The 71,923-nt window shown below is 43.1% G+C and overlaps 1 protein-coding gene and 1 long non-coding RNA gene across 3 annotated transcripts; one reads left to right on the top strand and one right to left on the bottom strand.

Moving 5' to 3' along the window:
* Window positions 1-266: 266 nt before the first annotated feature.
* LOC116440833 lies at window positions 267-14,052 on the top strand. Its single transcript, XR_004238776.1, has 3 exons — window positions 267-2,962; window positions 3,481-3,561; window positions 5,773-14,052. It is a non-coding gene; the product is annotated as an uncharacterized LOC116440833 (long non-coding RNA).
* Window positions 14,053-20,554: 6,502 nt separating this feature from the next.
* Window positions 20,555-36,574, bottom strand: TNFAIP3 (TNF alpha induced protein 3). 2 transcript variants are annotated; one of them, XM_032102055.1, is made up of 10 exons: window positions 36,499-36,574; window positions 36,070-36,293; window positions 32,593-32,905; window positions 28,255-28,445; window positions 27,882-28,029; window positions 27,519-27,689; window positions 26,593-26,773; window positions 24,247-25,157; window positions 22,174-22,406; window positions 20,555-21,521 (listed from the first exon to the last, which is right to left on the bottom strand). In XM_032102055.1, the coding sequence occupies exons 3-10, from the start codon at window positions 32,903-32,905 to the stop codon at window positions 21,240-21,242; spliced, it is 2,430 nt and encodes an 809-aa protein (XP_031957946.1). In that variant the 5' UTR covers window positions 36,070-36,293; window positions 36,499-36,574; the 3' UTR covers window positions 20,555-21,239. The 2 variants fall into 2 exon arrangements, with proteins under 2 accessions (XP_031957946.1, XP_031957947.1); XM_032102056.1 differs by lacking the exons at window positions 36,070-36,293; window positions 36,499-36,574 and adding an exon at window positions 35,697-35,818.
* Window positions 36,575-71,923: the final 35,349 nt, after the last annotated feature.

Genomic DNA, 71,923 nt, shown 5'->3' on the forward strand with positions numbered 1-71,923 from the left:
CCCTTGGGTGCACTCAAAAGGGCTCATGGCATTCCTACTGCCATGGGAGCAGCCTGGGCACATCTGGACTTTCTTCAGTGTCTCTGAGAGGGCGTGCAGAAATGGTACTCTGCCCTATTTGAAAATGTTGATCCATTCCATAAGGGAAATATAACACTCAGAGTAAGAAACATTGCATATTAAACATTGGCTTGTTTCTATTACGATTTAGAAATCAAATTCTTATGTTAAAAATCTTTAAGAAAGCAAATTAAAAATCACTAAGAGGGACTGAAGAATTTCTTTCACAAAAGATTTTGAAATTTTTGAAACTCTAATACTGAACTTGTCACCAAAGAATTCTAGTTAAGTGATAAAAATTCGGCAGAAGAAGTCTACGCCTGCAATTACTCTAGCTCGGATTCACACAGAAATTTCACTTTAACAAAAATCTGCAGTTTCAGTGTTACTTGTTTTTAATGAGAATTTTAAGCAGACCATCTGATTATGTCATGAGTTTCTCATTTCTTGTGAAATAGTATTTTGGCAGAACTGACATGATACTATGAATATTGCTTTGATAGCATTGCTTCTTTTTAATTATGAAGTGTTGTGTGAGGTTTTTTTCAACCACTTTGGATGTGGTTAACTTTTCTAATGCATTTTCTTCCTGACTACCTGGTTTTTAGAACTGTTATGATACTCAGGCTGATTTCACAAGCAGAATGTGGAAACTTGGCCTCACAGAAAGACAAGAGGAAAATCTGTCACTGACTTCAGTATGGCAAGTTTTTTCCATCTATGATTCCTTGACCTATCTCATTCTTGGTCAGGCAACTAAATTATTTAAGTTTTTTTTTTTTTTCCCTTGTAAAACACCTGTTTTATTTCTACATAGATTAGAGAAAGAAGAGTAATTTTTTTTTAACAGGAAATCTTTAACAGTTTCTTGTACATTTAAAATGTGAGAACTGTGGATTCATCTTAAGAAAGGAGCCAAAGTTCAAACCAGTTCTGTCTGAGCCAAAGCAATGCTGCATCCCAGTTTCCCAAGCACTATGAAGAGTGCCCAGTGATAGGAAATTTTTGCTTCTGTATCTGTGTCTGCTAAAATATTTTAAATAGATCCTTATTTCTTCATATAAAACAGTGAAATGTAAGCAGTCAGTACAGCACTGGCTTAATCACTGGGGTTTTCTGTAAAGATACTGTGGCACCACAAACCTTCTCTGCCCAGCAAGGCTGAGTTCCTGGGTGGGAACTCTGATGTGCACTGCCAGGGTCAAGAAGAAACAGTGGTGGAGAATGGCAGGCAGGCCAGGCAATAGCTACCGAAATAACTGACCCACAGAGAGGGACTGGTGTATCTTGTCAACCATGACAATTGCCTTCAAAATCTTGTCACAAATTCCCAGATGAAGACAACAGTGTTTTTTCTACACCTTTTCTCTGCTCCAGCAGTGAGATTGGAATTTACATTACTACCTACAATATTAAAAATAAAACTACTGAGGTCAGCTGAAAGTGTCAACAATGAGATTTATCTGAGGCTGAAGTAGTTTAATCAAAGTTTTGCCTTCATCTTAGTCTTTCGGTGAAAGGAAGGCTCTTTCTCGAGGGTATATCATGTAAACTGGCAACTACAAATTTATTTACAAAACTTAATTAAAATTGTGCAAAACCCTTTCAAACATTTTTTAATAATGTCATGCCAATTTAAATCAGTGTAAATTTCAAAGTATGCAAATAAAATGTAACACAAGCATACTCTAGAGACTTTTCTTATGCTAAGTGGTGATTTATTTATTAACTTTTTGTCCATTTCTGTCAGTTGCCGGTAAGAGTCCCAAGTTCTGTCTGTTGTTTCTAATAACAGGAGCAAGACTCATGCAAATTTGGAGAAAACATATAGTTGCAGCCTTCTAAAATGGGGAAATGATGGATTTCTTAACAGACTGTCAAGCTAATCTTGCACCTCTGTTTAGTCAGTCCTTGATGAAACTGCCCATTGTGACGCCAAATAGAAAGTGAGTTGTGATTATGAGCCTCCTTGTAGAGCTTGTCAGCTGTGAGCCTGATTCTGGCCATCTCCTTCTCTTACAGAAACATTGTCACATCATTCAAGAGATGAGGGTGATGTCTGTTTGCTGCACCAGCACTAGAAGATAGGCTGGGGTGTGCACATATAATATGCATTTATATAGAGTGTCTCAAACACCTGATCTAGTGTATGAAAATGTTATGCAGAGCAGTGTTACTAGGCATGCTATTTAAAAAACACCAACACCTGAAGCATTGACAGGTTAAATGACTTGTCTAGGTTATAAAGGAAAATTGTGGGAGACTTAAGAACTGCCACACATTCTCCCAAACCCACAAAATCATCTTATTCACAGACAGGCCTCTAAAAGGATTCATCTAAATGCTATGTTTGTTGGAAACTGAACTCCAGTGCTTAATTCCTCTCTCCATAAAATGAATACTTTGTTCACCTTTTCCTTCTTTCTCTCTATGGCTGAAAGTACTACATGTTAAATGTGCTGCAGCAGCTGTACCGTGCTTCTTGTGGGTACATACTGCTTGTTCTGCATTCCTCTAGCAGCTGTCATCAATACCCACCAGCAAATGTCTATATGAAGTTATTATTATTTCGTTAAAAATATGATACATAACCTCAAGGACAAAAAAGCAAGCTGTCAGATACGTATTCAAAAGGCTCAGGACTGCTCATCTGGAACTAAGGGTGCTATGAGGTCAAGTACTTCCCCTTATTCAACCACACACAATACCCCTGGCTGCTCTGTAATTGTAGTTTTAAGCATTTGCTATCTTTGGTATCAGATTGTTCCACCAACAATCAAGGTTTGAAGTGAAGAGGAAGCTTTGTTGGAAAGCTTGTGGTGTTAACCCAGGCACTGGCTTACTTCTTGCAACCAGAATTTAAGGATGGCAGTGGAAGACTTCAAGCTGCGAGTAAAAACAGGTCAGTTCTGTATGGTGAAGGTGACACCTTCCTCAGGAAAAGGATGTCAAGTTGTAAAACTGCAGGTAGAGAGGCAGAGTGTAGCTGTGGGGTTTTCTAGGGCCTTCTTTGTGGAAGAACTGAAGTGTGTTGACAAGCAACATCTTGCCTGGCTTGTGGTGCCCCTTGGGACGGTAACAGTATTAGTGGCTCTTTGGGTCACTTCCAGTCTCAATACTGAAATTTGCATGAAATTTAAGGAGACTCCTCTCTGGTCTTCTCCTTTCACTGTTTTAATCAATGAATGAGGATGCTTAGGTAAATGTGCCTTCCTCTGCTGTGCTGGTAACCCAGACCTCAGAGTGATGGGTTTGAACCTGAGGACTTCCAAGTGACTCTGCTCACTGGGAAGGCTGTCACTGACTGTCTGCCTCCTTCAAGTCGACCACAGTGCAGTCCACAAATTAAGTGCTAAGGAAAGTATGGGTTGTTTTCCTGATTCATATAAAGTGTGTCGTCACTCTTTTTTTTTCTTTTAGAAAGAAACATGGGTAAAACTTCTCATGAAGCTCTGAAGACCAAGCTGTAGCCTGCATCGCTGTATCTTGCTCATTGCTGTGGTATGTGAATATTTTACTGAACTCTATAATGCATGATGGCTACTGAAGCCTGTGGTATTTTCCTCTGCTTTCAACAGACACTGGAAAGACATGGAGAACATTATTGAAGAGGGAGGAAACATTTACAAATAGTAGCAATGTTACTTCTCAAGCCAAATTAAAAAAAAAAAAAAAGGAAAAAACATAGTTAAATGTCAGGAAGTGGTTCTTAAGGGAATAGTTCTCCCAAGGTCTTGTGCCATTTTTAGCCTTGACCATGTAAGCAGAGCACAGCAGCTCTCGAAGGACACGTGTGGGCTGCTGGCTCCACGGGGCATGTGCAAGCACGCTGCACAGTCTGAGTGAAGAGGGAGAGAGGGCACCTGCATGCCTCTGGGAAGGGGATGCCTCAGAAAAGGTAGGTATAGAAAACGTCTCCAGAGGATTACAGACGACTAGATTGTTTCTATTGGAAGTCTAGAGAATTAGTTCTTTCATTGCCCATTAGGTAGCATTGTCCCTGCTTTTGTTATGATTAGAAATAAAACCTCATCTGCTGCAGTGCTTGTTGCTCTGGCTAGCAAGGGGCAAGGTGAAGTTGTACACTCACATCACGTTCTCTGAAACACAAACAGTGCAGTGGGACAGCGTGAGAACCAGCCCTGCCTTACCCAGCTGAGATGGAGCCCCTCCTGTCTGTCCCATGTGGGATGAGGGAATGGATGCAGCTCATCTGGCGCCAGCCGTTCCTGGGGCCTTCCTAGGCTCTTCCCAGAAGATGAGCGTGCCTTTGGCCCTTTCCACTGAAAAGAACTGCGGGGGAAAGTGCAAATGGCTCAGCACAAAGCAAAAGATTGGGTGTACTCCCAAGTGCATGGTGAAAAAAAGATAGTCCTGGGTAGGCTGCTAATCACTTGGTGGAAACATTTCCTAATTATGCAACAGGCAGCCTTAAATAACCTCCTAGAACAAAAGCAAACACTTCTCTTTTGATGCCACACCTTCTTGAGGCGGGAGAGAAGCACTGAGACGAAGCAGAGAGAGGCAGCCACTGTGAAGTGCTGAGGGCTTCCCAGGGCGGCTGTGGAGCACGGGGTGGGCCAGCAAGGATTGTATGCTGGAAAGCCGTGTGTTTGGAACAGAGCTGGCTGGTGGCTGGTCACGGAGCAAAGTGCTTGTTTGCAGACGGGAAGATGAAATGCAGCGAGCAGGCAGGAAGAGGCTGTGGCAAGAAAAGGGGAGGCAAAAAAAAAGGCTAAAAGAGGAGCTGGGAAGGAGAATCTGCCCACTAGGAAACTTACTTTAGCTGCCAGTGTGACAACTCTCACTGCACGACAACAGCTGTGCCGACCACTGGCACTGCCCTGAGGCCTGGGCTGGCTCAGCGTTCTGAGCACACCCAGCCTCTGCCATTGGAAGCACCAACACGGAGACATGCCAGAGCAGATGGGAGACCATGCACACAGGAAAGCTTTGGAGGTCCACCAGCCCCTGGAAGGCAGTGCAGCAGTGGGAACTGAAGGCATTGTTTGAGGACATCAGATGAGTGTGCAGGATGTGCCGCTGCAGTCAAAGGCCTGCTTCCCGTCTGACATCTTCTGGCCACAATCATGTTTGAAATGTACGAAAGTCCCTGTGACATTTTGAAAAAATATGACAATATTTTCATGTTGCTTGGAGAGATGTAGCTGGAGATAAGAGTATGTCTAAAACAACTCATCATGAACTGAAATAAAGAATAACTGAGACTTCTGAGTGTTTCCACCTAAGGTACATAGAAGTTTGAAAAGTACCTAGATAAAGTGTCTAAGGAACTAGAACTACTTTGACATGGGAAAGGAAGAGGTTGCATGAACCATTATATACTTCCAACTTAAATTTTCAGTAGAGAGGTTTTAAGGAGGAGAGATACCATCTAAATTTTGCAGAATTTGTTTTTAGAGCATCCACCTGTGGACTTTGGACAAAAAAAAGCAAAGTGACAGAAATCAGAATAAACCACTTAGTCTAGCTGCATGATCTACTAAACCCTGTCTTGTGATGACAAACCACATGAAATCTGTACAGATAAGCCATCACCAGTGGCTAGTTTCCCCTGTGTCTTACTGAGAAGAGGGGGGGAAGAATATGCGTAATTAATACCCAGGGGAAAAGTAGGGAACATCTGGTGAAGTAATCCTTCATTACATTCAAGTGGGTATTGATCAAATTAAATAAAATATGCTTTTGTAGCAATATTCCCCTGGAGAGAGTCCAAACAGAAGCAGCAGGGGAGCTGTGATGTGGCCTGGTGGAATAGCATCCCGCCCACCGCTTCACGCCTGGAGGCACAGAGGAGGTAGGACAGGGGGAGATCTTCTGCTGAGATGGGCCCATGCACTGCAATGCTGATGGGCATGAAGGCAGACTCATAGAGTCTGGGTGAGTATTTAAGGGCAATTTTTTTGATTAAGTTCGTCACATGGTCTTTGATTAAGCTAGAAGTAGGAGGACTAAAGTGAATATTTGAAGGCTGGAAAAAAATCACCTGCAAGAAAAGTTTCTGGGTGTGGTGTGACTTATCTTTTCCTGTTTCTCACTGTTATTCAGTGAGAAGATGGTTTTGTAATTGCAGTTATTATCTTTAGGTGATAAACTTAGTTCTGGTGACAAGATAAATAATGTTGTAAGCAAGACCTCATTTTCCTGTTACTAGTTTCTTTGGTTAAGTAACTTATGCTAGTTATCGAGGAAAGCAAGACCTCATTTTCCTGTTACTAGTTTCTTTGGTTAAATAACTTACGTTAGTTATGGAGGAAAGCAAGGTACGATGGAAATATACCTTGTCCTCTTATTCAGCCTTTCAGTAATATTGTAAGGTAAGTAAGTCCACGTAAGGACTTAAGGTTTTGACATTATGTACAATGATACTGCAAAAAACTTACGCTGTTTTGACAGAGATAACTTTACAATGCTAGCTGCAGTCTTAAAAAAACCCAAAACAACAAAACAACAAAACTGTATGCTTTCTCTTTCTTCATCCTGAACAGATTTTTTCAGGAAAAATTACTTCTGCAAAATGTTGCCTCTTAAATTTGTAATTATAGTTCCCTTGAAATTTCAAAGCCTGGAATTATTTAGGGCACAGATACCCTGGTTCATTCGCTGTGAGCAAGGCTAAGAACAGCTCTGCGCATTGGTCTGCTCCAAGTGACTGTTGCAGTGTAAATGTGTCCATCCACACTCATGCCTCCAGATCTCTAGAGAATCTTTCTGAAAAGAGATGAATGGATGAACCAGAATTTAATGGCAAAAAAGGTTGTATCCTTGTGGGTGACTGGGGTGATGTCAGTGGTTAGAAACTCAGATCTAGCTCACGCTTCACTGCACATTTTGGATTGGGGTGAATGGCTGAACACTGCTGAGGTGTTCCTTCCTCCCATTCTGGAAACACACTTGTTTGGGGGATTTCTGAGACCTATGCTTTCAAAATTCACAGAAAATATGACAAAACCTGAAAAAAAACCCCAGCAGATTCAGCCAAGACTGTGTTTATAGAAGCAGCAGACAAAGAGATTTCAAGAGGTTTTGCCATATACCGTCAAGACTCTGGGCTGCATTTTGTGTGGTGTGGAGGGATCTGATGGAGGCTGCGTTGAGCTTGGGGTGAAAATAGGATTCAATGAGCTGACTTTCCTAGTTTTCCATACTGCTCTGAGCCCAAGGGGAGTGCACTGGCTCTTGCACTCAGGGATTACCCAGGATATTGCTGGACAAGGATGGATGCCCTGACCTGCCTGAGAACCCTGCCAGGAAATGCCTCAGCTTACAGACATGGGGACTTCAGGGTAAAGTGTCAGTGCTGGTGTTTGCTGGCATACAAAATGCATGGAAATGAGGAAAGAAATGGAAATCCTGCCGAAGGTGAGATGGCCAGGTGCCAGCTGCACAGAGGTGTGCTGCGCTGTCTCATCACCACCACACTGCCCAAGCACCTGGACACTGGTGTGAACCCCTGGCTGGTTCACCCAGATTCTGCCCAGCAGTCTGCCCTGAGAGTCAGCAGGTGCTGTTCTTCTTGGTAACTAACTCTTTTTATGCAGGCAGTATGGTAATCTCCTGTGGTCACAAGTGGGAAACCCCCTCTTTGCACACCACCTTGTAAAAGCACCACTCAGACTCTCCCCAGACAGAGCCTTCAAAGGGAAAAATTCCTCTTCAGACCTGTCAGGCATGTATCTGCTGAAGAAAAATGTTCCTGACGTGTCCTCAGTCCTTCAAGCTGCAACCTAAAGTCCTTGGAGCTGAGAATGACAGGGAAATCCAAAAGGATGTTTCTCCTGAGTTAAAGTCTTAACAGACTTCCCTTGGATTATGTCCAAAGCCAGCTCCAACACCAGCCCACCAATGAGGGGGCCAGGGTGTGTTTCTTTCCCAGAGAAAGAAATATCCCCTGTAGAAGAAGGATTTTTCATTTCTCCTCTGGGGACGGGCTATGCTATGCTCTGTCTAGGGGAGCTGCCAGAGATCTCACCTGCTCTGTGGCAGCACCACGCCTGGGATCCCACCAGGAAGGACTGCTGATGGAACTAATGACATTTGAACACAGCCCAAATCTGGGCAGAGCTGGCTTGCAAGAGGCTTGGTGGTGGACAAGGGGAACCTAGCAACCAGCCTCAGGGTTCAGCAAGCGTAGACAAGTGTTGGTGTGGTCATGCTGACTTCTAGTTACCATGGAGCCCCCGACAGCATAGAAGCTAATGTTAGTTGGTCTACTGTAAATTTGTCATTTTTCATTTCTTTTAGTTAGAAAAATAAAAATACCTCATTTCTTCATGAGCTTTTTTTCCTCCTGAATATAAGCTAATCCAAGAGCTATTTAATTCTCACTTACATGGCAGTTTTTCTTCTGATAGCAAATATACTTTAAGTTCTTTTACTTGTGTTCCTATTAAATATTAGTACAAATATATTAATTACTTTTTCTTTTCTAAATTAATGCTGTCTTTTTGAAAATTGTCAGTGACCTGGTGGAGGAATCAAACATCACACCATTTTCTCATATTTACTGTGTTTGCAGTTTGTTTAGCCCTTGTACAACACAGCAACTGTATAGAATTAAAAATAAAGAGCATCACATTTTCCAGACTGAGGGACCAAAAGGTCCTTCTGTCAGCTGTGCTGGAGCAGCTCATTAGCCAGAGCACAGCAGTGGAGTTGCGTGGATGGTGCAGACATGTAGGAGTAGGGAACTTTTTGCATTGCCACATAATGCCAAAATTTGGCGGTTGAACCCTAACCCAGCACCCTGTGTGTCATCCACTTGTTCTTTTGACATCTGACTTGTTTACAGCATGAACACATCTCTCCCACATACAGGGATTGAAACTCCCTGAAGTCTAACTTCAGATGCCAGGAGATAGGGTAGTTTACACCTTTTCCACAGAGGTAGGTAAAAAATTTTACCTAGTATAAAAGTTCTTCAAGGGTTTGACTTTGCTTATTTTTCTTGTGGATTAGATAGGTACATTAGGGGCTACTAAAGGTTAATGACACTGGAGAGCCTTTATACTGTAGGACATCTCCCTAGGTCAATTTTTGTCTGAAGTCAAAATTTCTTGCAGCTTGGAACTGAAGGTCAATGGACTGAGTAAAATGATTAGATTTTCTTAGGAATTCTGCTTTATCAGAACATGAACATTAGTACAAGGATGACTTTAGGAACATTTTGTGTATCTTCCCAAGTCTGAATTGCACCCACATTGAAGAAAATCTAAAACCAATAAGGGATTTTTTAGAATCCAATTAATCTCAGTCATTATCCTTTGGAGATAATAAAATTCTAAGCATAGAGGGAGAAAATAGTCAGCAAACATCTTGGTTCTGTATCTAACATTTACCTTAAATAATAATGTAATGGAAATTATTGTTAATATGTGGTACAAGTAAATAGGATCACTTCTTCTTGAATGCAGCTTACATCCACAAGTCCTACAAGAGTTGCTTAAGAAGAAGGAAAACAGCCACTGTCATTCTATGTTAATTATTAGAAAAATAAATCTTCTTTAATAAATCTGATCCAGTGCTTTGCTGATGTCAATTTCTAGCCTGGTTGATGAAAGCAAATACATAGAATTTTGTGAGGTATTTGTTTTGGTATTGTAGAATATTTGGACAGGAAAATCTAGCAACTCTTGCTGGCAAAAAAACCCCATGCCCATTAAACTGATAACTGATGCCCTGGCGTAATTACTAATATGTTGGCAATAAGAAATCTTTACCACATGACTTCTCTAGTTATTTTCTGCAGAGATCAGTGCCAGATTTGATCTCATTCTACTTTTTTGTCTCTGTCCAGGAAGAAAATACTAAGTCATAACTTAATATTTTTTTGTACAAACCAAAGATGCCAAGAAAATGGGAAAACTAAATATGGAGGAGGAAGAGGAGTCAGACAGCGTAAAATAGATAATTAGCAACTAGTCATCTGAAACAAATGCACTTTAATACAGGAAACTACCAAGTGGGGTATTACATCCTGAGAGCAACAAAGAGAATAGGGGGCACAGTGAGCAAATAGCACAATATGAGCTCACAGTTTTACAGGGGTAAAACTGTTTACGGATGTCTTGGCAAGCTAACAGAAAAGGTTTCTCTTGCCCTTGTATTTCTCATTGCTGAGGTTTTGTTTCTTTTCATGCTTAGAATTTAGTAATTCTAAAACTTTTCATTGGTTCTTCTCAGATCTCACTGAAATCACAATTTTATCTTTATTATGAATATTTTTCCACTACAAAGAGGGTGTTTATCCCTTGATTATGTCAGTAAGTCAATACAGAAATAGATAAAAGCCATCTAGATGAACTTCTCACTTCACTTCCTTGTTCATGCCACAGTGGTTTATTCTCATCTCCCTTGATAACCTCAGAGTAAACAAGTGGGTCATCTATTTGCCCCAGTTTGTAACATTAATCACTGTGCAAGCCTTGGTACACAAATTCCCTGGTACATCTCAACTGCATTATGATTCAAAGAAGCTAAACACTTATCTGCAACCAGCTGCAAGTGGTGTACAGAAAACTGAAACTCAGTACTTTTCCTTGTTGTTTGAAAAAATTTCAGATTTTTGTTTTGTCAGAAAAGAAACTGATAATGGAGCCAGGTAGACCTTCGATGCAATTTCATTGGCTACAAAGGAAACCCTATTTTCTTGAATGCATTATTAATGCCTGTGAAGGATATATTGGTTTTGGCAATTGCCTTGCCATTAACGCTTGTTCCCAACAGCCCTGTCCTGATACATCCATCTCCTTTTGGTCTGATTTGCTACACTGAGAACATGTTGGCCCTGAACCTAGAATTTTTTTAAGAATTCAAATACATTTCTAGAACACTGTTAAAATAACCAAGGAAATGGTAAGGAAGCAACGGTAATGAATGGTAATTCATTAGTATTTAGATGTTGTTCAATGCAGAGACTTGCATGTGGTTTCACATGCTCCCTTTGGGCAAGTTTAATTTTGATTCCTCTATATCCCATGGAGTACCTGAAAGAAAACACGACAAAGTGACTTCAGAAAAATGGAAATGTCTCCAAAAGTGAGACTCAGTTGATCCCAAAGCTATGGGATTGTTAGTGTGCAGTGAGTACGTTCTCAACACACATAGAAATAATTATTGTTATTTACATATCAGATCTTTCACCTCAGAATGTCAATGCATGTTGTAATCATCAATTAATTTAATCTCAGAACTACTGAGGAGAGCTAAGTGAGTGCTACATCCCCAATTTTATTCAGAACAAATAAATAAATGGAAGAAGTGAGAGGTTCATTTCCCAGAAATGCAAGGCATTTAAATGCCTAACACCCATTGATTTCAGGAAGCACTCGTTGCCATAAATTTTGAGTGACTCTGTCGTTTGCCCAGCATCAAACTGATTAGTCAGGAAGCTATGCAGAAACAGGCAACCTGTGTATTGCCCTGATTTCCTAACTTTCTCCAAGAGGAAACATGTCCTTAGAAATGGGTTGTGAGATTCAGCTCATCAAATGTGTCCCCTTTAGAGTGTAAACATCTGCATCTGGACTAATCATCTGGACATTCCTTGTAGTCAAGGAAGGCTAAGACAACAGAGATGAATCCCACCCCGTGTGTCTGCACCGCAAAAGCGGAATACCAAAACACAGCCTACACCAGCTGTGGTCATCCACTTACCCTTGATATCCAGAGATTCACTGGAAAAAGTTACAAAACAAATCCAGGGGATTTCCACACAGTCCTTGATGTTATCTTTAATGTTCTAATTCAGTTTCAGAATAAAGCACTCATTTATACTTTTTCTTGTGTCTACTTGCCTCTGCTTCAACCAACTCAAAACAAAGAGATTTTAAACATTTACTGGCTCCACATGCCTATAAACTTAGCATTTTCTCATTTTTATGATATCTCTGATGTCTTGTGATTATTTTCCATTTATTATAAGCTTTTCTGGATTAACTTTATCTGCTGATGATATTTTCATTGTTGCAGTATTAAAATAGAGATTTAGTCAATCTTTTATGCATTAGCAAGTATTTTTCAATAGTTTATGGCTTTTTGACTGGGGAAAAATAAATCACAAACAATGATCTAGCTAGACTTTCTCTGGAACTGAAAATATTTAGTTACACCCTGAATTATAACAGAAAAAGCATATTGATAAAAGATTAAGCACAAACACAGCTCTGCCAGCTATAATACAGATGTTATTATTACAGACTGAGGCTTCATTGTCAACAAGAAGAAAAGAGATACAACCTACCCATAACTGCTGTGTTTGCTGCTGGACTTTGTCGAGAGCTTAGTTTGAAGTTATTTACAAATAGGAAGTGCTGTTAACTCAAAAGAATAAATACTGTGAAATTTGGAAGGTCAGCCCTTTGCAGAGCATGGCTGGGTTTCTGCATTTCTACAGATAAATTCATCTGCAAGACAAAGAAGGCAAGCACAAAGAGGAGCCTTAGGGGCTAGAAATTTTCAGGAAGCTGCATTTGTGACCCTCACCTTCTTCAAAGCCTTGGGAGTAGAAGAAGGTGATATCTTGGGAGCTGGCTCAACAGTGGGAGCAAACCAAGATGTACCTAGACCAGTGGGAAAACAGTGAAGAAGAAGCGTCATCGTGCTGTGAAATAAAATTACAAGTACCTTGGGAAGTTGGCTAAAGCTGGAAATGCTGTGTCATCTATTTAGCGCATGCAGATGTGGAAAATACAACAAAGCTCTGCACATTAAAGATCATATAGTTCCTCATCCCAGCTGATGACAGGTTTCTCTTCTGGGAGGGGAGAGGGAGCGTGGGTCCGAGGACAGATGTGGCAGTGAGATAACTCAACATTGTGGATGGAAATCAACTTACAGTGTGCAGGCACATGAACAAACCAAATCCTCAGAAAAAATCTTACCACTCTGAGGAGGACTCGGTGTATCACGGAGCTCAGAGTGGAAAGCTGCTGCAGCCCCTGTGCAGAGGAGATGAGCAAAGATAAAGGTCTGATGCAGCACTAAACTGTCTGAACTGAAAGTTGGTTAATTAAATCATGAAAGCCCAGTGACAAGAAATTCTGCCTTAATAGGTCCTTTCTGCTGAGTACACAAAAGAAAAAGCGAGAGGAAGAAATTCTGGTGATGAATATATTAAATTTGACATTCATATAGACTTAGGTATGGGCAGTCCTGATGGGGCTGAGCTACATGTTTACTGTGAGTAATGCATTTTGAACTTTAATGGTGCACATTTCTGTTATGACTCAAATGCACAGGAGTGCCAGCAAGCACTGGAGGCTTTCCTGCCTCCAAGCACCTGACCTGGCACCAGCCTTCAAAGAGAAGAGTTCTGCCAGGGGTTATCATTTATTGTTCTATCACAACTGTCCAAAGTTCCCTTTTTTAAAAAAAAAGTCTCTGGAAATGATGACTTTTCTTTTAGGCAAATGTAGGCTGGTCTAGACATACACATGATTGTGAAAAAGCCATGCAATATCATCCTTTTCTGTTAGGCTGAATCTTAATAATACATACATGAAAAATAATATTATTTCTTCCCACCAGTAAAAATGAGCTTTGTTCTCATTGCAGATGATAGGTTACAGGATAAATAAGCTACAATCTATCATGCTGAAATATCAGTTTGACAACTACTGTTGCTGTGCATTAAGGACCACAGCAAAGGCTAAAACACCTAGTTCCCATTAAACTGTAGCAAGCCACCAAAACATGCATCTATTTAAATGGAGTGACTTTAACAATGAGGTCTGCTCAGATAGGCATGCCTCTGTGGCATGAGGATATCAACAGCAGAAATTTAAGGTGCATCTTTTCCCTCCAGATGTATAAAAGGAAGTAAGAGACTATTTTTTAAATGTTATCAGACCAAATTCCCATCCTATTTATACTAAATAATGTCTCACTGCTCGGGGACTGTCTGAACATTGGTCAGGGGTGAGCAATTTTATTGTGCATCATTTATTTTTCTTAAGTTTTATTCCTCTCTCTTTTCTTTTAATTACTACTACTATTATTATTGTTGTTATTATTATTATTATTTTGTTGTTGTTGTTAGTAGTAGTAATGGTAGTATATTTCACTTTGTTTCAGTTATTAAACTGTTCTTATCTCAACCCATGAGTTTTACTTTTTTTTCTGATTCTCCTCCCCATTGTGAAGGTGTGAGTAAGTGAGAGTGCATCTTTTCACTCCAGAACATATAAAAGGAAGTAAGAGACTATTTTTCTATGATAGCCGGCCAAATCTCCAACAGAATATCTGGAGTAAAGTTGCAGGAGAAAATTGAATTATTACAGCTTTACATGAATATAAATGTTACTGGAGTTTGCAGCAAGATGTTTATCCAGTGTCACTGCAGTTTACACTCTTCTGTCACCAGTGTCAGGCAACAGGAAATTAAATTAATCCCTCAAAAAATAATGTTAGCATGTGGGATTTCTGACCAGACAATCTCATGCTATGCCATACTTCATGCCGTAACCAAATTCTGTCCCACAGTGCTCAGCAGCATATCTGACAGAGGTCAGTAGGAAAAGCATTCTTTTCAAAGCACAAAGCACCACACAGGGTCGTGCTCCTCTTAGCAGATCCCCAGCTCACTGGCTTTGCTTTACATTGTAAATGAGAAGGGGATTTTGACTCCTTCTTGTGACATGACACCCAGTAGTGGCTCTTTTAAAAAACAGTACTGGCTGGGAACTGGACTAACTCATGATATGCATTTCTATGAGCTCATATGAATCCCTTGACAATGAGCCACAAACAGAGAACAAAACCTAAGATCCCCCTTGCCCGGTAATTCACCAGGGGAAATCTCAATTCCTGCCCAACACCACTTATGTGTACTACAGCTTAACCCAGAAAAAAAAAAATTGTGGGGAAAAAAACCAGCCAAACCAATAACAAAAAGAATCATTGCTGTCAGAGATTGGGGTGGTGGGAGGGAGGAGAGTTTGCGTTCATAACATCCACTTTAGTGAGGCTGCAGGAGGGGGCAGTCTGGATAGCATGCCGTAGACTGTCTTTCAATATTAGACAGAGGGAATTTTTTTGAAAATTAAGATTAGTACAAAAAGAAATCATCATAAAACTCCCAAGCAAAATTACCTGTTCCTATTACAGATTTCTCTTTGATGGATGGTACAATTGGGGTTTTTTTAGTATGATACACGTATACATACACAGAGGCTTTTTTTCAATTGACGTTCACCTTGACAAATGGAGGTGTAATCACATGGGGCTGACCAGGTTATCTACAGCAGCTGTTTGGTGGAAAAGGGCTGCAAGAGCTCTTGGCAAGGGTGCTGGGCTGCCTGGGAGGCAGTGGGTGGACAGCCATGGCTCTGACCAGACATCAGCAGCAGGCAGCTGCTGGAACCTGGACAGACTCGTTGAGCTGGCTTGACCATAGCTTGAGAAGTGGTAACATTTGTGTAGGTGCAGGACTGGGCTGTGAGGCACATATAAGGGTGTCCTACTGCATTGAACATGTAGATGAATAACCCACCTGAGAGCTGGAGGCAGCCTTCTCCAAATTACCATGGATGGTCAAGGAAAGGGGAGTTAATGAAATAGCAGCTCAATTAAACCACTTGTCTTTCTTACTATGCAGCTAGGATAATGATTCTGAACCAGGCAAGGGTTGATACTATGAGTATTTATCACTGATGTGGGAGAAAGGATCAGCACAGGAATGACTGAACAAGTTTAGTTTAGTCCATTGAATCCACTCCCATCAGTGACAGGTTTGCTTTTCTGCATGTCAGATGTGGGACCTGACAAATGGAGCACTCCAATGTACTTTTAACTCCAGATTTTAAGGTGCCTTTGCAGTTCAATGTGATCTGAAATTATAACTGTTCTGTGTTGTGGTTTTCTATTTCAGTGATATATGTATTACACTATAGTCTCCTATTCAAGTATGCAGGACAAAATTATGAAGCCAGTGCTCCCCTGTGCCTGTCACCTGAACAAATGTGCATGATGAACTCATGTGCACAAAATTATGCTCAGAATGATTGTTTTTGAGATTTATACCCAAACCACATATTCAACATCTAAACACTAGTGAAGTCTCCATGAATCTTCTCAAATACTGCCTTCAGCCCCAGAAGTCCTTCATCCCCTCTGTCAGTAAAATCTCCAGTTACTGAGGGTATCTGTGGTGAGTCTGTGTCCCAGTTCCCACACTGCAGAGGCCTTACTGCTGCCAGAGTCTCAGCAAGACTCTCAAACAAAGCATCAACCTGGACATATGAACTGCCAGGTCTTGGTTCTACCAGATATCCCTGCTTACTCATTGTCTCCTAAACACAGCTAGAGATGAGCAGGTAAGTTCATAATTTTTGTTCACTAGGTTGACTTCCCTCTTGACATAGCTGCTCAGAAGTCCCTGCCGTGCCTGTTCAGAAGAGGAACTTAGAGTCCAATATCCCAGTCCCAGGTGGGAAAGACACCTTAGCATATCCCAAAAGCTTTGGTCTCATGATGGGGGCCTGTTTCTGTGTGTTTATCCTAATCACTGAACTGCTCTTTCTCCTATGCCTATCACTGTCAGTGTAAAGGCCATAGCTGCCAGATAAGTATGGTTTATGTGACTTCAGATACCTTTGAGGAATGGGGTGTATAGATTACGACAGTCTGTAGCAACTGCAGGGACATCAGGATGAAAGCTGGCAAAACGGCTATCACTTGTGATTCAATCAAGCACATAAAAAGTAGACATGAAGCCACTCCTACATTTACAATCATTCAGCCCAACGTTTTTCATTTCCATTTATTGCATTGCTACTTGCTCCAGGCCATCAGTGGGTCAGCTGGAATCTGTACACCAAGTTGCACGGCAAGCAATTCACAAAAGGCTCATCAAACCAGACATCCTTACTTCAATAACCATTTTTCAGCTACTGCCTTGGAGAAGGATAGTTCCCCTGTGGGTTTGTCTGCAGTGAAGAAGCAGCACTGCAGGCTGCAGGCTCCCTCTGTCTCCAGGTAACTCTTTTCTTCCACTCTGCTGAGTGAGGGCGAGTGCTGTGAGGGGTGGGGATGGGGCTGAACAAGTGCAGGAGGAAAAGATGGGCAAATGGCTCACAGGCCATCAATATGCTGCCTTTCCCTTCTGTGTTAATGCAGAAATAACGTCACAGCCCGCACCTGAGGCTGTAACAGCAGGGACCCTCCGTTGTTGCTTTACCAGCAAACTGCTGACCATACTGAGTCCCGCCTAAGGCTCCCAGGATACGCAATTAGGTCAGTAGCTCAGTGTTACATGTTTTGATCTAACACAGTACATGCTGTTTTGTGATCCCAAACCTGTTAAGTGGCCTAGTATTTCAGATCATGCCAAAGACTTGCCAGGCAGAGCACTGAAATACCAAAAGATAAATCTATGTACTCCCTACACTGAAAATGTACTAAGTGCTTTCTTCTTCTCTGTATCATGTTATCTATGAATTGAGTAGTTATATCCCTGAGAAATCCAGAAACATAGATAATATTCAGATCACCTTATATTCATCTAAAGGTATCCCTTCCCCAAATAAAATGAATGTGTAAGCCTGCACAGCAATCCCTTCCTGCACTATATTACAAGGAATTCCAGTACAATACAAGTAGTCATTAAGCCATTTGTTTCATATTGGGATTGTTTAGCCTGGAGAAAAGGAGGTTCAGGAGAGACCTTATCACGCTCTACAACCACATGAAAGGAGGTTGTATCCAGGTGAGAATCAGTCTCTTCTCCCAGGTGAAAGTGACAGGACAAGAGGAAATGGCCTCAAATTGCACCAGGCGAGTTTTAGATTAGGTAATAGGAAAAATTCCCTCACTGAAATGATTATCAGGCATTGGAACAGGCTGCCCAGGAAAATGTTTGAGTCCCCATCCCTGGAAGTGTTCAGAAAAGGTTTGGATGTGGCACCTGGGGATATGGTTTAGTGGTGAGCACATCAAGTGTTAGGTTAACAGTGGAAGTCAGTGATCTTGGAGATTTTTTCCAGTCTTAACAATTGTATGATTCTCTACTAGTTTTGCCTTTCTGCTAAGAAAAAAAACTCTGGCTATCGAAGATATGTGTCTTAGAAAAGAGCCTTCTTTTCTAAGTGAAGTGGTCACAAAAAGGGACACTCCAAATAAAAGTTCTCTCTTGCAGAACAGGAAGGAAAAAATATATGAACTTGAAGAGTTGTCTGGGCAAAGAGCAGAAAGCATCAAGAGGGTCAAAATCCCCTAAGGACATAAGGGAAATACCAGAGTATTTAAAAAAAAAAAAGAAAGGCCCCACTAGCTTTAATGTTCCCACACAAGCAACTCACAAGAGACAGGCTGGGCACTCATTTACATCGGAGCTTCAGAATGAGACCAGCCTCATGTGACACAAGGGTTATGAGTAATGGGCCCAGAAAAGAGCAGAGAAAAATCAGTGGGATGTGGGGCATTCGATCTGAAATCCTTCCTCTCTGCAGAAGTTGCAATTAACAGCAAATGGAGTAAATCAGCCTCTTGACACTCAGGGTGTCATGATGGAGGTTCTTTTCAGTGAGCAGGGACTGGTGGCTGCTGAGAGTGGATGCCATGAGCTGCCTCCATTTCCTGCTGCCCGGCTGCAGACATCCCTTCCTATCTTTCCCTGCTCTTTCACCACTGAGGTGTCTGCCTGGTGCAAAGTTCAATGAATCGCAGGGGCATGTGAGTTGCATGAGTTGTAAAGAAGGGAGAAGGTGGGTACTGGTCAACAGAGTCAGATTTTGTATAAGAGGAATGTGCTGTAGAGATGGCGTTGATAGGTCCAGCAGGCTCTGCTCTGGGGGGAGTAGGCTGACTTCTAGGTTGTACGCTCTGAAAGGAGAGGGAAGCTCTGTGAGTGCAAAGGGAGCTGGGCTATGGATTAAAGAGTTAACCAGGACAGACAGCAACTGAGCTGAGAGGACAGCCTCTTGGGAAAGGGTCCTCGACTGCACAGGGATGTTTGCAGCCTTGATTCATATTTTTCTTTCATGTCATGAGCAACACCGAAAAGCCATGATAGCGTACAGTATGGCAAGTGTTTGTATGTATGCCTGTCTAGGCAGAGGTCTGAAACACCCGAGTGCCAGTACAGGAGTTACAGTGCAGAAATCCTCTGGCAGTGAGGCTTGGTTAGGCTGAGCTTGGGATAAGAAGAAAACACTGCTTTCATGTAGTTCTTCGAACAGCAGCTGGCAACTTGCTCTTCACGAGCTACTGAGCAACTCTGATGCCAAGGCTTCCCTGCTGTCCCTGACAGAGGGAAGGTTGTAGGCCTGGCCTGTGCCTTTGGGGCTGCACACACAGCTGGGTGGAGGTTGGGATCATGTGCTGCCATCACCACCTCCCAGGGTAGCACTCAAGCACCACTCACTGGGAATTCCTGAAATAAGGGATGGATGAACAAAGAAAGCTAAATCAAGTCAGTGTAGGTTAGGTTTCGTTGCAGTCTGCTCCTGCACCATGCATACTCTCCCACACTCATTCTTCCTGGGATGAAAATAGTCTGCACCCACAGGAGCCAGCTCCTCACACCCAGGTCCTTCAACAGAGCCAAGAGCTCTTCCTGAGAGAACACCCACTCACAGCAAGTTATCACCTCTTCCAGGCACTTGGCTACATCATCTGCACCAAGGAGCAGTCAGTAACATGCTGAATGGTACTGCTGAACAGGAAGGCTTCCTTCAGGGGGTGTCCCATCCTCAACCGTGCTCTCTTGCGCAGATATAAAAATAACAAATTCAGTCCTTCAATAATTTATTTCTTTATACCACAGAAAGTTTTTCAATTATACATTTAAGTTTGTAACTTCCAACACTAGGGTAAATATATGTTAAAAAAAAAACTAGCTGTGCAAATTTCAAATTGCATTGTTTCAAATAATATAAATATTTTAATAAAACATACGTTCACATTAAGGTTCACAAAATATATAAAATTTAACAGAAATAAGTCATGAGTTACTTAATTTTTTTTCTTTTTAGAAACTGGTTTTTTTAGTAACTAGAAAAAGATTCTAAACTTGAGAAGCAAGTTAGAAGAGGTATCCAAAATCATAGCAGCAAAACAGGTGCTAAAAACTTAAAAGGTGTGAAAGGAGAAGAGAGAAGCAGGTACCAGGCACAGTGGTAAAGCTGAGGTTCCTAAAGAAAAATTGCAGATTGAGAAGTGGAAGCATAAACTCCAGGAGTAAAATCTCAACCCTGAGGAACTCATGTTACTGAGCTCCAAGCTGTTTGCATGATAACAGAATCACATTAAGAATGACAGAGAGCGTGACAGAAATGGGAGGGAGGATATGAACAGCACACACATACTCCTCTTGACAGTTGCAGTGCAAGAGAGGGAAGAGTCACTCTTGTTTCAGAACTGAACACAAAGGGATTTGGGGTTTTTCTTTGTCTGTTGGAGATAATTCCTTCCACAGAAGTGGGGAATGGCAGGATGCATTTTTGCCATCATATGCATTTCTTCTGTAACTTCTGTCTTTCCAGCTGTCTCGGGATTTGGGAAAGGTTCTAAATGCTGATTAGGTTAAGCTTGTTAAAGGAGCAGACCAGTGCTGGTCTTGTTTCTGGCTGTGGTTTGCTGAGGGCTCTGCAAACACAGACCGCTTGCTGCTATCACCCTAAATGCCTGCGGGAGCTCCCGCCCTGGCGAGCTCTGTAAGAACAGCAAGGACACGGGCAACCCAAACCATGTTTCTTTGGATGTCAGCTGGAAGTTGCATCAGTCTGTCCTGGGTAATCCCATTCAGGAAGGACTTGCCCCTGACTGATGTATGCAGACACAAAAAGGTCCAGCACCTCCGACAGTAGGCATGGGTCCTTGCCTGGGAGAGGGGAGGTATTGAGAAAGAGGCAGAATTGGGAAGTTCTTTGGATTCAAATGCTTCATACTTCCCTCCTGGGAAGTCCAAGAATTAAATATGGCATTGTAAGACCTTAGTCATGAATGAGAGCTCTGTGCAGAAGGCAATGTGACCTTCTCAGCAGTCCTTGTATGGCAGTGTTTAGAGGAAGTAGAAATTTATTCCCATTCTTGGGAATAAACATGATCTGAGCAGACAGCTTATGTTTCCCCCCGCTCTCCCACTCCCAGGACTGTTAAGTGTTTTGGACATAGCACCATTTCAGTGAAGGAAGTAGCTGGCATCGCTTTCTTGTTCCCTACTAGCCATAGATCTGTTTGAACTGGTAGCATTCATTGCAGTAGCCGTTGCACTTGGCATTGCCATAGTGATCACAGGCAGGGGCTCGGCAGCGCTGCTTTGGAGGCTCCTGTGCCGCTGGCTCCCTGGCACTCCCCGACGGTGGGAGCTGACTGAGGCGCCGGCACTCCGGGCACAGGTCATCACTTCTGCAGGCCAGGTTGTTTCTACACGAAGCCACACCACATTGTCTCTTCTGGGTACTCAGTGCTGCTCGCTGCACATCTCTGTGCTGCCCTGTTCTCTTGAAAAATAATAAAACACATTGTCAGTCACTGTGCTGGCAGCACAAATGGCTTTTCATTCCCTTTTTACTCTACTCATGGTTTGTATAGGTAATCACTTGGGGATTGCTTGCAGGCGCTTCTACGAAGTGCAATGCCAAGAGCCAAGTCGAGTTTTACCAAAGAAAACCACAAATTCTGTCATTTCTTAGGAAAAAATGTTGGGTTTTTTATCTTTGGCAACCCTCAATTCTAAAAGGACCAAAACAAACCACATAAAATACCTCCATCTGGAACAAAGACAGTCTGTAATGGACTCAATCAAAAATTCAACTTGAACCCCATGATGCAGTTGCACAGCTCTAAGGGTAAGAATGAAAATCCTCCCCAATCAACAAAACAACCCAATTGTAGGTCCAATTGCTTCCACTAAAATTGCTGGCAAAATCCCAGCTGAGGTAAAACTGAGCACGGCCACTGACAACCCTAAAGTGAGAATGACTTTTTAGGAGCACTGCTCAATTGCAGCAGAAAAAATCATGCTCTATGGTTGTCTTTCCATGATAGCTAGGATGCAGTCGAGGATTTTCTAGTATGCATCCCAAGTTGCTCACACAAGAGAAAAACATGCAGCGCTAAACAAGAGGAAGATTTTGAGAAGTTCACACTTACTTCTGGCTGTCTCACCAGCTGCTGTTCTGTCCTTCTGGCTTCTTGGAATCGCTGGTTCTGGGCTATAATGAAGCAGTTCTGGCAGTACCCCTCGAGCATTGTGCTGCCCAGGGTGCCGCAGTCGCGCCGCTGGCAGGACACAGTGTTACGGAAGCCGGCAGCGGAGCTCCCTGTCTCGTCTGCTGCCGAAGACTTCCTCTGAGATCTCCTCTGCTGGCGTAGCAGAACACTGTCTGTAATGCAAAGCATGAACAGGAGGAGTTCGAATGTGCCCAAGAGATTTGATGGCCCACAGCAACTATAAAAAGTTCCCCACCTTAAAAATGAAAATAAATTAAAAAGATCAACTAGCCTCAAGCGTGGGTTTTTGACATCTCTGAGACACCCCCCACTTGGTACATCATTCTTCATGTTATGTAAATAAGGGTGCTAATGCAGCCTGACTTTCATATAAGAAGTTGTTGAAACAGATGATTTGGGAAAAACTTGCCCTAAGTGGGAAACCTGGATCTCACTGAAATTGAGAAAAATTTCATCTTTGACTTCATTTTGACTGTCATCTGTGACCTACCCATTTCAGCCTCCCCCATTTCAGTCACATCAGATTATTGAAGTGGTACAGATCTTAATAGGAAAAAGTGAATTATACTTTTTAGTCTCATGAAGCAATCTTATATATTCCACAATCAGAAGGAAAAAAAATTTCATTGTGAGCAATGCTGGAAAATAAGTTCTTGCAAGCTGGCATAGAAGTTCCCTAATCTGAATTCATGTGGAAAGCTCATTGTTGTGAAAGATGTCCCTGCCAATGGCAGAGGGGTTGAATTAGATGATCTTTAAAGGTCCCTTCCAACCCAACCTATTCCATGTTTCTTTACTTGTATCGGCAAATTTACCAGCAATAAAACAGTCTGAAGAGATAAGTAATAATTCTCTCTTACTTATGCCTTTCAGGCTCTATACCTAAGGGCTCTTTACCTGTGAAAGAGGGCAGCAGCATGAAAGATGAAGATTTCATGCTGTGATTTATTCACAGATTATTGCCTTTTTGAAGGTCAGTCTTTAAACACATGTGCATGCACATGCATGGTATTACCAAGGAAGATTTCAAGGCAGAGTATAACAATACAGGCCTAAATTACTCCAAAATATCAGCTAATTATCCACAGTCAACTGCTACTTGCTCTGCTTATCAAGGCAACTACAGTGGTTATTCCAGAGCATTATACCTGTTACATCCAGAACAGATACGGATCTTCAAATTCTTCAAAGGTTCTTAAACGCCTTGCTAACATAATGGGTTTTCAGTACCTTCCATACATTTACAGCATTTCCTTCACTGACCTCTACAACTTGTCTAGCTGTGAAGAAAATTCATACCAAACCATAATTGCAGTGGATGCTGGGGAGGTATCAAAACCCACCCCCTTTTGAGTTAGTTTTGCTTCCATCAAAGCTGAAAGGAAGTTTTACGAGAGATTTCACAGATTTCTCACACTGCTGCCATGTGCTCCTTCATGGTTTTGGCTGGGGTAGAGTTAATTTTCTTCACAGTGGCTGGTATGGGGCTCTGTTTTGGATTTGTGCTGAGCACAGGGTGATAATATCGAGATGTTTTTGTTATTGCTGAGCAGGGCTTACACAGAGCCAAGGCCTTTTCTGCTTTTCATAGTGCCCCGCTGGCAGGGGTGCATGGGAGGCCAGGAGGAAACACAGCCTGAACACCTGCCTGCCCATGGCAAGCAGTGAATTAATTCTTTGTTTGGCTTTGCTTGCATGTGCAGTTTTTGCTTTTCCTATTAAACTCTCTTTATCTCAACCCATGAGTTCTCCAGCTTTAACTCTTCTGATTCTCTACTTGAGCCTGCTGGTGGGAGAGTGAGTGTGTGGGGTTTGGTTGCTGGCTGTTGTTAAACCATAATAATAGGATAACAACAGACAGAAAATCACCTTCTCCTCACACTGTTTTCATCACCCCCTGCCTTTGTATCAGCCAGTGCACACAGAATTTCACAGTTCAAGGAGGTTGATCTGCAGCCAAAGTCTGTCAAAGCTCACTCTATCTCTACTTACCATGGTTTTCCCGGTACTCAAAGAAACACAGCGTGCAAAAACCCTCATTTTGTGATGTCCCAAAAAACTTGCAACCAGGTTTCCTACAGAGGTTGCCTCCCCTGTTCTCCTCAGGAGGCTGTGCTGGTTGTGGGGGCTCCTTGCCATGGCTGTTGGGAGCCTGATAACAGGAGTGCTGGTGGAGGATCTGTGAGATCTGGGACGGGTCTGATGTTGATCTCTGGTGGCAGGTGGGCAGGAAAGCGGGACTGTCATTTGGGGACTGCTCTGTAGACCTTTTGAAGCAAGTGCTGCATATACCATTGAAGGTCCTCTTGGCCTTCTGACAGCACATTTTGCATGTGGCATAGTCTAAGTGTCTCTGGTCATCCAAGTTGTTGCAGGGACCAAGCTGTCTGGAGTTGTAGCAGCGTTCACACAGCCCATTGTGTTGCACATTCAATGTAAAGGGGCAGTCTGGGGTCCTGCACTTCATGGCTGTGGTTTCACTGTACAGGAAAAGGCTCGGAGCGGTTGGAGGTGCAGAGCGAGGCTCTGTTACAGGTCCTTCAGATGTCCATCCCCCAGGTTCACAAATATCCCCACGGGGCAAGCCTGACCCAGGTGCCTTCAGCTTCTCAGGTGCTGCTTTGGAGGTCTGCTTTCTTCCTTTGTTTGCTTGGGACCTCTGCTCAAAGCATTCGTGGCAGTAGGGCTGGGTGTTCACAGACATGTAGAAAGGGCAATTCGGCGTTTCACATTTCATCTGTAAGAGCGAGAGCTGGGAAAGTGACAGTTCCTGTCTATTCCTGGAACACATCTCTCTTCTAGCGGGTTCAGCATTCTCCTGCCACTTCTTGTACTCATGCTGTACCAGCTGAAAGTAATCTTCCACGAGGTTTATTTCTTTGGGTAGGTTGCCTTCATCTAACCTGACAGCCAAAAAAGGAAGATTGCATCAGTGGTTGAAAAGACCAGATGGTGGGGGTGGAAGCAAATACAAGCAATGTGGGAAGGAAATGTAGATTTAGTGCACATCCATATTACTCAGACAGAAGATCTGGGATGTTACACTGTTGCTGTAAATGGAAATAATTTTAAAAGCAGGTGTTCAGTGATGGAGACTTTCACATCTGAAATAAATGTCCCGAAACAATGCTAAACAGAAGTATTCTTAAAAGGCTTTGCTAGGTGAGGGTTTTCTGTCTAAGAGCTGTTTGCACAAAGAATATGGGTAACCTCTCAGAAGCAGAAAGTCCCCCAAATGGTGAATTTCTCTGAGGACCAGTGTTGAACTGAAGAGAGGTTAGAGTAGAAGATGCTTTTCTTCACTAGTCCATACTAAGAACAAGCCCTTCCTACAGTGGGCTCAGCATTCCATGATACAGTTTATCACAAAATCTGCTCCTGCTTCTGCCCTGCTGTGTCTGTATCTACCAGCAGAATTCTTCAAACAAAGTGGGGGGTTTCAGTGTGGTGCGTGCAATGCTACCATCCATCACACCATCCTTACTCTGCCTCCAGCTGCAGGGAAAAGATGAGGAGCTAACATTTCTGGTAATACTCCGGAACACATCCAGGCAGTGGGACTAGGGAAGCTCAAGTGCTACCCTTTATGTGTGCGTGTATCCTTTTGGTAGGAGGACTTCAATTTTCAAGGCCCCTAAACCAGAACCAGTCAACAGCATAAAGATTCCTTTCCATGTGGTAGTGGAATCAAAGACTGAGGATACAGGGAGTTACTTTCCTCCCTCAGTTGTGAGGGGACTGGCTGGACATCGCTGCCAGTGTCCATTAAATATGAGAAGCTGATGTGTCTTGCCAGCTGCTCCCTGTGTGTTACTGATGCTCAACCATCAGGGGGATGAGCAGAGACACTGGTTCCTTCACTGGCCACAGCTTCCTGCCTACTGCCACACGGAACAGCCTAGGGTGTTGAGGCATCTGTGCTAAGACCATACTGCCAAGTACTTTCCCCAGGGCAGTCAAAACTACAACTGCCCATTATGCAATGTGCCCTTACACAAAGCACAAGAGCTTGGGCTAACTAGTTCCTGCATTTAACTACTTTTCAACCACCCTCCTGTGTAATCCAAAAGTCAGTGAAACTGACCAAATGGATTTTTTCTTTTAAAATGCTAGTTTCAGTTCGCTAAGTCTGACCACATTTTTGCCTTTAAATTTGAGACAGGCCTCAGCTCATACTATTTCAAAACATATCAATGGTAATGCCAATGTTTCATATTTCAGGTAGTAAACACATGGGTCACCTCAAAGGAAGGAAAGACCAAAAGAAGACACTGGGCTGCCCAGCTTGTCCCACTTTGGTAAAAAATATAACTTTGAGGAAACAGGAATGACACTCACTTTGCAGCATTAATTAGATGAGTTGTACCATGATCCCAGCCTTGCACTGGAATTTCCATCACTATCAAGTAGTCTTTTAGCAGCTGCTCTTTCTCCCTCTCTTCTGCATCTGTCAGAAAGTGCACATTCAAATCCTCAAATCTGCCTTGTTCACTGGTGACCAGAGGGACAGCCCGGATTTCTGTGGAGAAACAAGATGGATTAACACATACACATGCACACATATATATACACACACACACACATAACCAACTAGTCAGGAATAACCATAAAATGCAACACGTGGAGATATCACCACTAAATTTTTGAGAGAGAGGAGAACAGCTGGGCAGTTTCTATATGGTACCATGGGGGAGGTCGCAGACACACCTACATCACAAAGTTAGCTCCATGCCACAGTAGTTTTAATGTCCCCATAGCAACTATCTTCTCCATGTGAGCAGCACTGTGGATCTTTGTTTGTTATGCCTTTCTGTGGGATGATGCTGTAACCTGAAACTAGAGAACTGCTGGCCACTCAGAAGTGATGCATTAAAAATGGTAAAGCATATATTTTGTTATTCCTGCCAGGCAGTGGTACCCTGCTGTGAGACTGCATCCTTCAAAGCTTCTTCTCTTATGATGTGATCTGGAAAGGAGGCCAGAACACAATAAAGCAGAGGCTACCCTTTGACTAATTCCAGCCTGCAAGCAGGTGAGTTGCACTCTACTTTCCATCAATACCTTGAAGGTAACATTTAGTTTCTATTCAGATCCACAGACAAAGCTGTTTCTGCTCACATTTTAAGAATGTATTTCAAATTCATCTTTTACATTTATTTAACTTTATAAATGGAAATCTAAACCAGATTATATTTTAAATGCTTTATCAGCACAATGGTTTTGAAGAAGGAACATAAATACCAAACAAGGTACTTGAAAAATACCTGGCCCGCTGTCCTTTAGAGTCACCAGTGGTGTAAAATGCATGTTGTCATAGCCAAGCACAATTGGGTATCTGTAGCATTCTTCAGCTGGCCACAGGAGAGGCAAGTAAACACCACCAACATTCAAAGGAGCAAAACTGGAACCTGACTCTAAGCTTCTAACCACTTTGTCTGCATAAAAAAGAAAAAGAAAACACAAATAATATGTGCTACAGGCAAGAGAAAACATATGCTGGGGGTTTTAGAATAATTGCTGAAAACACTGTGTTCTGAAATGCATCTACCTGAAAACAACAGTTGTTGACTAAGACTACTAACACAGCACAAGAGTAACGCAGTGGGATGACCAGCCAGGCAACTCACCTGCAAGGACAATGACGGGCCTTCTGAGGATGTTAGCAAGGATGAAGATGTGGATTTCTTCCAGTGCATTATAAGGAAGCCTGTTTCGAGCCCCAGATATTTCTGGGGAGGTCATTTCAATGAGGTATTCCCACTCCTCCTCCCAGTTCTGAGGAAAGAAACAGTTGTCACCAATGGTTCAAAGACATGGAGGTCAGGAATCAGCTGCAGTACAGCAGTGCTCAAATAACTGCATTTTCCCATTTCCTCCAAAGGAAGACTATTTCTGCTCTCCATTAATGATGGAATCCGTGAAGCCCAAAAGCAAACAGAATCAGCAAGGCAACACTGGTGAGCACTCAGAAAACAGCACCATTCCCTCAGGCTGCCTTACCCGGGTGTCATAATGGAGTCCCGTTTCTACAAACTCCTGGGATTTAACAGCCTCCCGCTGCCAGCGGAGCTTGAAGTTCCGTGTGTCAATCTCCCTGAGAGCACTAAACAATGTTTTTCTCAAGACAAGGTCGATATCTTCAATGCCCCACATGTACTGCGATGCTGCATGCATAAGGCAATTTCCATCACCTGCAACAAAAGAAAGAGTGCATTATTTTCAAATGGCTACTTAAATAAAACACCACAAACCTGTGGGACATAGAATTACACTGCACATATGCATATTCCCTGTGCGCTTCTCTCTAAGCCTCAGAGAGAAGGGTTGTATAGAAGGAGACCAGAGTTATGGTCTCTGTTCAGAGACAGAAAGAAAAAACTCCCCTCCCTACTGGTTTTGTCTCTGTACCAGTCCAAGTTAAGCTGTCATTCAGCAATGCCCCTTACCTATCTTACTTAACTTTGACTGGTATCACACACTAAATTTTGGGGTCAACTACAAATGTCAAACACAGCTGAAATAGCTTCTTAAACACAACGAAGTCATAAAATTACAAAAGAAGATGTAAATCTCCCTCGTTGGTGTTTATACAAATATACACCAAATGGCATGGGGTTGAAATAATGAAAGCCATTAAGAAAATATTACAGTAACACCAAGCCTCACATCCCCTGATGAGCACTGCTTGGCACTTGGCTGTTCTTGATGGAGGAATTGTAATAAAAAAGGAGACAGAAAGGGAGTGGCAGGCGATTTATGTAAAGCAATCATAGGAACACCTCTGGCCTTCCTCTCAGAAATGATAGTGTGTTGGGTGTTTACGTGTATTACTTAGAGGGCTGTTTTTCAGAATCCAAAATTAGAACTAAGTAAATGAAAGACAGTGATTCCATTTTCATTTACGCAATCTCCTTGCATTGAAAAATTCCTCTTTCCATGTAGGAAGGATTGTGATATTCTTCAGTTTCAGAGAAACTGAGAATCAGAGGAGATAACTAACTTAATTAAAAGGTTTGACAAAAAATATATCTATATCTGGGTTTCGAATTCTATCTCTAGCCATCTTCTTCAAAAGGGGATGTCTCCCCTGAAAGGGAGACATAAAGAATCATTATTGTCATATCCTCAGATGCAAAACTAAGTCTGATGTTTACTACAGTGGTAAACAGATTCACCCAATGTTAAGAAACCACAGCAATTTTTTTGGAATAGAAGACATCAACCCTGGTAAAGCTACTAGATTTTTTCTCATGTGAAAAAAAACCCAAACAAACCCACCCAAAGAACTCCCACAAAAGAATTAAACCCAGTTTGCCACACACATTATGAGTTCAATTACACCATTGTGAACACTTTTGCTACTTATTCTGTGAAACTGCAGAGAAAAGCCTACAATAGACCCCAGTTCCTGAGTAAGATATAATTTGAAATCTACTCAATGCTTCATAAATTGTTATGGGATTGGTGGATATCAGGTTCCTGCAACTGCCTTCTGGTTTCTGAATGCTGTCTTGCAAAGCTTACTTCAATTCTGCAGACTGCTTACTTGAGCTCAAATATCAGGGAGCAACAAAGACGACAGAAAAACTGACTGGGTTTCCTTCTGACCAAGAAAGATGACATATTAATCCCATTAAAATTTTCCCTTTGCAAAATCTAGAGCAAAGATAAGATTAAATTTTTTCTCTCTCTGAGAGCTCACTTTCGGTTCTTTATTGAGAAGCACTGCCCAAAATTCCTTACACAGCACTTGGAATTCCCCCACACCGTTTGACTAGCAATTGAGCAACAGTTGTACTTTTTGTTCTGCGGGGTGCAGCATAGCCTCCCTCGGACTTTCCCAGGGGGTGTGGCTGGGCGAGCTGGAATGACTGCCAATTCATTATACAAGTGAAATCTCTACAGCCAATAGATGCTGGAATTTTTAAATTTAAAAAAAGGAAAAAAACCCAAACAGTTTCGATTTTTGTACCTCCTACCGCTTTCCTTCTATCCTCCATTCTCAGATTTCTGCAAAGAAATATGTGGTGATTCAAAACAGCTTTTTTAATTAAGAAAACCCCACCACTCCACAGATTCACAAACATATTAGGTAAAATGTACATCAAAAGATCCTGTAGGAGATACTTACTCTGTTTTCAACAACTACAACCTTGATCAGAAAAACCCCAGAATTTTCTAAAGAAAGCCCACTGTTGACTGAAAGAATTAACATATTCCTCCCACATCTATAGGTTAAGCAGCTAAATGCTTAAAGAAATATTTTTTATGCCACATGGGAGAAAAAAAAAAGTTACTTTCTGGAATAATACAGGGCTTCTCCAGGCTTCTGCACTTCTTTCAGAGATCCTCTCCTACTGTCCAACCTACCTTCCTTCTCCTGCAAAGGTCCTTCAATGCAACTACTTTGCATAACCCACAGGTTTCCAAAGACACTCCTACTCATGCACTTAATGACCCCAAAGCACTGAACTGAAGCCAAGTTCTTCGTCGGCACAGTGTATGGGGAGACCACAAACCGAGTCCTTGCTTTGCTTTCCCTCAATCTACCCTAATATTTCAGCATCTCGTATACTGGTGCGCCTGCTCACAGGCGGGATCCGAGTCCATGCTACTCCCACCTGTAACACTTGCCGATGGTCATGAGACAAAGAAAGAGGTCAGTATTACTGAATGTAACGTGGTCACCACAAGGGTCTGTCCAGGCAGCCTTAATCCCTGCAGGATTTCTATTGACAAGAGAGGGGGGGATTCTAAAACTGTTACTCTTTGCCCCAGGCAAAAATTGTGCACATTGTCCATTTTTCTAGAAAATCTGTTAGAGTGAAGTTTTTAAGATGCAACACTTGGAGTGATGTTACCTTCCCAGCATCTGCAAAGCGCTGTCTGCCCTAGCTGCAACTCCAGTCCTTCCAAAGCTCAAGATTCCGCAACGTCTGTGCACACCCCAACTGCAGTCATGAGAATTTTACACCAATGCAGAGGCAGCCCAAAAAGCCCACCAAAAGGTCAATGCCTCTACAACAGTTACAGACGCACATCGGGATCAGGCTTTAGGTTGCACAGTGACATCTACCTATTTTTAAGGCTTCTGTATAACACAGCTGTGTACAATCAGACTGAGAAATATGGCAGAACTTGGAAAGGGAACAATGTGGACTAAGAAGATAAGTATAGAAGCAGATATGAAAAGAAGCAACCATAGAACACAACATGGACTTCAACAAGGCTGCAGGTCCACCACACCCAGTGTTTCTGTAACTGCTGTGACCTGCTCCTTGAGCAAAGAATATGTATTTTCCATCTTCTTGAAGTCCTCACCGTCCCAGTCTATTCTTCCTGGTTAGGGACAACCTGTGCTGTAAGGAATCCTGGGTCCAAGTTTGCAGCTGCGTGACTGTAAGTCATAGCCATTACCGAATCTTTCCTCCACTGAATGTGAAATGCCCGGTGACTCTTACAGTCATGTGCCAAGGTTTCCTGCTCAGGACTGTGGACAAATGCAACCCGTTCAGGAAATCTTGGCGCTACTTCTGCGCCTTTTCCTTTGTAGCACTTGATGCAATACACACACAAAGTAACCCAAAAGCCAAGTCCTGAAACCAGCACTGACTGTTGAAAGAAAAGGGCACTGCAAACTTTGTGTTGCACAAAGATGGGTGTCAGTCACACCCATGGGGGCTACTGGTGGGCCCTGAGAGAAGGTTAGAGCTGGCAAACCCCAGCAGGTAGCTGAGGATGAGGGAGCAGCCCCAGTGTGGGGTGCTAACCCCAGGGACAGCAGCATCAGGTTCTCAGAGGCTCCATGTTCTGAGTGCTATTGCCGTCACTGTTCTTAAAGTTGGATCAGCAAGCAAACCCTGCCTGCCAGCAGGGCTTACTGGAAGGATATTAGCTTCTGCTAATATACATGGGAATGCATCCCTGTCACTCAAAGCATCTGAAGGCTCCTCTTGCCTGGCATTAAAGGATGTTTGGTGCTTCCGACGAGGCTGCCAACACGTAGCAGTCAGATTCGTGGGAAGGCGGTGGGTTCCAAATCAAGTTTCCCTGCCTTTTTCTTGACTCTGAAGTGCCACAGCTTACCAACATTATTAAAATATCTGTGAAATTTCTACGGTATTCACATACTGTGGTATGGGCAGGGGTCTGCTACAGCCTCAGGGCAGTACCTCACATGGAAAGAATTTTAATTTACAAAACTAAGATTAAAAGGCAGCACATTTTTAAAGCCATGTGCTTCTGTTTCAGTAATGTGAACTCAGATGCTATTAATAATGTTACCTACATTCGTAGAACCCATTTTACTGCGAGCGCAAAGACCTGCTCATAACTTACCATTAGTCTTCAAAGGAACAAGTCTCCGAACTTCCCTGCACCAGTTGAGCTTCCTCTGGCGCTCCAGTGAAGTCTGGGTAGCCTGGTCAGTCAGGGACTTCTGAAGCGTTTCCCGAAACTGTGGACAAAACTGGCACATTCTGAACATTTCTATGGTATATCTGTGCATAGTCCTGAAGTGATGAATTATTCCACCGGGAGGTTTGACTAGATCCTCAGGTGTCCTCTCTCTGATCTTCATAGCCTTCAGCATATTGCTCTGATACAAAGCTTGAGGAAGGATGTGTTGGCCAGCCATGTTTCTAGAAGACATCTGAAATGAAAGAGGATCCTTTTATTGCCATGTTAGTGTCCCTCTACCACAGTGCTATCACTTCTGCAGAGACTGAGAAGACACTTTCAGGGGCTAGATTCTGGATGCAGTTTTGCCTAAAACGAGCACAGAGTGGATGCAGTCCAACTGAGCCTTTCATAAATAATGTTTGTTTAAAGCTCATATTCACTAACTTTTCTGCATTACTCAGATATAGGCAGTGATCATCTTATCCCACTCATTTGCTGATATAATTGACTGTGATATTAAAGAGGATTTATTCATAAGTAAGGAAACTGCATCATCATTCAAAAAAAAGCGCATTTAAATCAAAATAAAGATAAGAGAAGGCAAGATCAAGGGAAGGGAAAATTATCCTGGAAACGTAACTAATTGATAATTGCACAGCATAATCCCATATGCACTTGCTGAATTTCAGCACATTTCAAGCTCTTGCTTTGATAACATGCCAAAAGAAAGCAGATAGTGACCATTCAGATTTCCACAGCCCAGACATTCTGAGAAGTGATGGTCAGTAGAGTACAGAAAGAGCCCAAAGAATTGCAAGCTGTGCTAGTATCAGTCCCATACTTACAGTGGCCAGATATGGTAGATGAGGAATTTGCCACTCAAGGAACAGACTTAGGCTACTTTTCTTGAGGCTCTTTGTATTTTGTGAGTGGTAGAGCTACAGCACAGAGGTGCTTGTGCCATGTGTGGGGGTGCAGACTGCAGTGCCACTATTACTCAGTGGTAAGCCAACAGAGCTGAAAAAGCATTTCCACTTGGCTCAAAACCCCCAATATCTTTCCACAGTAGGACATGTAATGTTTACTGCCCTGCATCCCTTTCTTCAGTAACTCTGGCCTCATGGGGTGCAGCAGGAAGAACATAAAAAGAAACCCATAACCTCAAACCCTCTACACTCTATGAAATACTTATTCAGAGCACACTTACTTTGTGGCTAGTTAGAGCCAATGTAGGCACAACATCCCTCAGAACTCCCGTGCACTACAGTACAAACAACAATAACCTGTTTTTATGTGGAGGGGCTCTCCACACTGTCCACAAACATTCCTGCTTTGTTTAAAAACAAAGCAAAGTTTGTATCAAGACAAATAAAAGTATGCATGCTGAACATGTTTCGAGTATAGCTAGTCACATTAGGAGAACCCACCATTGTGATTATGTGTCTAGGGACAAGTATCAAGCCACACATGTGTATCAATCTACGGACATCAAGTACAGGGAAACAAGAAACAACCAAAAATTGTTTATGCAACTATTAGGAAGTTTTCTCATGCAGATAGGAGTCAGGAGGCACAGGGAGAGGAAGAAGAACTCCAGTCTGACAGAGTGACTGGGAAGGCATTCCCAGGTCTATGGAGGCAGAAAACCCCTCTTGCACAGAAGGACTTCAGCACCTCCTTCCCCACAGGGAAACATCTCCTTACTCCTCTTTACCCAGACACTTCCATTGGCAACATCCACCTCCAAATGCCCAGCCAAAGCTTTGGAAAAGACCCTCTCAGGGTGAAAGGGGACCTCAAACTCCAGGTGCCAAGAGCTGACCTCTATAACCTCTCTGAGAACCAGCTGATGGAGACGTACAGTGGACATCCTGAAAAGCCCTGAACAGAGGCAGATGAAACAGGCGATGCTACAAAGTTCTACTTTAGGGCAATGTCATTCACACACCCTACAGCACAGGGCTGTGACATCTTGCACATATGGAAAAGCTTTCCTTTAGGTAATAGAGATGGCATGTTCTTATCATTCCCCCACCAGCACACAGCCTTAAAATGAAAATAACACATTTTCTCATCCACTCTCTTCGCCAGTATAGTTTTAACACATGCTATTTACGTAATCCTGTATTTAAATGTATGAATGATTCTCAAAAGGAAATATAAACAACCCCTTACTAATCTATATAATAACCACAGCTCTACTTTGCTCTGAGATGACCAAAATACTGAATTCCTTACTTATGTTAGTAGAAACATTGAGTCAATGGGATTTTTTACACAAATAAAGACTAATCACATGACTAAGCACTACCGGCACGGACCCTTGAAATGGTTATTTCCAGCTTTAAGTAACAAAAAGTACTGAGTTTACAGAAGTACTCACTGAAACAACATTATTCGATACTATGTTCTACAGACATTTTTCCCCCTCCACATGTGGAAATTACTGCCTATGCTATTTACAGTCATAAATGTCAATCAAGGCAAAAGCCAAGCAACCCTTATTTTCAAAATCAATGGGATGAAACAAACAGAACTCAATAGCCATTTAAGTTGGAGATTTAAAAGTAGAAAACCGACCTACAGTTATTATTTTACAGTCTACTGTGCTTTGTTGTGTGTTATGCTACTTTAACGTTCTGACAAGTAATGACTAGGAATTCCCAGAAAGGAACAGCTGTAAACAATAATTAGAGACAGCATCCTTTCCAAACGTGTAATACTGAGGATGCTGGGCTCGGGAAAGCTGAATAATGTTCTGAGATCTGCCAATGGTTTCATAAAGTTATTTTAATTTTCTGTCCTCTATTTGAGAAAACGGCAATTAATAAACTTCTCCATAAAGTGCTAAAACTCCTAAAATAAATATGCTTAATACCTTTTAAGCCCCCATAGATTTTTTTCTGCCTGGGTCTTTGCTCGGTACAACCCAAAACATAGTATTACTCTTCACCAAATCAGAAGATGAGGACCGAGGGTCTTTTAAATCCCACAGGACTGGTTTACCCACAGTAAGTGTTCCGCGTTCTTCGTTCCCTGACCTACTGCTCTGCTGGAGGCTGGGTATGCAAGGTGGAAAGGACACAATACGGCCCGCCAGCTTCCCAGGAGAAGGACCCGAAGCCCCAGGGCGGACTTCCCCGCGGCCGCCGGCGCTCGGAGCAAGCCCGGCCGCACCGCACCGCGCCCGCTCTGCCTCTGCCTCCGCGTCGCGGCGCCCGTGGAGCCCCGGGGCCGGGCCGGGCCGGCAGCAGCGGTCACAGCGTCACCGCCCGGCCGGCGGCGGCCAGCGCCAGCCGGAGCCGGCACACGGGGCACGGCCGAGCCCCGCCGCCAGACCCGCCTGGTCCCCCGAGGCGGCCTCCTGCAAACGCGCCCGGGGCTCCGCCGTGCCCTGCCCAGAGCGGCGCTCACCTCTCCGCGGCGGGCTCCTCCTCCGGCCGATCCTGCCGTGACTCCTGCTCAGCAGCGAGGCTGGGGCGATGGGGCGCAGCCGCGCTCGGGATCCATCAACCCCCACCGTGCCGGGGCTCCTTCCTTCCTTCCCTTCTCTCCCCGCCGGAGCTGCTGCTGCTGCTGCTGCTGCCGCCGCTGCGGAATGAAGGGCTGAGCCCAGTCTCTTGTTTTTTTTTCCCTTTCTGTTTAAGCGCCCGGGTGAAAAAAAAAAAAAAAAAAAAAAAGAGAGAGCGAGAGACTGAAAACACAACACAAAAAACCCCAGCGGGGATTTCCACCGGCAGAGCGCAGGGACTTTCCGGCCTGTGACAACCGCCGCGGCCCTGCCGCCGCCAGGGGGCGCCGCCGCCGGGCAGCCCCGCGGCCTCCCCGCCCGCCGTGACTCACCCACGGGAATTTCGGGAGCCGGGATGGCAGTTCTTCCTTCCTTATTCCTTTCCCCTCGGGCAGGAGGTTGCCCATCCCGTCCCGCAGGCTTCGCTCTGCTCACGGGCCGGCCCGGTGCCGAGTGGCCGGGTCGGGAACAGCTCTGTGTCCCTGCGCAGAGCGGCGGGGCCCCGGCCGTGCCCCGCACCCCCTGAAGGCCGGCAGTGAGAGGCGGCTGCCCCGGGAGCCCTTCCCGTGTCCTCAGTCCCACGGGCACGCGTGGCAAGCGCCTGCCCTGGCACACAGGTCTCGGGCTGCAGGTGCCCGGGTGTAGATGCCCACACCCCTGCCCCAGCATCCCAGCAGGACAGGAAGGGAGCCCGTCCCATGGAAAGTATTGCTCTTCCCGACGGTTTTCAGACCAAGCAAGTATTTATTTTTTTCGTTTAGCTTGTACGTGCTCCACAGTTTTGGCTCTGTATTTTAAGTAACCACAAGTGACTTCATTTCTTTAATTAGAGGTTAGGCCGATATGTAATCCCATAATCCCATATGCTGGCATTTTTGGCAGGAGATGTCAATGTGCTTTAATCCAGCCCTGCTCGAGGTAAGATTGTTGTAGTTAAGGGGCAGAACAGTGGGCTAAAGCTATCAAGTCAGGGAGATCTTAGTGTCTGAATATGTTTGTAAATTATTGACTGCAGCTAGCAGCTTGTAGGAATCATTAAATTTAATTATTGTAAACAATTCATTCATACCTTTAAACAATGTCCTAATATCTGTGCAGTGAAAAAATTCACTGAATAAAACCCCAATATGTAAGGGCAGCTAATATGATTTATGGATGGGATTTATGCTGGAAAAGGGGCAGTTTTTTGCTCAACATCCTTGCAATCTGAAGGCACCCAGAGATGAAAAGCAGTGCAACAAAGTTTCTTGCAGTATTGAAAGACTTCATCTTCCCAGATGATGAGCTCCTCCTGCCTGTTCCTGAGTATCCACCCCTCCCACGGGCAGGATGAGAAGCCGGGGTTGCTGCACACCTCGAAATCAGGTCTTAAATATTGACTCCTTCAGAGAACAGGTGGATTTTGGAAGAGTTCAGCCTTGAACTCCTTCACCTCACCTCCAGCAGCAGCAGCTGGCTCAGATCATGCACTTGTGTCACACAACAGGGTTATGTGGCAACATGATCTTTCCCAGGGTTTACAGGCCTGTGCTGGCTCTGCACAACATGCCATCCTTCTCCTCTGCCTTTGTTCAAAAAGAAGTCGGGGATATGGCTGGAAAAATAATGATCCCTTCCAATTTTTTTTTCTATTCTCCTTGGAGAGTTTTCTTTTAAAGATTTTTGTGTGTTCTTTTTCTTTCTTCTTCCCTCTCCCCCCTTCCCCCCCCCCCCTCCCCCCCCCCCCCCCCCCCCCAGCCTCTCTGATGCCTTGGAAAGTATAGTTGGGTAGGAAGGCTCTGCATTTAATGATTGATAGCCTGAGGGGTGTCTGAGATCCAGGGGACTGGATATCTGAAGGAACTGGGCCTGAGTGATTCCTTGCATAACTAGGGCAGCATCTGTGCTGCGATTTACACAGTGTATGTTTCTGTCAGCATCTTGCAGTTCCCTTCTCCTGGACATTTTCCCCTGTTCGCTCATGGGGACTGAGGTAGCAGATTACTGAAGTGATCTGGTTAGAGGAAAAAAAACCTTAAAAATATATTTGTTTTTATCCACAACATTTCTCTCATGTGATATGAAGCCCAGCACCTCACAGAGTTTTACAGAGAGTATTTGAAGTGATGGAGGGTTTCACAGTGGAGTAGGAATGATGAGCTAAGGTAGGAAGTAGGGAAAAAAGAACTGACTTGTACCCTGCTTTGCTTATGAAACTGCAGCAAGTAGATTCACAAGTGGTCCTAGCCATGGTGGAGATGCTGAGACCCAGGAAAACCTGAAAAGGCAACAGCTTATTTTTTGTTTTCTAAATGATAAGCACGTCTGAATGTTAATAATTACTGTTTACACCTTGATAAACTGAAAGTTGATTGCACATTGCTACAGCTGATGTTTATCAAACAGGTCTGAGCAGGATGGCAGGAATTCATTTGATCTGAATTTGCACAGCACAAAATGAAGTTCTGTCTTGTCAACCATAACTCCTAGGCAATATGGATATGCATTAAAAACATCAGGAACATCAATAATTATAGAATGCATGAATGTACAGTCCTCTTTTCTGAATGATTCCTGGGGGTTTTTTTGTAGTTATACCCTATAGTTTATCTCATAATTTATGGTATAATGCTTATATTTCATAAAATATAAACATATATACATAAGTATAAAGTCAAGGAAAATTTGCTTCTTTGAAGTGTGTAAGTATGCACACATACACATAACTATATACACACACACACACGTATTTTTAGGTATATATGCATGTCTGTATCTCTTGAGGGAAGGGGGAAGTTCTTGGCATTAAGGGCAGAATAAGAAATACTTTAAATTTCAGCTACCTACATTCTGGTTAAGTATAAGGATGAAACAGTCCACCCCTATAAATGTCTAGGGGAACTGCAGAATATCCATTTTTTTGGTGAAAATTTAAGTAATCAGTTTTGTGCACATCAATCAATAACAATTCTTTATTGTACTTGGGAAAAAGAAGAAATCTCTCAAGGCCCCATTCAGCTCTGTATCTCTAAATTATTTTAATTACTTTGCTTCTTTTTAGAGTTTGGGAAGGAGTAGCTCATGCTCACTAAATTAAACCAAGACCTCAGAGTGTTCAGAACACCATTGCCAAATGTTTCAGAGGTTGCACCGGGAAAGACTCATTGTTAAGACAGTACTCATATACTATTCAATGCTAGGATGATGACTATAATAGTATGAACAGATAGTAACCTTCAGACTTTTAATAGTTCAATCATTTGCTAGGTCTTTTAATATCAGATAATTCTGTAAGAGGTGTGATTCATCTAGAAGGGAGGAAAAGGATCATAAAAGGGAAATCCCTTTTAATGCAACAGCAGTGCTTGAGGTCATGCTTGAGTTCAGCATTTGTGTCTTCCAGGAGCTCTTCCGTTGCTTCTTTTCCCGGTGGAGAAGTGATAAGAGCTTGTCAGTGCAAAGGAAAAAGAGGGGGAAAAATCCCCTAAATATCTATCAGACAGAAAGATGGTGCTTATTACTGAATCACGTAATGATGGTAAAAAAAACCAACAAAAACCCCAAATCATGTCTGCCAGTTAGATAGCAAGAGCTGAACTGGTTTTGTGATTTTTTTTTCCATTGTACTCATCTGAATACAGTAATAGAAACTAGAGATTCCCAAGAAGACTTTTACCAGGGCATTCTGGCAAGTGACTGTACTGGAAGTAGGGATTCCTATTTATGCCCCTGGGCCAAGGTTTCCTCTGCTTGCTGCCTTTTTTTTTGTGTGTGTGTGCTCATTTTCTTGATCTTTTTAATATCTGTGGTAGAAGTGTCAGAAGTAAAGGCTGGAACTGCAGTGGGCTCAAAGAGGCTGAAAGTTCAAACCTTGCCTTAGCCCCGTTTGTTAAGCGGAACGGTAAGGGTGGTATTCTGCCAGTAAGGCTGGTGAAACAGTGTGAAAAATGACCTATGGAGGCAAACACTGAACGTTTTTAAAAACAGGTTTTATTAGCTATGAGGGAATTAAGTATGGCATTAACCACACAAAAGATTGGCCTTAACTGTACTGACCTCCTGGTCTAGAGGTAAGTTTCATCACTGTTTTCTGTGAAATGCGTGAAAAAGTCTAAGTGGCGATGATAAAATCTTTGTAACTTGATTTTTATTCCTCTGATATCTGCAGATACTGCAGCAAGCCTCAGGGCCCCTAAGCACACATAGCTATGGTATAGCTACATTTGAGATGGCAGCACAGCCCAGCATGACTTACCCTCTTCAATGCACAGTACAGAGAATTCCAACCAGGCCCCAGCAAGAAGTAAGAGGAAGACCAACATTATTTCTGCATAGGAGAGCAAAGTGATTTCAGTGGATTTTGATGCAGGCTCAGGCTAGACTTGGAGCTAAGCTGAGGCAAATAAGAACAGCAGTAGTAAGCCAAATCAAAGCCCATTGACCTAACTGCCCTGTTTCTCACAGAGGTTGAGAAGGTGTCCAGGAAAGAGCATAGAAATCGGCTGGAGTGTTCCCAATACTTTTCCATCCTGCACTTTGTCACAGTTTCTTGTGGGATTTGGGGCTGTGGCTTACATTCTGGTACCTCAGTTTCTCAGTTGTATGGCAAGAGTGTGAATGTTTCTTTCCTCACACTTTTCTGTACATGCTTGTTTAACTTTGACTGCAGACTCTTTAGAACAGAATCTTTTCTTGTGTTGTGTTTGCTGTACTTTAGCACCTAGACACATGGTTATTTACCATTCAGTGTGGTCCCTGCTTTCAGGGAGTTACCATCCATGTGTAGCAGACTTCACTTAACTGTGAACTACTACTGTCGGAATGGTCTTTGATTTAGGTGGAGGGTTGTAAGCATAAAGCACTGCATGGATAACACTGCACAGGGATGGATTCTGCACAGGCCCGGTCTTTGCTTTGCAAAACTGCCTTAATGTACAGAGCAGTGGCTGGGTTTAGGTAGTGCAAGCCCAATCATTGTAACTTTAAACTTGATCTTTAGGCTGGCGTAACTGCTGTGCTGCCAACATGTCCAGCACGCACCACAGCAGAGGACTCTAAAGCAGAGTCTGGTTTTGGAGCTGTTTGCTTCAAGCAACAGTTCAGCATCCGTGAGTCAGCAACTGGTTAACAAATAAATAGCTAAAGAAAATGCCTCATCTGAAATCAAGCAGGGACTACTCTTGTTTTCCTTTCTATATTCCTATCTGATGAGATGATCAGCTATTCTAACTTTAGGTATGAAGTAAGCATTTAGCACAAAGCTGTATGCTCTGTGAGTGGATGGGAAGCATCAAGGAATGCAGCTAGTGAACACTTGCTCACATAATTAAAGCTCTTTCTGCTCTCTCCTCTGTTCCTCCAACAATTTCAACATGTAAGGAAGCCAGTAAAACTTTCTTAGATAGAACAACCTGCTGTTCAGCAGACTTGCCAGTCTTCCAGGTCGTTAGCATTCTGTATTCCTTTCCCAGTGAATTCTAGTTTCACTGGAAGTTCTTACTTTCTCCCAAAATATAAGCAGTTCGTATAATCTGAATGGAAAAAAATTAACTGCAAACTGTTCTAGTTTCTTTCATACATGTCCAATAATGTATTTTGTTACCTATGTTTCCATTTATTGAGACAGCCTTACACTCTTTAAAATCAGTAAACCGATTTTGAATTGTGTTTGATTTCCGTGTACTTGGTGCATACGTGAATGAATGACTCTATCATTCCTTGCCAAAATGGGAGAACTGCTGATACTGTTTTCTCTCCAGATGGAAATAGTTCCTCTCAGCAGCTCTTAGCGATGGAATTAGGTGGGGAGTGCTAAGTGAATAAAAAGTGACCATGTGAAGGTAATCTTTAGTCATGAATCATAGAGCATGAAACTTGTCAATCTTTTCCCTCTGTAATTTTTGTAATTTCCCCCAAATCATCTAAATGTGGAGAAATAGCCAAGAAGGATCAGTTTCTACAGTACTTGGTGAATGCTTCTGGCCAGCTTTTTATGTTTGCAATTGTCTAGTCTGACAGACAATAACACAGTCTGTTGAGCTTCTTGGGGTGTTTCTGTGTCAGCCCTGTAACTGCTGCCACATGGTCAACATCTTTTTCAGGAAGAGACTGTTTTGATTTTGTTAAAGGGAACAGAATTGTATGAGGGGTCTGGTACCCACAGTGTTTACTCTAAATCCTGTTTTAGAGTGACTAATTTAGGTGTGAGAATTAATGTCAGTTGGCACACCCTCAACCAAATTGTTCAGCTGAGGTTTTACCTCAAAAGCGCTAAGCATTCAATAGGTTTCAGTATCTCGTATGTTAAGAGGTTAACTACATTGTGGGTCTGTTTAAAGCTCACAGTGTTTTCAGTGACAATGAGGAAGTGAATTCATTCCTGGACTTTCAAAAGCAGAGGAAAGGCATTTCTTTTGCGTAGAGCAAATTCTGTGCATGGGGAATAACATGAGAGGCTTTATGAGTGGCCAGAAATTCAAGCTAGCTTTCCAAATGTAGAGAAAATCTATTTGCCCTGTATCAGCAGTGCCAGAATTTCCCCAAGGAAAATACCTCCAAAGAAGGATATTTATTTATGCCTGGGGATTTACCAGCATATGCTGAACTAAATAACAGAGTCCATAGATTTTTTCCTAAAAGCTAACAGTCATCTCCCATCAGGGAAATGGTGAGTTTGCTTTGTAAACATGGGTTTAGTCAATGTCCACGAGGTGAGTCTGCATCATGTGTTTTAGCTCAAAAAAGTACATTGTTTTCTTCTGATTTCAGAGTGAAGGGACTCCCCATTTTTGCAATGACAGCACTTGTCAGTAAGACTAACATAATCATTGATTCTTAACTTCACAGAGAGGATTTTTAAAGATTTCTGCTATATACATGGGGGAGGGGGTGTGTTTTCATGTCATATACTCCCACTTTTGTAATTTTTGATGCTGCAGAAGCAAAAATGGTAGCTGCTTGCTACAAATTCCAATTTACTCATTCAGGTGGAGAGAAGTAAAAGTAGTCCTAGACAGATTCGGGAATCATACAGGAAAAGGTAATGTATAATGTCTAGGAGATGCTATAGAAATACATGCATCTCTGGTGTATGTGGAGCACCCCAAGTAGTTGTTTCTATCCATACGGTTCTAGAGCATTAAAACTAAGAACTGTCTGATCTGGATCACCTGGACCATGTAAATGCATCTCTCTGAGTTGACCATCTTCATAATGGAGCGAGACTTTCTTTTGATGGTGCAGTGATGGAGTCCAGACTGAACAGGACGCGCAACTTCTGAGAGGCCATAGGTTTAAGTTTTTTTGGTATGTTCCTGTAATAGTTCATTGTCCAAAAGCATTTCTCATGCTTTCCAATTGAACTGATGAATTTGCCTTACTCTTAAGAGAAGGAATTTCTTTATTTGGTAGACCAGTTTTACAGAAATTTTCTTTGTTTATTGCAAAACCTTTTTTTTTTTTTTTTAATGCGAGAGCTGCCAAAGTCCTAGTCAGCTCCTCACCATTGTCATCAAAATAATTTACCATTCAAGTCCTCTCCATGCAGAAGAATAAATGTTGAAAAGGAAAAAAAACCCAGATGCTTTTGCATGATATCTAAAAATAGAGTGAAGGAAATACGCCACTGTGGACACGGTAAAGACTGAAAGTTTATTGCTAAAAATTTAAGTGCAGTATGTATTGCTTTATCCTAGCTGAGTCATGCCCAGCTTGTGGAGCAGGAGTCAAACAATTTAAGAAGTCTGGCACACATCTCGTCCTGATCGCCTCAGCCTGCTCTTTCTGCTGTTTTACCATTTTTTCCCTTTTATAGTTACGCACTTTGCCCAAACTAGTTCATTTTAAAAACAGATGAAAGAGAAACACTAACCTTATGGCTAATTCTCAAATAACTTGTCGTGAAATTTCATGAGAACATGTGGCAGAAAAACAAGGAGCCCATAGTCAGTAACTATTCCATGGGATTTGTTACCACAGTGAAGGCCTGCTCCAGCCTGAGGTATTTCAGTGAGGTCAGTTACATCTGCCTGCATAGGTTTTCACTGTAATTTCAGCAGATTTATGGCATCCTGTCATTTCCTGGACTAAATAAAGTAATTTAGGTATACATTGAGGACCAGCTACGATATTCCTGTGCTTCTATGACTGTTCACTCTTCTGGCTGCAGGTATATTACATTGGCTGTGGGAGCAGGTATCTATATGATCTGTGTTCTCTTTCTATGGTATGTTGAATCCCTAGAGGTCCAGGGAGGAAGTAATCTCTGCACACTCTGCCTTTTTGATAGATTCTTGTGGAGATTGCAGAAGGAAGATCTGTTCTGCCCCCCTTGGCTGCTTGGCATGTGTACTATAACTGGGCATTAATGAAAACAGGGTTATCTCCAACCTCATGTTCTGCAGAGAAATTAGTTCCTTTACAGATGGGGCAGATGGCACCATGGTGGGAGTAGTTTACAAAAGGCCAAAGGAGAGCTTTGCTGTTACTTAAAAGTGGGAGTCTTCAAACTCTGGAGAAACATCCTGGTACCAGAGCCATCCTGGGCAGAGAGGGTGACTCCTTCCAAGAAAGTCCTGCATGAAGATTCTGATGAAGCTCTGAAGTAGTTCATCCACTTCCACTGAGCTGTGCATAAAACCACCACAATGCTGTTGTAGTGCATAGATAATTTAACATCTGAATTGCTTATCAAAGGTAAATCCCCTAGCTGAACATTCACCACTGCATGAGCATTTTTGCACATTAGAGGCACCTACGCATGCTTACCCACTTCTTGCCTTATTTCAATACTCAGTGTATCTGCTTGATGTTAAGCCAGCACTGTTATCAGTAAGACAAAGTTGATAGGTTTCTCAAGAATGAAATTAGAGCGTGTGTTTTCATCTTATGTATCAATTATAACCACAATCAGGCAAAAGTGTTCAGCATTGCTGGTGTTAAAACCCAGTTTCCTGGTTTTTTCCATGCTTGTCAACCCCCTTTTTTTTTTAAATTAAAGTATCTGCGGTTGTTTTCCACAGTGAATTTGGTGACAGGTGGGAAAGAGGGAAAGCCTGACTTAAAATAGGTAATTCTTTTCTAGGGACAAGGCTAAAGAAAAAAAATACATAATTCTGTTTTTTTAAAAAATGTCACTAACTTTTTATTTAAATTGATCTGATGACCCAGTCTTAGGAGCAGAAACCCGATTTCTTGCAATAAAAAGACTTGTTCATCAGGGGATGTGCCATTTGCCACTCAAAGAAGTGTCAGGCCAAACCTACTGCTATTTGCACTTGTGGATAGAGACTTTTTGCCTCACATCCAAGAAATATGCTCTGGTTGACCTGAAACTGCCAAGAGTCAGATCAAATACTTGCACCTGTCTTCAGGGTGAAGACAAACAGAAGTACCAATTCCCCCTGTTGCCCAGTGGCTCAGGGGGGTCTTGTATATAATGTTGTTCCTGCTTCTGCCATGGAAAGCAAGGTGAAGACAGGGGCGAACCTACCTTCCCTTTGCCCTTCTCGGTGATGTAAGGAAACCTACAAGCTATGCTGGAGCACAGAGTATGCAGAAACCTCTTGTTCAAAGTGTGGCGCTTAAATAATTTTTTCTCCTTTGGGTAGGAGGGAAAGCACCGAGGAATTAGGTTTCATCATAGACTAACGATGAGAAATCTTACTGAGGCTATTCCAATTAAGAGTTAAACATTTCTGAATAGGGTAGGCAAGACTCAACCTGCAAGGCTGGGAGTACCATACCCTGGACTGTACCATCTGGTGATATTAGATGTAGAAAAAGAGCCTGTGTCTTCTCACATCCCAAAATATTAACCAATGGCTTAATTAAAAGGTAGGAGGCTATAGCACTTTCTCCTGTTCTTTACTTTGTTCCTTATTTTTTTTTAATATTTCAAATGCTGCATGTGGAAATAAAAAGTTTTCTAATGAGTAAAAGTGCAGGTGATTATACTTTTTCAGGTTAATAAAAGGAACAGAAAAATCTGCATTTTCTCACAGATCAAACTACTTCTTTTATTGATTTTTTTGCTCTTACACTAAACCAAACCAACTTCATCCAGAGATGGAGTAAATTGCCATCCTGTAACTGTGTGCTCCCCACAGTGTGACGGAGTATGTTCCATCCCCTTACAGATCCAGTATTGCCCACAGGGTGCAACTGTGCAGGGTGATCCAGAGAAGGTTTGCTGCAGCCCAGACCTGTAGGGCAAGGCTGGACATCCTACAATTCCAGCTCCCCACCAGTCCAAATCCAGGTGGGAAGCAATAATTATATAATGACTTAGTAAATGAAAAAATGGAGCTTGTCCCTATCTCGTAATTTTAGTGCCCTTTGTCTTGCTGGCAAGCATTGTAGAAGAGGGGAATGGGAAGAGCCTGGTGTTACTTGAGTAGCAGTTAAGACTTGGTGATGATTGCTGGCACCTAAAGTTGGAAAACACTCAGCTTCAAAGCTGGGGAGACTGTGGATGCAGAGCAGATTCTGTGGGAGATGAGAAACTGGGAGCTGAGAAGCTGCCTAAGGGAAGCAATTCACTTAATCAATTCATTCATCAACACTACTAGAGTAGAAACAAACTGGGACTGGGAAGATAAGTGATGGAGAGAACATCAGCTCCTCCTAGGACCTAAAGTATGGGGTGAGAAAAGGAAATGATTGGAGAAGAAAAGATCAAGTAAAGGAAGTACCAAGTGGGACGGGGATAGAAGGAGCCTAGGGGAAAGGCTATTAACAAAATGTGATATGAATTTTGAAATGATGAAGACTTAGTCAAAAGGGCTAGAAGAAGACTGGAACTTGGTAAAGGAAGGAAACAAGAGCTTGGTGGCAAAGCTTGAGGAAAGGAGACAGAGAGCTGAAGACAAAAAAATTAGAGGGATAGGAAGAAGCAAGTGCAACCCGAACAAGGAGGAGTGAGGAATAAAAAGGGGAAAATGTGAGGCAGTGGGGAAAGACATTGTGTGCCCCACTGTGCAGTCTGTGCTTGAGCATGGTTTGGTGTTCCAACTCACTGAGTTTTGCCATTTCTACACCAGAGATAGAATGTGCCCAGTACCTTTGTCCCACACTTTCTATTGCTCTCCCTGAGACTAAAGAACACTAAAGTCACTAAGTGTGATACAGAAGAATGCCTGTTTCCTTCACGTAATACATTTGTCCTGGGGGAATCAGTGATATGAGGCAGAGAGAAAAGGGCATCCCCCATATGTCCAGGACCTCCACCTTGCTTGCTGTCTTGTTCTGAAGCTGCAGGCTGAAGACGGATTGCGCCGAGAGCAAGCACAGCATGTGGTGAAGGCAGTCACATGCTGCCCTGGGAAACTGTGCTTATCCTCCTCTTTGCCACAAAATTTCTGTGTGGTGCTGGGCAAATTTTTGAAACCTACCTTGTCAGAGGTGATGACTGACTGGGTGCTCCTTGTATTACGCATGTGTGGGTGGAGATTTCATGTCTGACGTGAAGGAGTGCTGAGTTCTCACAGCAGAAGCTGAGGTAGCGCATTCTGGGTTTTGGAGACAGAAAGTAGAGTATTAAATAAATTGAGAAATCAAGTCCTAGGAAGTACAAAAAAGTAATGGAAACTTTTGACCTTAATCACTTTGTGCTTCAGTTCCCTATGTGTAAAATGTGGATTGTACCACCCCCTCATGCTGCAGGGCTTACTAACAAAGATTAGCTCACATTCAAAGATACTCAGATGCTTTGGTGATGAGGTAAGAGCAAGAGTCCCTGAGTAATTTTATTTTCAGAGCCGTGTTTGAGGAGTAGGTAAAGTGTGAGGCTATGCACTGAGCAAAGAGCAGGACACAAAAGCCCAAAGAGCTGCTCACCAAATAACTAGCTTTGCAGCCTGCATGCAAAGAGATGGCTGTGGGATGGGAAAAGTCAGTGAGATTACATTTCCTAATGTAACTTAAATTTTACAATTTCCTACCCTGAGGGTTTGGTTTGTAAATGCCCAATAAACATTTTTGTGTGCAGTATGGACATGAGTTGGCAAGATGTTCGGTGAGGTAGACATTTCTCTCTGCCTATAATGTGTGATAAGTGAGGCTTTCCTCATCATAGAGTAGTACACTGTGTTGGTGAATAATTTTGATACTCATTCGATGATCTTAATTAATATGTTGGCATCCATAGCAGTGGGTTCTTAGAAAAGCAAGCATCATGACCATTTTACAAATCTGTTCTATCAATATTTGAAATGTGCATTGGAGAGTTGGAAACAAACCCTGGATCCCTGGATCTTGCTCTTTTCCCTAAAGATGAAACCAGGCATGCATTTCTGTTCCAGTCAGATTGGGTTAGGAACACTGCATAATTAAACAGGTCTACCTTGGAGTCCGGCGGTTGTCTCACCATTTAGCATAACTAGGGTCAGGTCTGGGATAAATAATTCTTTAGGAACACTGAGCATGGTAGAGGAAAAATCCTGGTCTGATATTGAAGAAAATCTAAATGCATCCTGATTTTACAAAAAGATGGATGGATCTGATTCGATGGAACAGCTGAAATCCAGGGACATGGATGAGGTCTGGCTTTGGAACTAAAGGCAGTTTCCTGGAACTGACATTTACCTGTATGTTAAGGAGGAAAGGGGTACTCCTTTTGATTGCACTGCAAGTGTGTGGAATCCCCTCTGATAACTGATAATGAAACTGTCACTGATAGTTTTAAAGTCACACATTTGGTGGTTTGTTTTTTAAAAATTTCTGTGAGTCACAGGAATCTGTGAGGCCAGTTGGGAGCAGGGGGAGAAAAAAGAAACCCTCTACAATGTAGGTCACTAATTCTCAAAAAGTCAGCGGAGAAAAAATAAAAGCCCCAAATCAAGTATGAGTCCTTACACAAGTCACTATTTTGGCTACAGAAACATTTAATTTCTGAGTGAAAAAGAACCCACACCTTTGTTTTCGTCACCATAATTTATTCCAAATGTCATTAGTCTATAGATTCAGAGAAATGAGTCTTACACCACGTAGAACATTTATTAACATTTAGTAACATCTTAAAGCTAAATATACACCGTTCTCTTGGTGTTTGTCTTCACTAATGACTTCTCTTAGTCTCAGACTTTTCTCCTTTACATACTCTGCACTCATAGCAGGAGCAATATCTTTTCTCCCCCCTTTTTTAAACTTTTTGTAATGTTTAACAATATGGCTTAAAACTAAGGCCACAGCTTTCTTTAATTTCACTGTGGAAGTAATGAATAAAAGGTAAATGAAGGGATTGTGCTGTTTCTTACCTTGTCTTCTGCTGCAGCTGTACCTACAGCTGAAATTGTGAGCCTGACATCAACTACTGGAAAATGTTTAATATTAGTTATTCTATGAGCAGAAAATGCTATAGGCCTTGACCTGTCATTTTTCTTCACTACAATCTCCTTCTCTCCAATCTCCCTTATCTCCTTTAGACAACTGATTCTCTGCTGCATTTGCTGTTTTGGCATATTAGGATTTGCTCACAACAAGCACTCTCAGTAAGGATTGGTACCTGTAGCATGGAGGAAGCAATGAGTATGAGGAGATCCTGAAAGGTATCTTGGGATCTGGAAGAGAACACAGAAACAGTAACACAGTTCAAGGAGGTATTTAGTTCTAAGATTCATCTCAAGCCATTAAGGACCCTATTAATTAGGTTTTATTGCAGATATGCTGTTAGGGAGCTTCTATCTTATCTGGTTAAACTTCTAGAAGATTATCTTTCTGGGATACCTTCTCCAGCAACAACTTTTTTTTTTTTTTTTTTTAGAAGGATTCAGCAGCAGGACAGCTGATTTTAATTGTAGATGGTGTTGTTTCTAACCCAGTCCATTTGAACATCTGGTTTATTATCTGGAAGAACATACCTATTTGTTATTCTGGTCTTCTGCATGAAAACACATGAACTTAAGCCCTAAACTCTAATTTTTAAAGAACAGTGAGAAAAATGAGGAGCCAGGTGAGTGTAGGTAGAGTTCATATCTTATCTGAACAGCTGATAGAGCTGGAAAAAACAGATGAAATATTGAATGAACGAGCCCTTCCTTCACTTTTAAATAGGAGATTCACTTTTCAAAAATAATGAGGTGTATTTGCAAGTTGGAGAAAACATCTTTCACTGAGAAATTTAAGAGGCACAAAACTTTGAGCTGAAAGAAGATCAGCTTGGTTTTTGATAGGCATCTCCTAAAGGAGACAGGGCAAGGTGCTAATGGTAGAAAAAGTCAAACAAACCCCAGTGGCCAGAGGTCAAAGCTACACAAATTCGAACGAGAAGTTAACTGCTCATAGCTAAATTGCAGCTAATCGTTATTGGGACAAATACAAGATGAAGCCAAGATCTCTTGAGTGTCAGATCAAAACAGGACAGCTCTCTGGATGAAAAGCATCAGCCAGACACCACTGAATACAGCTAACTGTATTCAGTACAGGAGTGACTAGGAGACTTGTAACACTGGGACTGGTGAATGACTGGATTGTGTTTACACAGCTGTGAAGGTGTTCTATGCTTCTATGCTGCAGTAAAAGACAAAAGTTATGCTGATAGAAGTTAGGTGTTTCTTAATAAACTATGTCTGAAGCCAGACTTGTATGATTCCAGTAAAAAGTACACCCCTAATTTACAAAGTTACTTGCAAAAAAATCTGGGGTTACCTGAGAAGTGACTTTTTTTGCATCTTTTTGTTTTTTGTTTCTTTCCTTAATTTGGACACTGGCTCTAGCAAGAGAGAGGGCTGTTGAAATGTGGATATTTCAAACACATCCTGAAATTGGATTAGCCCGGACCTGTGTGTGTAGACATTGAATGGGAAGTCTCTTTACCAACATCCACAGCCTCTTAAACAAATGTAGAGTGAAACATCGTCCTGTGAACCCACTCAAAAAAGGAGGAGACATAGCTCTTCCCTGTAGGGACTGTATCCACAGAGCACTTATGGGTCATAAAGGTGCGCTCACTTTCATGAAAATGAAAAATGGCCAAATCGGGTAATAAACATCCTTGTACAGTTATGTTTTAATTGAATGAGGCATCCACAAAAATAGCAATCGCCTCCTTTGGAAGGTATATAGAAAAATCCTTTTTAATATAAGGTAACTAGTAATTATTTTTTATTGCCACTCAGATCTTCAATATTATTGTTTACTTTGGGATGTCTTATTTTCTATGTACTTTACACCCAAAAGAAACTCAAGGAAGAACACTCATGCAGCATTGTAGAAGAATCTGCTTGGTTTAAGTACCACTCTAAAAGACACCAGCAAAGAAAGGCAAGTGAGTTGATCAGTCACTTTTGAATGGTTTGCCCCACAAGAGAGTGGACTTCTGTGTGCACATTGGCCTGCATTACTCCTGGGTTGCTGAAACACCAATCTCTGTGGTTTTCAAACACAAGTGTTTAATACTGCTGCAAGCCTTTAGCATTTCCCTGTCGAGCCAGTCATGACAGAGGGTAGTTTTATCTTGTGAGGGTTATCTCTGGCCAGTAGTGTGGCAAGGCTGCCATGGCTGGAGGGAGAAGATGCATGATCCTCCTGCTACTATTTTATCAGTGGGGGAGAGTCTGCTGCTGTTACATGTTTGAAAAATGGCACAGTAAATCAGGTCAGTGATGTTGCATCATGATAATACATGTTAGGTTGCAAAGTTGTTTTCATCAGGGCTTTAAGCAACAGTGCTTTTCTCCTAGTAGGTGCATGTTTAGACAATTAAAAGAGTTAAGCGCAACATGTTGATCTAGAAAAGAAGGTCAAACCACTTTTATCCTTTCCTATTGTCTCCCTTTTTTTCCACAGCATTTGTGACTTTCTCATCAAATAACAGTCCTGCTGCTGCAGACTTTCAATCTCTCATAACCTCACAGATTCTCTTCATACCTGTCAGTGGCCACAACAGACCAACAGTTGCTTAGAGACAGCTGTTGACATCCAACCCATTTTATTTGCCTTAGCTACATGATCAGTGTCACCCCCAAAAGGGACTTATCTGGTTCACTTGCTGGCGTAGTTGCTTCAAGAGAGGGCAGATTGAAGTCACTAGTATGTTGTGTTTCTGTCTTCTGCTATCTGTTCAGTGGAAAGGCCCATCCTTGCTTCTCTGGTCTGGAGTAAAACTGTGTGCTAAAGATATGTGCATGTGGGAAGGAAGAACCTCTGTGGAAATGAAAAACCACTATATTCTTAGAAATGGATGGCCTCTGCAAGTGGTGAGTGGAACGGTCAATCATCTCAGCCCACTTTGTGTACCAGATGTGGGAGGATGTGCCCACGCTAGTGCATTTATATAGGTATAGGCTGTATTAATATTGCTTGACTGCTTTCTTCTAAGCAATATCTTATTTTCTTTTTCTCGCTCTCTCTTTTTTTTTTTTCGAAGGGGAATGCCAGACTTGACTAACAAAAACAAGAGCAGACTAAATGTTTCCTTAACAGGAAGCCATGAGCTCTCCACTTAGCAAGTGGGGAGGAAAAGCCTTTAAAAATGTTCAAACTTTCTTATGCAAATTTCAGTTACACACAGGTTTTGGGAGAACTTATTCGAGTGTGAATTGAACAGTCTCAGTGATTATAAATGCACATTACACAAAACTGTGTGCAGCACAGCACAGAAATCTAAAGGTGAGGGTGCTTTCAGGTCTCCCAGGGTGTTGTTCCACTGTTTCCAAACAATCTAGTTTTGGCTGCAGTTAATATCTTTTCTAAGAAAAGCATTAAAAGAGCTTTAAACCAAAGCAATTTAAAGGCAAAGCAATGTGGTCCCTCTAGAGGAACATGACAATTTCTCAAATGAAGGCATTTATTATGGTTGTAGTCAGAGTTTTTGAGTGACTGAAACACCTGCACATACAATTGCCATAATTAGAAAATATCCCAGAGCCCTGTCAGAGATCAAGGATGCTTTCTAGCTGCTCTTCTCACATACATCAAGGAGATAATTTTTATCTCCAGACTGTTCTGCCTTGGACTTGGGATCTGTATGCATACCTTCTTTGTGGCCTCAGCGATGCTAATCACATGACACAGAGATAAGCAAATGAGCAGTGACTGAAGCTTTGTTCAGTGGCAAGATACCATCAGAGGGTAAAGCTGAAAGAGTGGTAAGTGAGAGATGGGCCGTTGTTAACAGGTTGTCTTCTCTCACCAGTCCTCATGGTAAAAAGGAGCGTTATGGATGTGAAGGAGTTCTGCTGAACTAAAGAGCCACTGCGGGTGCCATAATGGCCTTCCTAGAAAAACAGTGTTGGTTCCAAGATCTCTTCCCTGGACCTCTGTCTGTTTCTTGCAGACAGCCACAGAAAATCCTCATGTAGCTTTCCACTGAATTTTGTGGGACACTCTGCAGAGGGCAAGGGCCTTGGTGTGTGTTAGATGTTGCCTTATAACTACACTGTCTGACACACACATCCCAGAGCTGAAGATCATTGTGTGCCTGGCCCAATGGCTGTCAGAGAGACGAGCCTGCGGCTCTGCTTTTATCTAGGCCAGCATCTAATGGTCCTACAGAAGGGATAGCACAGCTGAGTATCAGGACAGCAGAGGCATGTCTCCTCCCTTCACCTCCACCCTGCTACTGCCAGGAAAGCAGGCAGTAGCTTGTACAACCAGAGGATGCCTTTTACATTTGAGTGAGTTACCTGTGGCTGAGGTATCTGCCTGCTCAAAGCAGGCACAAAGCCTGAGGAGAGTGTTGTTTCATGAGCTAATGCTTCAGGGCAAGAAGTGCAGTCTGTCATTTTTGTTCTGGGACCAGTTTCCTCAGCTCAACCCCTTCACCGACCAAAGGCACAGTGTTTAATCATGGTGACATGGCCATACATCTTCATGAGGACTGCCTACTCACCAGCTCTTGGTGTGCAAGACCTGGGCTCTATTCTTGCTTCTGCTATGGTATCGCTCTGACTCAGTTTCCTCATCCATCAAATGTGAATAAGGATGCTACTCTCCTTTGTGAGGTCTGTTGTGCTGTGAATGAAAGCAGTGCACCAGGGAGAAAATTGTGAGAGGACAGAACTCAGCGCTGGCCTGCTGCAGCTTAGGGTGTGCTGCTATGCTGTGGGTACAGAGTGACAGCTGTAATCCTTGTCAGGTAAGGAGAGAGGTGGACTCTTTGCTCACTTTGCTCATCTTCTAGAGGAAGCAACCACTTTTATCCATGTGGCTGACATCTGAGAGAAATTACCATTCTCTAGGGAACTGAAAGTTCTTTTCGGTACATTGGAGAATTTTATTCCCCAACAGGGAAGCACAGCACTTTTTACTTAGAAATAACCCTGGCCAAATCAACTGTCTCTCGCTGTCCACAGCCTTAGGTTATCACACAGCCACACATGCCACACACAATAAGCACAATAAGGTGCTTTGGGCCCTGCTGGAGAGTGGGAGATGGTTAAGGAAATTCCTGGGTGCTACATATGGAAGGAGTTACTCAGGAGTCAGCAGGTTTTTTTTTCTGACTCAATGCTGATCCTTCACCTCTGCCTGTTTTTTAGACAAACTGTGTTGTGCATAGTTACTGTCTTTCTCATGGTGTTTAAAACTGACATTGTGACGCTTTTTAGCATCAGCAGATGCTACAGTGCTTTTTGCAGTATCAGCTTGAGATGAGTTTTTTATGGGTCATGACAGACAAGGCACTTTGGGCATTCAGAGGTGATCTGTCCTGTCCTGCCCTGCCCTGAGACCAGGCCTCGAAGACCTCAGCTGATTGTGACAGATACCCCTATTACCTGTTCTTATACACCTGCAATGATAAGGCCTTCATACTTGCTGTTGGCAATCTGGTCCAGCATCTCCTTAGTTTTACTGACTGGGGGTGTCTCCTCATGTTTACCTTGCAGCTCCCTAACTTGTGCACTCTGCAGTTGGAGCCAAGCAGTATAAACATCATTTGTCACCAAAGACTTCCACTTTGCAGAAAATAAGCAAATTATTATTTTTCCTATTAAAGAAATGTGGGGAAATTAGGTATTGAGAGCAAATATCTAGTTTCAGAATTTGCTTTCCATCTTTATAATGAAAAGCCAACTAGGAGAATCCACCACTGCAGGCTGGGTGTCTCGGGTGCCTCTGTGCCCTGACCCGCAGTTAGGACCAGTGACAGCACCAAGCCTTAACCCCATGTCAATGGCACATGCTGTGACTGCTGCTGGTACCAGTCCTGGCAAGGGCCAGTGCAATCAGCAGGGCTGCAAGGCCCGGTACCACTTTGCTCTGGCATTTCACAAGTCTGCAGCAGAGCTGGAGGCCATTGTGATGGAGGTGGGTTAGAGTGTATGTGGGCAACTGAGTCACTCTCTGGGTGGTGGCAGGCCAGCGCTCACATTTGGTGACCTTGTTATCACCCACCCATCCCCAAGCATTCTCTCACTGTGTCCTGGTCTCTTTTTGGTTGTGGGAGGAACAGGTGGTTCCTGACGGATGTCAGTGATTTCACCTGTGCTGGGCAGTGGCATTCAGCGTGTGCCCCACGGCACATCAGCTGGGTGATCCCAGTGGGGTGCTGACACCAGGTGGGGTTTGGGGCACAGCCAAGGCAGCACAGTGAGACAACAAGTGGCACAAGGCAGCCTGGGAAGCCACATTCCTGCAATGGTAATGCCGTAAAAATTTTTAAGGACTTCCTGCAGAAACAAACACAAATGAGGTTAATATCTCTATTGAAAGCCTTCGAAGAACTTTGGATCTGCCCCCTCCTGTCCTATAGACTTATCTTTTACTTCACTTTTACTAACCAGATGGTTAAGCAAAGAGCTGGATCTTGAATAAATCAGAACAGCTCCACTGAAGTCAACAGCACAGCTATGTTATTTTAGTACCAGGGTGTGGTACAAACCTCAAATTAAAAATTAATTTATTATCTGCCTGAATATAAATTCATGGTGCAAGTCCTTATTTTCCCCTACTGTCCCATCCTGCTAAAAATGCCAGAAGACTTGGTTTGTCTTGTTTCAGCATGGATGTGTCTGCAGTTTTTGCTGCTGTGGGTCATAATCAACAGCCACTGCCTGCACAGCAATTCCCTTATAAATTTTCTCTTTCAAGGGTGGTCACTTTACTTTGTCCTTACCCAGCAAAATTCTGTCCTCAAGTATCAATTTCAAACATGTGCATTTATCATAAGTCCACTTGTATATTGACTCATTACTGTGCCTCTGCTGAATTTGGCAAGAATTTTGTGTTAGCCAAACTCTTGTAATTGCGTAATAGCAGAAAAAATACAAAAGAATACCACTTACATCATTTATACTGCACATTTACCAATATTCCTTGCTGCATCTATTTCTTGTGTACCAAGTATGTGGCAATTTCACACGAACTGACTGCCACTTCACTGAAAGTGACTTTTAACTATATGAACCAAGGAAAACCACTATTATTTTTCATTTCCCAACAACAACCAATTTAGCTCAAAATTGATATTTTGTAATAGCTGAAATGAAGATATTTTCTACCAGACTCTCCTGATGACTTTTTACCGTAAGATGGGCAACAGTGGACAGATGGAAGCAGATCATTTCCACTAAGAAAGGTCATCAGCCCTATTGCAAAAGTGGTCAGTTCCAGCTGGACACATAATGACTAAATTTTAATGAAAGTTTTTTCAAGTCTGTAGGTTTGCTCATTTTTACTCTACACTGACCTTCTACATTTTCAATTGTTTTGACAAAAGCTCCAGAATTTCTGAAGTGCAGCTGTTTTTCTGCTCAGCTCTGCTTCTAATAGTTGCCTAAAAACATTTTACTTTTAAGGGCATGTACTCCTGCAGATAGAAATGTCAGCTCTAAAGAAGAAAGCATTTTTTCTCTTTTTTTATTAACCCATTTTTGACCTGGCAAACATAGGTGTGATTTAGGTGATCGCCAGCTACAGTGGAGGGTTTGTTGAACTTGCTGCAGCTGAGGCCAGAGGCTGATCTCATGAACACTGTTTTTACAGGCATGTGACTCTGCTGACATCCTTTGACTTCCTGTTCAGTGAGGCTGTGTTTGACATCCTTGGATTTAGGAGCAATGTGAATTTTCTTAGACTTCACCCTCCAGCCATTGTTTTCTTTCATCAGCCCTTCCCTGCCTGTGAATAATGGTCATGATCACATCATGCAATGGCCACAGGGAGGGAAGGTCCCCTCTGCTGCAGCCCTTTCGGTGGCAGCAGTGTGGGTGAGGTAGGTGTCCGTGGGAACGAGGGGGAGTGGGTTTCAGGCAGTTTCTGGTAGCATGTAAGACATGCAGTGCGTGGTGATTCACCTCGTCAACACCATCAAACCTTCAGATTATGAGTGGGTTGAATCCTGTAAGGTCATAGGCACACTATAAAAATAAACACAGACCTCTGAGGTAGATAGGTTACTGGTGAGGGGGCAGTAGTGTGGATAAATCTGATCATTCTTCTTTCTTATAAACACTGACAACAAAATCAACTGTTCCTACTACCAGGCTCTAAGGCTTTGCCTCCTCTTTTCATTGCTGGCATGGGTGCTGTAGTGCATGTCTGACACCAAGGAGAGGTCCTGCCCATGCTGAACTTTTTGAGTGCATTTGAAGGTGCTGAGTGCTGTGTTCTGGTGCCAGACCACAATAATAACAATGGGCTAGCGAGGAACTTCTCTGAGAATTACTGAGTCCAGAATTAAAGGTCATGCATGCCCACACTTTTATTTTTGAGGTACTAGTTAGGGAGGGAAGTAGATGGAGGGGAGATATCAGGGCTCATCAGAGCATATCTATAATACCATGTCCAGTTTCACACTCTCTCTGTCAGATACAGGGAAGTTGGGGCATGTTCAGCAAGATATTAAGGGCTGAAGCACTTGCCCTGTGAGGAGAGGCTGAGGGATTTGGTCTAGTCCAGCCTGAGGCAAAGCAGTCTTTGGAAGGACCTAAGAGCAACCCCCCAGCGCATACAAAGGGATCAGCAAGAAGACTTTGCCAGAATCATCACAGCACTACACATTGGGAGGACAAGCAACAAGGGACTGAAGTTGAAACAAGAGTCTCAGGCTGGATATAAGGATACACTTCCCCAAGGGGAGAGAGTCAAGCACTGGACCAGGTCACTCAGTGAGGTTGTGCAGCTTTTGTTCTTAGAGTTTTTCAAGACTGGTCAGACAGGGTCCCAGGAGACCTGGTCTGAGCTTAGAGCTGTGTCTGCTTTGAGCAGGAAGTTGGAATACAGACTTCTTGACATCCCTTCCAGTCTGATACTCTCTGATCCTATGTCTAGGTATCCCATCCTGTGAGGGTCATGAAAAGTTTTAGGTGAAGTTTTTGGGTGAAGCGTTGAAAAGGTAAAAAGAATGCATTTTGACCCCTCTCTCCACCTTTGACCAACTGATTTCACTCCAGTCCAGCAGCAGTGGTACTTCCTCTGTTTTCTCTAACCATGATCAGGCAGTGGGCTTGTGTAAATGTTGTCCTGGCAGCTGAGAGGACAGGGGTGCTGGGCAGAGGGGATAGGGCACCCACTGTCTGAGGAGATTCTAATGGTAAAGCAAGGCTCAATCAAGTGGGATTGGCTGAGCCTTTTGGGATGCCTTGAAGGCTCAGAGATAGGAACAGAAATCCAGCTTTGCCCAGCAAGATATACCCAGTGGGATACTCTGGCAAGTAAGCTGTTGATAGAGATACAAAGCATGTAACATTGGCCAATTTTGACAGTTTTAGTCTCCACAGAATACAAAATCAATATCATACCACAGCATTAAAATAATTTCCCCAGGCTACAAAATCTCCTCAGAATACAAAATTAATAACATAAAAATAATTGCAATTATTTGTGGTATTTCACTTTCCAACCTAAAATTAGTTGTGTGCAAATTCATCACTGAGACTAGGGCACCCATGTTGCCTGTGGGGCAGTCACTGTGCTCCACAGTGCCACTCTTATCATACTTTTTCCTTCCTTCCCTGCAGATCAGAAACTCGATGTGGGTCTCTTCCCTCCCTGTGGATCCCAGTGCTGAGAAGCCAGCAGCAGTCAAGAGAAGTCACCACATTTGTGTGTTGGTGGGTTTTTTTATGAATGCAAGGATTACCACAATTGAATGAATAATTCATTCATGAAAATGATGCTTAAAAAAAGAAAAGTACTTTTCTGTTATTCTTGGAAATTGTTAACCCAGTTGCTTTTTTTTGCCTTTGCTGTGGTGGGACCTGGCAGTGGCTGTCACTGAGAGCCAGCAAGTTCATCTCAGTGAAAGTGAGGGAGGGGCAGGAAAGATGCAGGCCCTGCCCCGTTGTCACTGATGGCTTTTGTGGGTGTTCTCAGAAAGTCCTGCCTGGCGTCCCGGGTGACTCACCGGCAGCTGACTGAAGGCAGGCAGGACGCCAACAGCCCCTGCACAACTGGAAAGTACAGAGCCATCCCAGTGTGTACCAGAAAAAGGAGAAGATGACATGCAGCGATGTGTCTGTCTGCCTGCCTTGTCTGTCTGTCACAAGGCTAGTAAAGCAGTGACTCTGTGTTTTTTGTAGGATATATGGGAGCTTGGTGCTGTGAAATCACCTTTGTTCTTGCTAGAGGGACTGTTGGATGGTCACACAGGAAGGTGAGGAGCTATTGCAGGCTTTATTCAAGCTTCTTGGCAAACAAAACTTTCTAAGGCATACATGGTATTAAATCCTTTCACAGGTACAGTGTAGCATCCCTTTAGGGCCAGGGTCAAGTTTACTCAGTCAAACCTACCCACTCCCTTATGAAGCTGCTCTTGCTGCTTTCTGGCAGGCAAGTGATGTATACCCAGAGGGATAATGCACATGGTCATAAAGGGGTGGGAGTGTAAATACAGTCCAAGTCTCATCTCTTTCACTGGGGGCTCTGAAGAGCACATTTGGATAACCTATTCTGCATGTTCACCCTGGAGATCATGAACCCTTTTTCCTAGAGAGCTGTGCCTTCAGCTTTTGTGACAGGCAATCTCCGACTGAAGGTTTTTCTGTGATGGACTTCTTTATAATACATCCCTTCTCTGTGGACTTGCTGGGGCACAAGGAAGGTTATCCTCCTTCCTCCACCCCTTGGGCCACTCACCCAGACAAACTCTTCTTGTAGATCTGGAAGAATTTAATTTTCTTCAAAATTCGTATCTATCCTTGAGACTCATGGTTGGCTTTGGCTAACAGGCTCAGGGCTGCCTGGCATGGTATTTCTGACAGGAAATTACCCTGCCAGGGTATTTTCTGAGGGGACAGGCAGGAAGGGCAGGAGGGTCAGGAAGAAAAACAGACACACATTCTGACTCCTGGCACTTTTAGAAAGAGTCGAGATGAATGGCTGTGGAGGGTGACCCCAGGTGGGATCTTGTTGCTGCCCCAGAACCCTGCCCAGACAGAGCTGCAGTTCACAGTCCACCAGCAGCACGTGCCTGCGGCTTGCACTAACAGGCCTTACCAGGCCCTGCCTGGACATCCCAGAGCCGTGTCTGACACTGGTTCCCTCACCAGCTATGATCCTGACCCTCACCCACACACCTACATCCTGTCTCCTTTCCTGGGGAGTTTCCCAGTGCTGAATCCTTGCCAGTTCCTTCCTGGCCCTGGATGCCCACAGCGCATTAACCAGGAAGGAAGAGTCATGGGTGTTTGTCCCTAGCTGCAGCCAAGCCAAGCCATCGTATTTCAGAGAGCATCCTCCCCCCAGCCCCAGCTCTCACTGACACCTAAGTTATTCATCAAAGGCAGGAAAAAAGCCTTCCTGGTTTCAAGCCCCTGGGGAACTGGGACATGGCTTCAGCATGATAAAACGCAGAGCAAATGGTGATTCAATTTTGATTCAAAGCCCCTGGTGAAGGGCACAGACAACTTGGTTTTACCTCTTTTTTTCCTTGAAAAGGCAGTTTTCCACCAGTATCACATCCTGGGAGGGACAAGAACACACGTTCTCCTTCCCCAGGGCCAAAAATGGGAGGGTTTTGTTAGGGAAGTCCATTGAAGGGAAGCCCACAAAATCCACATCAATTGTCTCCACCTAACAAGTACCATTCAGCTGCTGTACCATGACTCAGATTGCATGGAAAATGCTACAAACTGCTTTCTGGGGGTAGGAATGCAGGTATTCCTGCTTCCAGTGAGCAAGGTGAAGAGGCTTTCTGGAGCACCACAGCTGCTCTTGCTGATACACACCTTGAAAACCCCACAAGTGATGCTCTGGGGACAAGCCTACAGAACAAGTTTACATAACTGCAGTTCAGGCTGGGTGGGTTGAATCACCACTTGGGTCACTGTCCTAATATGGGCAGGATGTAAAACTCTGGAGTTTAAAGAGGGAACTGACACTAGTGTGTAGGGATGAAAATAATGAAGTGTTCCTTTATTTCAGTAATAGTGTCTGATCTCCAACTGAGGGAGTTTTTCAGAATGCAGGCACATGCCTTCTGTGGTTTGTACCACCTGACAACCATTGAAGCTATAAAAACTCTCAAGTAAGTCTTTTCTGTGGTGAATGCAAGAGAAAACTGCAAAGGAGCCCTCTAAAAACAACTGACCTCTGCAAACATTCAGTACTTTGTAAAATCAAGGACTGATAACGCCGGTGAGAGAGCAACACAGCTTGCAGTCGGCACTGTGTGACCTCTGCTGCTGAGAGGCTGGTTTCCAAAGTGAGGGTGGAGAGGAGGTGAGGTGTGTGGCAGTGTTTCTGATTTTAGGAGCTCTCTAAACACAGACACAGAGACTGGTTTTAGAAGAAACTGTTTATTCTGTGCAGAGTGCAAGGTGAAGGTTTCCACAAATCAAGTACACCAAGTGGTAGAAAGTTTTAACTTTTATTCAGTAAAATTTACATGAATCCACCTCTCTAATACATATTCTCCGCCTACTTAATGCATATTTATTTAGGCCGCATAATCTTCCACGATGCTTGAAACATTAAGTTCTTTTTTTCATTAAGCAACTTCTATTGTAGACGTTATCTGATGACATCAATTACATTTACAAAAGGTGAGAGAGAAGTCACCTTTTGTAGAATTCAGCCTGGGGACAAATAACTCAGCTTGAAGACGTCAATAGTAGCAGAACCCCATAGGGATCAAGGAGGAAACAATTCGTTTTCATATGCTTGCAGTAACTGGAACTTCTTTCTTTTTCTGTGGGTGTTTTGTTTATTTTTTAGTATCTGATAAAAAGGTGTGACAATCGATTGTTCTTTTAGCCCAACCTAAAACCCAAGGGGACTCAGCAGCAGACAGGTCTGTGACACTGAACTCAACAATGTTCAGAGAAAACCCTCAGTGACAGATCCCCACTGGAGCTGCTGGAACAAATCTCTTAGGGCACCTCTACTGCCACCGCAGGGACGTCAGCAAGCAATGCCACAGCCCCACGGTGCTTGGCTACAGACATGCATGGGGCATCTGCAGGACAACTCGGGATTTTTTTGTTAGCCTGGCACTGTGTCAGGAATGGTAAGTTCTATGCTTTTACAGAGAGAATCAGTTTAGACTCAGAGACATCCTAGGAGCACTGGTACAACTCTACCAGCAGCCAGAGCAAATCTGCTGCAGGTCATAGAACAGAGTAGAATCATTTAGATTGGAAAGGACCTCTAAGATCATTGAGTCCAACCTTTAAACCAGCACTGCCAAGTCCACCATTAAACCATGTCCCTGAGTGCCACATCTACATGTCTTTTAAGTATCTCCAGGGATGGTGACTCCACCACTTCCCTGAACAACCTATCCTAATGCTTGACAACTCTTTCCATGAAGAAATTTTTCCTGATATCTAGTCTAAACCTTACCTGGTGCAACTTGAGGCCATTTCCTCTTGTCCTGTCACTTGTTCCCTGGAAGAAGAGGCTGACCCTCACCTAGCTACACCCTCCTTCCAGGGAGTTGTAGAGATAAGGTCTCCCCTGGGCTTCCTTTCCTACAGGCTAAACAACTCCAGCTCCCTCAGCCACTCCTCGTAAGACTTGTGCTCCAGCTCTCTTGCCTTTCTCTGGACTTGCTCCATCTCCTCAATGTCTTTCTTGTAGGGAGGAACCCAGAAATGGACACAGGATTTGAGGTGTGGCCTCAGCAGTGCTGAGTACAGGGGGATGATCCCAGCCTTGGGCCTGCTGGCCACACTATGGTGTCATCTACAAAGGGGTGCCCTTGATCTCCTCATCCAGATAATTAATAAAGCTATTAAACAGGGCTGGCCCCAAAACTGAGCCCTGGGGACACCACTCATGACCAGCCACCAGCTGGATGTAGCTCTCTTCAGCACCACTCTCTGGGCCAGGCCGTCCAGACAAATTTTACCCAGCAAACTCTGCACCCAGCCGGCCATGGGCTGCTACTTTCTACAGGACAAGGCTGTGGAAATGGTGTCAGAGGCTTTACTAAAGTCCAGGCAGGTAATATCCACAGCCCTTCCCTCACCCACTAAGCTCCTTGTCATAGGAGATCAAGTTGGTCAAGCAGGACCTGCCTTTCATGAAGTCATGCTGGCTGGGCCTATGTCCTGCACATGCCATGTGATGGCTCTCAGGACGATCTTCTCTATGGCCTTCCCTGGCACTGAGGTCAAATTGACAGGCCTATAGTTCCCCAGATCCTCCTCCTGACCCTTCTTGTAGACAGGTGTTGCACTTGCTAACTTCCAGTCACCTGGGACCTCCCAGGCTAGCCAGGACTTCTGGTAATGATGGAAAATGGCTCAATGAGCACTTCAACTGGATCTCTCAGTACCTTGGGTGGATCCCATCTGGCCCCATAGACTTGTGCATGTCCAAGTGCTGCAGCAGGTCACTGACCATTTACATTCAGATTCCTCCTTAACAAGTATGCATCTAAATAATTGCTAAAACACTTCTGATACAGAATGTGGGTTGAAATTTCTCATCTTCATTGATTCCTATGGATTGAAAGCACATGCCAGTCTGTTAATCAAAGGCAAAACTAGGCAGTAGGTGGGAAAACCAAAGGCACAGAGGAAACTCCCTCACACTGATTTTACAGTTCCCCTTCAAGTGATGCCTAAACTGCAGGAGGCAGCTTAAATAATCTCCTGTATTATTGCCTCCATCCACTGCGCCATTTCCTTCTGCGTCAGTTGTAAACTTGTGTAAACCAACAGTCCACAATATTCCTTTTTGCTCTTTTGCAAAGACAGTACAGGGCTAGCAGATAGGCTATGGCGGGCTAAATATAATTTCTTCTTAAGAAGAAAAGAGATATGAAAATTCTTTCAGGCACAGTAGCTATGGAGAAGTCTTGGAGGAAGGTCAATGCTTTGCTTATGCCAGTACATCCCACTTGTAGTAATATATTCATAGTTTGTGAAAGGTTTAAACTAACATAAAGGTGTGAAGGGTGGAAAAATACTCTCCTGCTGAGCTGTGAGTGTGCTCTAGTGCAGGGGCAGGGAAGCCAACTGGAGGCAGCAGGACAGTAAAGTCCTCCAGGTCTGAGTTTTCTTCCTTGAGACTGCAGGGCTGTTACTGAGATGGTGATTCCCAGCAGCACTTCAGTGTGATACTGCATGGGAATACATCACCCTGAAGGGAAACCTAGCAAGTTTCCTGGTTCCCACTCCTTTAGGGAAGCTATGTTGTTGCCTTGATGTTCAGTAGAGAAAACCTTTTAACCCTTTAATTTACTTCTGTTGCATTCTGGAGAGCTGCACCACAAGTGACATTGCTTTGGCTGGTTTCATTAGCAGTATATGAGAGTGTTCAAAATGTAGCTCATGCAAAGTTCTGTCATGTACCAAGAACCATCAAAAATTAAAAAATGGTCTTGAGTAGGGCTGTTTGCAGACACCGGAGTTTCTGTGACCAACTTACCCAGTGCTAGGAATAGAGATGATATTCCCATGGCAAAGCTCCTGGAGTTCTACTGACAAAACCAGCTACGTGACATTTGACATTAGTGTCACTGTAATGGCTGTTAGCAGTGCATGTGCTTCATGTGCAGTGGTATGATTGCAAGACAAACTGGTACAGGCCATGTCTAAACCTAGTAGAAGGAAAATGAGCAAGGAGCCCATGTAAAGGGAAGTCTCTAACAGCTGAGCCTTTGTGATGCTTAGCATAACAATTGAAGATGCCAGCACTGGCAGCTCTCTGCACTCCTTTTTCTTCAGCAGACCCTGTCCTCACTAGCAGAGCTGGTGGATCTGCATCCTGCATATGCCTTAGGGTCCCAACTGAAATTCTAGCGTACCCAGAGAGCTACCATTTATTAGAATAAAGTACCAAAAGTGTAGAGAACAGCAGTTTTGTGTTAAGATTTTGGTGCATGGGCAAATACTCCATTCTGTCTGCTCCCTCATAGAAAAAGAAACCTCTGGCTTTGGTTCCTGGTGGTCCAGAAGGGTCAGTAGTATCTGTCCTGGCTGGATTTACCAGAGTGTGTCAGACTTAAAAGGGGTTACAAAGCGGACTTTAGTTAAATCAGCACAACTTCCCTGTATAGAGTTTCTTACAGTACTGACCTAAAAAGGAAGCAGAAAACAAAAACTTAAGAGTTCCCCCAGTCCCCACAAATCCCCGGGCTCTGTATTCTTTTTCCTGAAGAGCTGGAAAATATGTCTGTTTCCTTCTGAAAAGGATGAACTCCCTGTGGATTTCAAACTGCATTTTCCTATATCTGAGTTTATACAGTCACAGTTTCTGAGGATTCAATCCCTTCATTCATAAGGCAGAAAGGAAGGGTGAAAAATTCAGGCTATTTCAGCATTTTCACCATCAGGCCACATCAAATCCTCATAATGAATGTGGTCTGTGCTGAGATTTTCAGAATGCTCCCAGAAGGAGTGCCATGGCACAGTAATGAAGAGACTACTGTTCCAAGTGTCTAAGTAATTACTTGATTTATAGGAGAGTGTTCCGAGAAGAAATCCTTTATTTATAGAAGAACTCCTCCATTCTGGCCTTGTGGAAAGGCACACTGGTCACTGTCACTGTGCATTCCCAGCCAAGCTCCCAAAGACACAGTGAAAAGCTAACATTCTGCTGTAATTCAGTTGTAGGAGCATCAACAGAGCATCCTTGCCGATGGGTGCTGTGGGGTGGGGGTTAGGGGTGGGGACAGGGAGAGCGGGGAGGTGACAGCTGGGTGAGAGGAGAGGGCGGGTGGCAGAGGGCACGTGGTACACAGCCAGAGCAGCAGCAGAGAGCTCTGAGAGGATCTGGAAGGATCCAGAAAGGATCTGGAAGGATCTGGGAGGGGAAGAGTGCAGGAAAGAGGAAACAGAAATGCAAACGGAGAACAGAGCAAGCAGATTTGCAGTGTGCATGGAACAAGATCTGCACGGAGGATTTGGAGGGAAGCATGTGGCAAAGGCACCATGCCAGAAGAGGAAGATGAGCAATTTTTGGCTACTTATGCAACAAAACTGTACCTACAGGTGCTGACAATAGCCACTACACCCATCAGTCTTGGTAACGGCCACTGAACAAGTGCTGACAGTAAACAAAGCATTTATATCTATTCCAAACCAACTGAACTGGCTACGGTTCAGAGGAAGTTGTGATGGGGTAAGCTTTTCGTGGAACTGCATTTACCACACTGGTTCTGGTCACTTTGCCTTCTGTGCATCTCTCAAAAAGTATTCAGGGAAGTTTTATTACCTTTAGTTAACTGTGCTCCCCAAAATGCAAAGATCCCAAGATCATAATGAGAAAGGTCAAAATGTTTATAATTAAATATTTCCTTGGGGAGAAATGATGATTTAGAAAAATCAGTCCTTGCATTTGGGAATTTGTAATTTCCAGGGAAAAGTCCGTTTTTTTGTGGGAAACATCTAAGTAAAACTTGAAGTATCAGGTGAATTTAATTTTCTTTCTGTTTATGAAAAAAAATTCTTCAAAATTACTATAAATCAAGGAACAACATGTATTCAGGGTTTAGAAATGGAAGTAGAGATGCTCATATTCTAAATCAGGGTAATTTAAGGGGTTGTGAGGAACAATACACTGCAACAGTGATCTAAGAAAAACTGTAACGCACATTGTTTTGTGCACATTAGTCTTCAATGACTTTCCCAGACTTTGCTGACTGCATTCTGGGAGGGCACCACCAGGTCATGTTTCATTTTCTTTTTCCTATTGCAGCTTTCAAATCCCCCTCAGCTTCAGCAAAGCTAGAGAACACGTAAAAAGAAAAGACCAGGGGGAAAAAAAAAGGCAACAGTTTAACACTGGCGCTAGGGAAAAGTGAAAAGTTAAAGGATAGCAGGCTCGAATAGTTATCCACCACACATTTTCCCCAATTGGAAACAGTATAAAAACCGGAAAAAGAAAAAAGTAAATTCCTTGTTGAAGGAATCCTGCATGAGAATTCGTTTCACATTCTCACTGGCAGAAAGAGGGGGCAAAGGGGTGATACTATTACCAAGTGAAAATAGAGTTTCAGATATTTGAAGAATATGTGTGTAGGCTCACACATGCTCTCACATACACCAAAACATAGTCCCCTGCTGTCTGCTAGACCAAGTAGCAACCTGCCTTCTCAGATAGATTTCAAATTCATAATTGATTTTAAGGCAGATTACTTGCTAAGGTGCAATAGTAGGACATATTTTCATGGGCAAAATTGTTACTGATTTTTCTGTTTATTTAGAGAATTTCTTAGAGACTTTATAGAAAGTGGAAATGGGTCCATATCAGCACAAGAAGGACTTGAGCTTTATCAACATTTAAATTTCTGGCTGAGGATTATGGGTGAGAGGATTTTTATTAAGATGTCTTTGTTAGGGTAGCATTAAATTCTCAGGGGACTGGTTTTCTGAAACAGTAGAGGGATTCATAATTCCTTTCAAGAACAATGTTTTCAATTGAGAAAACAGTCTCATTATGAAATACGCATTTTCCTTCTCTTCTGCCTCAATGTTTCCTAGCAGACTATGCAAGCAAAAACAACTTTTGTTTCAAGTATTTTGTTTTGCTTATAAGCTCTTTCATTTTCTGCTTCCTTCCTTTTTGTTTCCTGACCTTGGCAAGAAAATTTGTGTGACTCGGTGTTAACTTGAATTCTCTTTGGGAGGGGGCCAACTTCTCCACAATGACTTTTGGGTGCATATAGAGATTAATTCCCCTTTCTGAGTAAGAAAGTCTCAGTCTAAATTCGTGTAACTAAAGACTGTATAACTGGAATTGATTCTCAAAATAGAAAATAGAAAGAGAAAGAACTGTGAAATGGAAATCATATACAGTGGGAATCTGTTATTTTTAGAACTTCCAGGTAAAGTCCAACTCCAGAGTGTGGATGATATTTAGGATTTTACCCATCTTTTTTATTTTATTGTTCAGTAGTTAAAACTTGGAGTCATTATAGAAGATGTTGTTGTCAGGCCAGTCTCACTAGCCGCCTCCCCGTCCTTCCTTGTTTGCCTGGAAGTTCCCAGCTTTTGAGATTATGGTGTAAATGTAGAAGAGACAGAAGTCAGTAGGAAATGAGTGAATCAGTTGTCTAATGTGCTGTGTGTCACATAGCAGGAATTCCAGTATTTTCAGCAGTCCTTTTGCTCCCTTGCGAGAGCACGGTTGTTTCATATTGTCCTTTTAAGATAAGAAATTTTGGGCACTAGCAGTGTATGGTGCTGCATCAGTGTCATTCTTTGATGACCCTGGCTTGCCAGTGTCTGGTTAGAGTGGCTGCCAGCAGGACCACAGAAGGCTAGTGTCCCCTGAGCAACGCACGTAACCTGCGGCAGCTTCTGTTTTTCAAAACTGCTTGAGAATAAGCTTCTGCACTTCTGCAGTACCATACACTGCTAGTGCCCAAAATTCGTGTTGGGAGAATGCAACTGTCTTCCTTTTTGTTCCCATTTCCTTCCTGTCCTTACAGTGGTGTTCTGGGGAACCTGGTTGGAGGCAATGACCTCAAGGACAGCAGGCTGCACGCTCCCATGCGGACACTTTCTTTAATCAGAAATAAAAGGGGCTTCAAGAACTCCCCCATGTCAGATTAACCCCACACCCAGAAGCGGGAAATACGTTGTCCTTTAGTCAGAGACAGGGTCAGTGATGTTTCTTTCTCTGATTATGAAACGGGGAGTGTTGCAGTCACCACTTGTATTTCCTGATAACAGCAATACTGAGTTGTGTTGTCAGATACCTCACTGCGGAAGGAGATGCTGTCACATTTAATCCCACTGCCTCCCAAGGAGTGGATGGAGCAGGATGCTGTAGGCGATCACAGTGGATGGGTGCCAGGCACCAGGAAACCACGGAGCCTCTGTCACCCAGAAAGGTTCCTGTGAGAGCACCCACTGTCATGGGGAGCTCCAAGTTGCAGATGAGATCCTGGTATCTTTAGGAGACAGCTACCTCTTGTTCTTTCCAATGATTAAGCATATTGATGCCAGATTACACAAGTGCATGAGGTGCTGATGCGATGTGGGGGACCATCTGTGGAGGCGTGAGGAGATGGGAATGTCCAGAGTAATTTTGCCTCTACCATCAGCACTGAGTTTCTCCAGCTTGTGGAGAGGAGACAGAATCAGGAATTAGCACATGGAGTGCAGAAAGCACGTGGTGGTTTTGACTGGGCTTTTTTTTGGATGAATATCCCAAACGATGAATATCCCCTGAGCCCCTTAGCTTCCTTCTCACCCTTCCCTTCAGGCTCACTCTGTGCACTCCTGCCCTTTCTCTCCTTCCAAACCCTTTCCACCCTTTCCCACTTCCTTGTTGTGATTACCTTTCCATTTCACTGACCTTTCTGTTATGGATATGACACTCCTCCCTCTGCCCAGCACCCACCTGGGTCTAGCGGTGCTCAGCCATATTTGCATTTGCAGAAGGGCAGCAAGCCTCTTCTTGTGCAGAACTGCTCTGAGTTTGGTGTTGCATCTAAGCAGTGAGTCTCTGAATTAACTGAGGGCTGTGAAGCAACTGCTGTGAACAAATGCATTTTTTATTTTTGATTTAGTTTCTGAGACAGGTATTTATTAAGAAAAAGATAAACACACATGCTTACACAGACCTTCTCCACAAAATGTACTCTCTTTTACTAATCAGAGAAGGGACCAAGCAGTAGTATGTGCAAAGTATGAAGAACATGAAGTAACCCTATCTCCTCTGAAAATGTTCAAATGAGTTTGGATAACTAGACTGATTTCTGGTTGATCTTCTGGATAAACAGAGGCTTTTGAATAGGGAGAGAGGGGGGAAAAAAATCCCAAGAAAATAAGAACTATATTTTTAAGGACTTATTTAAGCTCTAATCAAGCACAATTTTTATGGTGTGACAGAAGATCATCTTCAGCTTCTCAGTTTAACCCTAGGAAGACAATAGATTCACTTGGAGACTAAAGGCCTTAACATTAGGGAGAAAAGATCTTGCAATCTTTTTGACAAAATTTATAAAGGTCTTCTGTTAACTGAAATGAACTGCTGCCTAACAGGCAGAAGAATTTGGCTCTATGACAGAGCAAGAACTGAGTGCAATGTTAAATTACTACAGACCAGAACTTGTTGAGAAGATGCTAGGCTGATCCTTCGCTCTGTTAAAAGTATCATTTCTGTGAGTCATTCTAGGTGATTTCTGAGATACTTTTCTGGTCCTACAGCAGGAATCCTCTCCTTCTTTCTGGTGGGAATTTTCCCTGTGCAATAGCAGAGGCTGCTGTGGTTTCATAGAAAAGAAATCCATATGTCCTTCCCATGTACGCAACTGTCAGGTCTGTGGTTTTCTTTGGTAGTTACAGTATTTTGACCATATGATCAATTTCTTCCTTCACTAACTCTGAGTGCAATGAGCAATTGTATTTGGAAGGCACTGTAGCTAGTGGTGTCATGAAATATTGACAACTCTTGCTCTGTCTCCTAAAGAGAAGTGAAAAGCTCTGGGGACATCACAGACTGTGATGCTCTGCTAAACATCTTTTTCCCAATGCAGGAGTGATTGCTGCCCCAGCCAGCAGCGCCAGCTGTTGTGCTTGTACTGCTCAGGGCTAGAGTACAGTGACTGTATCCAGGTCACAGTGGTCTTGCCCCAGCCCTCTGTGCTCCCTGCAGTGCAGCTGGAGCTTTAGGACATGACCAGCGTTTCTTATGTGTTTTCTCAGTTCAAAATGTCTGAAACAATGAGAGGGCAGCCCACGCAAAGGTACTTCTATGGCATGAGGCCTACGGACACTTCCAGGCTGCAGCATGCCAGATGTGTGAGGTGAGGTCATGGGGAAGTTGGTGTCTTGGGGAGCCTCTGGGGGACAGGCAGGACAATGTGGAGTAACAGTAGCCAAACCTGTTGCAGATCTCCTACACTACATTCTCAGGCCATCCTGGGGTGAACTGTTTTCCCCATTGCACCTGAGCTTGGTTAACAGTTGGACTTGATGATCTTAGTGTTCTTTTCCAACCTTAATGATTCTATGGTTCAGAGGGAACCAGCTGCCCTCTCCAAAAGATAGGAAATGAACCTGTACTTCTCCAGGGTGGATGAGCATGGGGCTAGGAGTCATGGTGGGACTGTGTTAACTCATATGCTGGATGAGGGTATGACGCCACAGCCAGAACAGCATCTGCTCCCACCCATAGAACAATAGAGTCCATAAGGTTGGAAAAGACCTCCAAGATCCTTGAGTCCTACCATTAATCTGACACTAACATTTCACCATTTTGTCATATGTGCCAGTGATTTTATCTTGTCATCAAAAGACCAGACCTCGAAGGCTTCCTGGAAATGGCACCATGACCCCAATTCTCATTGACTTGGGGATGCAAGAGAGACTGTCATTTTGCTGAGGCCCAGAAGCATTTGAACATGACTCCAAGTGCAGCATAACTGCATAGAATGCCCTTGAAAGGGCATGTCTCACTCTTCTCTGTTGCTGGCTGGCCTTCCTGCTGCTTTCCCAG

Source organism: Corvus moneduloides, chromosome 3 (assembly GCF_009650955.1).
Source record: "Corvus moneduloides isolate bCorMon1 chromosome 3, bCorMon1.pri, whole genome shotgun sequence".
NCBI classification, from domain to species: Eukaryota; Metazoa; Chordata; class Aves; order Passeriformes; family Corvidae; genus Corvus; species Corvus moneduloides.

Excerpts from the sequence above, each read along its gene's own strand:
- TNFAIP3 (XM_032102055.1), bottom strand. The coding sequence starts at position 32,905 with ATGTCTTCTAGAAACATGGCTGGCCAACACATCCTTCCTCAAGCTTTG. Across the intron at positions 22,407-24,246 it reads TGAGTACCGGGAAAACCATG|ACAGTGTTCTGCTACGCCAG; the intron begins GTAAGTAGAGAT and ends TTTGCATTACAG. Across the intron at positions 21,522-22,173 it reads AGCTGGTGAGACAGCCAGAA|AGAACAGGGCAGCACAGAGA; the intron begins GTAAGTGTGAAC and ends TTATTTTTCAAG.